At 33.9% G+C, this 72,089-nt stretch overlaps 1 protein-coding gene and 1 long non-coding RNA gene across 2 annotated transcripts; both read left to right on the top strand.

Annotated features, from left to right (window-relative positions):
- Positions 1-35,879: 35,879 nt before the first annotated feature.
- Positions 35,880-39,715, top strand: LOC134717475 (uncharacterized). Its single transcript, XR_010107330.1, has 3 exons — positions 35,880-35,994; positions 38,644-38,667; positions 39,631-39,715. It is a non-coding gene; the product is annotated as an uncharacterized LOC134717475 (long non-coding RNA).
- A 4,235-nt stretch (positions 39,716-43,950) lies between these two features.
- On the top strand, positions 43,951-69,663 carry LOC134718324 (fibronectin type 3 and ankyrin repeat domains 1 protein-like). The gene is made up of 6 exons (XM_063580819.1): positions 43,951-44,067; positions 44,856-44,954; positions 45,743-45,844; positions 64,342-64,431; positions 67,796-67,820; positions 69,605-69,663. Exons 1-6 carry the CDS (start codon positions 43,951-43,953, stop codon positions 69,661-69,663), a joined length of 492 nt encoding a protein of 163 aa, XP_063436889.1.
- Positions 69,664-72,089: the final 2,426 nt, after the last annotated feature.

Raw genomic sequence — 72,089 nt, 5'->3', positions numbered from 1 at the left:
AAAATATTCCAAACAGAATTAAAATGTACTGTATTCTGGTATCAGTGTATTAATCTGACTGACTTGTTATCACAGTTTTGCCTGGCCTGTAAAATATTCAAAATTGAATTCAAATGTACCTGTGTAATTATCCTGGTATCAGTGTATTAATCTGACTGACTTGTCATAACAGTATTGACTGGCCTGTAAAATATTCCAAACAGAATTAAAATGTACTGTATCCTGGTATCAGTGCATTAATATGACTGACGTGTCATAACAGTATTGCCTGGCCTGTAAAATATTACAAACTGAATTAAAATTTACTGTTTCCTGGTATCAGTGTATTAATCTGACTAATGTGTCATAACAGTATTGCCTGACCTGTAAAATATTCCAAACTGAATTAAAATGTACTGTATCCTGGTATCAGTGTATTAATCTGACTGACTTTTCATCACAGTATTGCCTGGCCTGTAAAATATTCCAATCTGAATAAAAATGTAATGTATCCTGGTATCAGTGTATTAATATGACTGACTTGTCATTACAGTATTGCCTGGCCTGTAAAATATTCCAATCTGAATAAAAATGTACTGTATCCTGGTATCAGTGTATTAATCTGATTTATGTGTCATAACAGTATTGCCTGGTCTGTAAAATATTCCAAACTGAATTAAAATGTACTGTATCCTGGTATCAGTGCATTAATATGACTGACGTGTCATCACAGTATTGCCTGGCCTGTAAAATATTCCAAACTGAATTAAAATGTACTGTATCCTGGTATCAGTGTATTAATCTGACTGACTTGTCATAACAGTATTGCCTGGCCTGTAAAATATTCCAAACTGAATTAAAATGTATTGTATCCTGGCATCAGTGTATTAATCTGACTGAAGTGTCTTAACAGTATTGCTTGGCCTGTAAAATATTCCGATCTGAATAAAAATGTACTGTATCCTGGTATCAGTGTATTAATATGACTGACTTGTCATAACAGTATTGCCTGGCCTGTAAAATATTCCAAACTGAATTAAAATGTACTGTATCCTGGTATCAGTGTATTAGTCTGACTGACTTGTCATAACAGTATTGACTGGCCTGTAAAATATTCCAAACAGAATTAAAATGTACTGTATTTTGGTATCAGTGTATTAATCTGACTGACTTTTCATAACAGTATTGCCTGGCCTGTAAAATATTCCAATTTGAATTAAAATGTACTGTATCCTGGTATCAGTGTATTAATCTGACTGACTTGTCATAACAATATTGCCTGGCCTGTAAAATATTCCAAACTGAAATAAAATGTACTGTATCCTGGTATCAGTGTATTAATCTGACTGACGTGTCAGAACAGTATGCCTGGCCTGTAAAATATTCCAAACTGAAACAAAATGTACTGTATCCTGGTAGCAGTGTATTAATCTGACTGACTTGTCCTAACAGTATTGCCTGGCCTGTAAAATATTCCAAACTGAAATAAAATGTACTGTATCCTGGTATCAGTGTATTAATCTGACTGACGTGTCAGAACAGTATTGCCTGGCCTGTAAAATATTCCAAACTGAATTAAAATGTACTGTATCCTGGTATTAGTGTATTAATCTGACTGACATGTCATAACAGTATTGCCTGTCCTGTAAAATATTCCAAACTGAATTAAAATGTACTGTATCCTGGTATCAGTGTATTAATATGACTGACTTGTCGTAACAGTATTGCCTGGCCTGTAAAATATTCCAATCTGAATAAAAATGTACTGTATCCTGGTATCAGTGTATTAATCTGACTGACTTGTCAGAACAGTATTGCCTGGCCTGTAAAATATTCCAATCTGAATAAAAATGTACTGTATCCTGGTATCAGTGTATTAATATGACTCACGTGTCATAACAGTATTGCCTGGCCTGTAAAATATTCCAAACAGAATTAAAATGTACTGTATCCTGGTATCAGTGTATTAATCTGACTTAAGTGTCATAACATTATTCCCTGGCCTGTAAAATATCCAAAACAGAATTAAAATGTACTGTATCCTGGTATCAGTGTATTAATCTGACTTACGTGTCATAACAGTATTGCCTGACCTGTAAAATATTCCAAACAGAATTAAAATGTACTGCATGTATCTTGCTATCAGTGTATTAATCTGACTGACTTGTCATTTATGTAACAGTATTGCCTGGCTTGTAAAATATTCCAAAGTGAATTAAAATATACTGTATCCTGGTATCAGTATATTAATCTGACTGATTTGTCATAACAGTATTGCCTGACCTGTAAAATATTCCAAACTGAATTAAAATGTAATGTATCCTAGTATCGGTGTATTAATATGACTGACGTGTCATAACAGTATTGCCTGGCCTGTAAAATATTCCAAACTGAATTAAAATGTACTGTATCCTGGTATCAGTGTATTAATCTGACTGACTTGTCATAACAGTATTGCCTGGCCTGTAAAATATTCCAATCTGAATAAAAATGTAATGTATCCTGGTATCAGTGTATTAATATGACTGACTTGTCATTACAGTATTGCCTGGCCTGTAAAATATTCCAATCTGAATAAAAATGTACTGTATCCTGGTATCAGTGTATTAATCTGATTTATGTGTCATAACAGTATTGCCTGGTCTGTAAAATATTCCAAACTGAATTAAAATGTACTGTATCCTGGTATCGGTGTATTAATATGACTGACGTGTCATAACAGTATTGCCTGGCCTGTAAAATATTCCAAACTGAATTAAAATGTACTGTATCCTGGTATCAGTGTATTAATCTGACTGACTTGTCATAACAGTATTGCCTGGCCTGTAAAATATTCCAAACTGAATTAAAATGTACTGTATCCTGGCATCAGTGTATTAATCTGACTGAAGTGTCATAACAGTATTGCTTGGCCTGTAAAATATTCCGATCTGAATAAAAATTTTCTGTATCCTGGTATTAGTGTATTAATCTGACTGACTCGTCATAACAGTATTGCCTGACCTGTAAAATATTGTAAACTGAATTAAAATGTACTGTATCCTGGTATCAGTGTATTAATCTGACTGACTTGTCATAACAGTATTGCCTGGCCTGTAAAATATTCCAATCTGAATAAAAATGTAATGTATCCTGGTATCAGTGTATTAATATGACTGACTTGTCATTACAGTATTGCCTGGCCTGTAAAATATTCCAATCTGAATAAAAATGTACTGTATCCTGGTATCAGTGTATTATTCTGATTTATGTGTCATAACAGTATTGCCTGGTCTGTAAAATATCCCAAACTGAATTAAAATGTACTGTATCCTGGTATCAGTGTATTAATATGACTGACGTGTCATAACAGTATTGCCTGGCCTGTAAAATATTCCAAACTGAATTAAAATGTACTGTATCCTGGTATCAGTGTATTAATCTGACTTGTCATTACAGTATTGCCTGGCCTGTAAAATATTCCAAACTGAATTAAAATGTACTGTATCCTGGTATCAGTGTATTAATCTGACTGAAGTGTCATAACAGTATTGCTTGGCCTGTAAAATATTCCGATCTGAATAAAAATGTTCTGTATCCTGGTATCAGTGTATTAATCTGACTGAAGTGTCATAACAGTATTGCTTGGCCTTTAAAATATTCCGATCTGAATAAAAATGTTCTGTATCCTGGTATCAGTGTATTAATCTGACTGACTCGTCATGACAGTATTGCCTGACCTGTAAAATATTCCAAACTGAATTAAAATGTACTGTATCCTGGTATCAGTGTATTAATCTGATTGACTTGTCATAACATTATTCCCTGGCCTGTAAAATATCCAAAATAGAATTAAAATGTACTTTATCCTGGTATCAGTGTATTAATCTGACTTACGTGTCATAACAGTATTGCCTGACCTGTAAAATATTCCAAACAGAATTAAAATGTACTGCATGTATCCTGATATCAGTGTATTAATCTGACTGACTTGTCATTTATGTAACAGTATTGCCTGGCTTGTAAAATATTCCAAAGTGAATTAAAATGTACTGTATCCTGGTCTCAGTATATTAATCTGACTGACTTGTCATAACAGTATTGCCTGGCCTGTAAAATATTCAAAACGGAATTAAAATGTACTGTATCCTGGTATCAGTGTATTAGTCTGACTGACTTGTCATAACAGTATTGACTGGCCTGTAAAATATTCCAAACAGAATTAAAATGTACTGTATTCTGGTATCAGTGTAGTAATCTGACTTATGTGTCATAACAGTATTGCCTGACCTGTAAAATATCCAAAACAGAATTAAAATGTACTGTATCCTGGTATCAGTGTATTAATCTGACTGACTTGTCATAACAGTATTGACTGGCCTTAAAAATATTCCAAACAAAATTAAAATGTACAGTATTCTGGTATCAGTGTATTAATCTGACTTATGTGTCATAACAGTATTGACTGGCCTGTAAAATATTCCAAACAGAATTTAAATATACTGCATGTATCCTGATATCAGAGTATTAATCTGACTGACTTGTCATCACAGTTTTGCCTGGCCTGTAAAATATTCAAAATTGAATTCAAATGTACCTGTGTAATTATCCAGGTATAAGTGTATTAATCTGACTGACTTGTCATAACAGTATTGACTGGCTTGTAAAATTTTCCAAACTGAATTAAAATGTACTGCATCCTGGTATCAGTGTATTAATCTGACTGACTTGTCATAACAGTACTGCCTGGCCTGTAAAATATTCAAAACAGATTTAAAATTTACTGTATCCTGGTATCAGTGTATTAATCTGACTGACTTGTCATAACAGTACTGCCTGGCCTGTAAAATATTCAAAACAGATTTAAAATTTACTGTATCCTGGTATCAGTGTATTAATCTGACTGACTTGTCATAACAGTATTGCCTGGCCTGTAAAATTTTCCAAACTGAATTAAAATGTACTGTATCCTGGTATCAGTGTATTAATCTGACTGACTTGTCATAACAGTATTGCCTGGCCTCTAAAATGTTCCAAACTGAATTAAAATGTACTGTATCCTGGTATCAGTGTATAAATCTTACTGACTTGTCATAACAGTATTGCCTGGCCTGTAAAATATTCCAAACTGAATTAAAATTTACTGTATCCTGGTATCAGTGTATTAATTTGACTTATGTGTCATAACAGTATTGACTTACCTGTAAAATATTCCAAACATAATTAAAATGTACTGTATCCTTGTATCAGTGTATTAATCTGACTGACTTGTCATTTATGTAACAGTATTGCCTGGCCTGTAAAATATTCCAAAGTGAATTAAAATGTACTGTATCCTGGTTTCAGTATATTAATCTGACTGACTTGTCATAACAATATTGCCTGGCCTGTAAAATATTCCAAACTGAATTAAAATGTACTGTATCCTGATATCAGTGTATTCATCTGAATGACTTGTCATAACAGTATTGACTGGCCTGTAAAATATTCCAAACAGAATTAAAATGTACTGTATCCTGGTATCAGTGTATTAATCTGACTTACGTGTCATAACAGTATTGCCTGACCTGTAAAATATTCCAAACATAATTAAAATGTACTGCATGTATCCTGATATCAGTGTATTAATCTGACTGACTTGTCATAACAGTATTGCCTGGCCTGTAAAATAATCAAAATTGAATAAAATGTACCTGTGTACTGTATCCTGGTATCAGTGTATTAATCTGACTTACCTGTCATAATTTAACAGTATTGACTGGCCTGTAAAATTTTCCAAACTTAATTAAAATGTACTGTATCCTGGTATCAGTGTATTAATCTGACTGACTTGTCATAACAGTATTGCCTGGCCTGTAAAATATTACAAACTGAATTTAAATGTACTGTATCCTGGTATCAGTGTATTAATCTGACTGACTTGTCATTACAGTATTGCCTGACCTTTGAAATATCCAAAACAGAATCAACATGTACTGTATCCTGGTATCAGTGTATTAATCTGACGTATGTGTCATAACAGTATTGCCTGGCCTGTAAAATATTCCTAACTGAATTAAAATGTACCTGTGTACTGTATCCTGGTATCAGTGTTTTTATCTGACTTGCGTGTCATAACAGTATTGCCTGCCCTGTAAAATATTCCTAACTGAATTAAAATGTACGGTAGCCTGGTACCAGTGTATTAATCTTACTGACGTGTCATAACAGTACTGGCTGTCCTGTAAAATATTCAAAACAGATTTAAAATTTACTGTATCCTGGTATCAGTGTATTAATCTGACTGACTTGTCATAACAGTATTCCCTGGCCTGTAAAATATCCAAAACAGAATTAAAATGTACTGTATCCTGGTATCAGTGTATTAATCTGACTTACGTGTCATAACAGTATTGCCTGACCTGTAAAATATTCCAAACATAATTAAAATGTACTGCATGTATCCTGATATCAGTGTATTAATCTGACTGACTTGTCATAACAGTATTGACTGGCCTGTAAAATATTCCAAACAGAATTAAAATGTACTGTATTCTGGTATCAGTGTAGTAATCTGACTTATGTGTCATAACAGTATTGCCTGACCTGTAAAATATCCAAAACAGAATTAAAATGTACTGTATCCTGGTATCAGTGTATTAATCTGACTGACTTGTCATTTATGTAACAGTATTGCCTGGCTTGTAAAATATTCCAAAGTGAATTAAAATGTACGGTAGTCTGGTACCAGTGTATTAATCTGACTGACGTGTCATAACAGTACTGCCTGGCCTGTAAAATATTCAAAACAGATTTAAAATTTACTGTATCCTGGTATCAGTGTATTAATCTGACTGACTTGTCATAACAGTATTCCCTGGCCTGTAAAATATCCAAAACAGAATTAAAATGTACTGTATCCTGGTATCAGTGTATTAATCTGACTTACGTGTCATAACAGTATTGCCTGGCCTGTAAAATATTCAAAACTGAATTAAAATGTACTGTATCCTGGTATCAGTGTATTAGTCTGACTGACTTGTCATAACAGTATTGACTGGCCTGTAAAATATTCCAAACAGAATTAAAATGTACTGTATTCTGGTATCAGTGTAGTAATCTGACTTATGTGTCATAACAGTATTGCCTGACCTGTAAAATATCCAAAACAGAATTAAAATGTACTGTATCCTGGTATCAGTGTATTAATCTGACTGACTTGTCATAACAGTATTGACTGGCCTTAAAAATATTCCAAACAAAATTAAAATGTACAGTATTCTGGTATCAGTGTATTAATCTGACTTATGTGTCATAACAGTATTGACTGGCCTGTAAAATATTCCAAACAGAATTAAAATATACTGCATGTATCCTGATATCAGTGTATTAATCTGACTGACTTGTCATCACAGTTTTGCCTGGCCTGTAAAATATTCAAAATTGAATTCAAATGTACCTGTGTAATTATCCAGGTATCAGTGTATTAATCTGACTGACTTGTCATAACAGTATTGACTGGCTTGTAAAATTTTCCAAACTGAATTAAAATGTACTGTATCCTGGTATCAGTGTATTAATCTGACTGACTTGTCATAACAGTATTGACTGGCCTTAAAAATATTCCAAACAAAATTAAAATGTACAGTATTCTGGTATCAGTGTATTAATCTGACTTATGTGTCATAACAGTATTGAATGGCCTGTAAAATATTCCAAACAGAATTAAAATATACTGCATGTATCCTGATATCAGTGTATTAATCTGACTGACTTGTCATCACAGTTTTGCCTGGCCTGTAAAATATTCAAAATTGAATTCAAATGTACCTGTGTAATTATCCAGGTATCAGTGTATTAATCTGACTGACTTGTCATAACAGTATTGACTGGCTTGTAAAATATTCAAAACAGATTTAAAATTTACTGTATCCTGGTATCAGTGTATTAATCTGAATGACTTGTCATAACTAACTGAATTAAAATGTACCTGTGTACAGTATCCTGGTATCAGTGTATTAATCTGACTGACTTGTCCTAACAGTATTGCCTGGCCTGTACAATATTCCAAACTGAATTAAAATGTACTGTACCCTGGTATCAGTGTATTAATCTGACTGACTTGTCATAACAGTATTGCCTGGCCTCTAAAATGTTCCAAACTGAATTAAAATGTACTGTATCCTGGTATCAGTGTATAAATCTTACTGACTTGTCATAACAGTATTGCCTGGCCTGTAAAATATTCCAAACTGAATTAAAATTTACTGTATCCTGGTATCAGTGTATTAATCTGACTTATGTGTCATAACAGTATTGACTGGCCTGTAAAATATTCCAAACATAATTAAAATGTACTGTATCCTTGTATCAGTGTATTAATCTGACTGACTTGTCATTTATGTAACAGTATTGCCTGGCCTGTAAAATATTCCAAAGTGAATTAAAATGTACTGTATCCTGGTATCAGTATATTAATCTGACTGACTTGTCATAACAGTATTGCCTGGCCTGTAAAATATTCCAAACTGAATTAAAATGTACTGTATCCTGATATCAGTGTATTCATCTGGATGACTTGTCATAACAGTATTGACTGGCCTGTAAAATATTCCAAACAGAATTAAAATGTACTGTATCCTGGTATCAGTGTATTAATCTGACTTACGTGTCATAACAGTATTGCCTGACCTGTAAAATATTCCAAACATAATTAAAATGTACTGCATGTATCCTGATATCAGTGTATTAATCTGACTGACTTGTCATAACAGTATTGCCTGGCCTGTAAAATAATCAAAATTGAATTAAAATGTACCTGTGTACTGTATCCTGGTATCAGTGTATTAATCTGACTTACCTGTCATAATTTAACAGTATTGACTGGCCTGTAAAATTTTCCAAACTTAATTAAAATGTACTGTATCCTGGTATCAGTGTATTAATCTGACTGACTTGTCATAACAGTATTGCCTGACCTGTAAAATATTCCAAACTGAATTAAAATGTACTGTATCCTGGTATCAGTGTATTATAATCTGACTGACTTGTCATTTATGTAACAGTATTGCCTGGCTTGTAAAATAATTCAAACAGAATTAAAATGTACTGTATTCTGTTATCAGTGTATTAATCTGACTGACTTGTCATAACAGTATTGCCTGGCCTGTAAAATATTACAAACTGAATTTAAATGTACTGTATCCTGGTATCAGTGTATTAATCTGACGTATGTGTCATAACAGTATTGCCTGGCCTGTAAAATATTCCTAACTGAATTAAAATGTACCTGTGTACTGTATCCTGGTATCAGTGTTTTAATCTGACTTGCGTGTCATAACAGTATTGCCTGGCCTGTAAAATATTCCTAACTGAATTAAAATGTACGGTAGCCTGGTACCAGTGTATTAATCTGACTGACGTGTCATAACAGTACTGCCTGGCCTGTAAAATATTCAAAACAGATTTAAAATTTACTGTATCCTGGTATCAGTGTATTAATCTGACTGACTTGTCATAACAGTATTCCCTGGCCTGTAAAATATCCAAAACAGAATTAAAATGTACTGTATTCTGGTATCAGTGTATTAATCTGACTTACGTGTCATAACAGTATTGCCTAACCTGTAAAATATTCCAAACATAATTAAAATGTACTGCATGTATCCTGATATCACTGCATTAATCTGACTGACTTGTCATAACAGTATTGCCTGGCCTGTAAAATAATCAAAATTGAATTAAAATGTACCTGTGTACTGTATCCTGGTATCAGTGTATTAATCTGACTTACCTGTCATAATTTAACAGTATTGACTGGCCTGTAAAATTTTCCAAACTTAATTAAAATGTACTGTATCCTGGTATCAGTGTATTAATCTGACCGACTTGTTATAACAGTATTGCCTGGCCTGTAAAATATTCCAAACTGAATTAAAATGTACTGTATCCTGGTATCAGTGTATTAATCTGACTGCATGACGTGTCATAACAGTATTGCCTGGCCTGTAAAATATTCCAAACTGAATTAAAATGTACTGTACCCTGGTATCAGTGTATTAATCTGACTTATGTGTCATAACAGTATTGCCTGACATGTAAAATATCCAAAACAGAATTAAAATGTACTGTATCCTGGTATCAGTGTATTAATCTGACTGACTTGTCATAACAGTATTGCCTGGCCTGTAAAATATTCCAAACTGTCAGAATTAAAATGTACAGTGGTACAGTAGAAATAATCTCATTCTTCTTCTTCTTCTTCTTCGGAAGTCAACCCTATTTGCAGGATCATTGCATTAAAACTAGGCACTGGATACGATTACATGGAAATGTAACAATAATTAAAATAGTATTGTTACATTGGAGACTAATTGCAGGAATGCAAAGTTGCGAGAGGAACCGAATTATTACGAATATAACATTAATTAATGAGGCTACGGTTACATTACGTTATTGTTACATGAAAAACAGAAATGTACGCTAGATTTATTAAACTTAAATCTTCTATAGTTTAATTGCTTAATTCTTTCATATGTACTAAACAATACTTGTAATACTGATAAATAATAAATATATTTTTCAACAAATGGTGTATAACTTGAATAGTTTTACGTATTAATGGTTTAGATGTTCTTAAAGATACTACTCAAGATTAGGAGTGTCAAAAGCGAAAAATATAGTTCAGACAATGGTTTCACTTTTTAAAATTATTTATATATAACTACACACCTACTCTAATACTGACATTATAATTTGAACCAATTTTGTTTAGGGTGAAAAAAAATGAAAACTTGGGATGCGTTTTAAACGGAACTGAAAGAATCATGACAATACCAAGACATAAATTTTATACAGCTATAAAACTTGACGCAAATCGATACAGAAGAACTTATGTATGTACAAGTATCCGTGAAGGAAGTAATTTTGTTCATCAAAAATGTGTCGGACTTTAAAAACCACTTACTGGATTTGTAGAAATTGTCATTGTAAATAAATTCAAAAGTATCATTTACCAACACCTTAAGAACCACAACCATCCTTTTAAATATTTAGCAGTTCAACCTTTAGAAGTAGTAAATAAGCAGCCTGGTGAATCGCATTCAAAGTTTGTACGATCACGGAAAATAATTGAATTAAATTGGATTAAAAAATTACAGACAGTTTACCCTCTCGGTCTAAATGATAATATCATGGGAATTGGTAATATATCTAGAACCAATTCCGTTAACATTTTGGATATTGTTTCTAAAACTGTTCGTAAAAACCGTTCTCACGGTTGTAGAACAAATCGCAATCAAAGAAAATTTCGGGCCAATCATACCAATATTTCGGACCTAATTTCTATTTCAAAAAACAACGGCAGACATTATCTGTTAACAAAACTCTGTTCGTTACCGGTTAATAAGTTAAATAAAATTTTGGAGGATTGCAACACAATTTCATATAGCAGTCCTAAGTATGAAATTGTTCAAATTATTATGGCATATTGTTATTCTAAATTATTTCCCAAAATTGATCGCCCTGAAGATCATAAAAAACATTTTATTAAAATTAAGTATGTCAATAAAGGCTTTGATTTTGTAAATATTGCCGGTATATTTAAAAACCATTCTGTTAAAGAACAAATTCCTGGATATTTTGACAATACTGAGCTACCTCTTATTTGTTATATTTACAAGAAATCTACCCGGAAATTTGTGTTTAATTATAGTCAATTGTGTAAAGATGTTAATATCAGTGAAAATACACCTACTTCATGTAATTGCAGTAATTCCGAATATATTTATGGACCCATTTCCCATGTTATAACAGGAGATCTTAACATCGTTCAAGACCGAGAGTTAAAATCATTTCTCAGTAAAGGACCTAAATATCGTCCCCCGTCAATTATTAATTGGAATGAGTGTCGTAATATCATCCACGACTCACTCCATACTTACTGTATGAAATGGATAAAACGGGAAAAAGCTGACAAAAAATCTTTGGACTCTTTTTTTAATTCAGTAATGAAGATAGTTGATATACGTATTCAACATTTTAAAGAACATTTTACTATTAACAATAACCACAATAAACCTATTTCTCGTATCAAACATACACTAAAAGAACTAGCCAAGGAATGTGTTTTTGTCCCGGCCGATAAAGCTGCTAATACTATTATTATTGATTGACGTAAATTTTACATCGAGGTTCTGAAAAAGGAAATCACCAATTCACCAACATTCCAACTGACTCCATTTTCAGAAAACGAAATCTGTAACAAACATAAACTTTTAGCCACCGCTTTACAAGCAGAGCCAAATACAATGAAAGTTCCAACTATGTATTGGCTTCCGAATGGGGACTAACTGTGCACCACTTATTGCGGACCTCTTTTTGTATTGTTACGAGTTACAATTTATGACAAAAATAGGCAAAGACCCATCAAAACAACATCTGATAAACAAATTTAATAATACTTTTAGATATTTGGATGATATTTTGGCTCTCAATAATGACGACTTCAGTATGTATATTAATGAAATTTATCCTGGTGAACTCACTTTAAATAAAGCTAATACTAACAATGACCACTGCCCTTTCCTCGATCTTGATATCTATATCACTAACGGAAAGCTGAATACTAAAATTTATGATAAAAGGGATGATTTTTCATTTCCTATCGTTAATTATCCGTTTTTAGATGGTGACGTTCCCTTGTCACCATCTTACGGTGTTTATATATCTCAACTTGTACGATTCGCTCGTGTATGTAACAATGTTTTAGATTTTAACGACAGAAATTTATGTATTACTGAAAAATTATTACACCAGGGTTTTCGATATCACAAACTAGTCAAAACATTTACTAAATTTTATCATCGGTATAAAGACATCATTCGTAAATATAGCTCAACATGCAGACTTTTTATACGTTCAGGTATTTCACATCCAATTTTTTATGGAAATATTCTTTATAAAGCACAAAGGTGTCAGTATTCACCTCATAAACTTACAAAACCTTTGAATAGACTTATTCAGAAGGGATATAATTTCGATACTGTTGTCAAGTCATTAAAGATTGCATATTTTGGCGTTAATATTGAGTCACTGATAAGGTCTTTGCGTCGGAACTAAACACATTTATTCTAAAAACAGTTGTTGGCATGACACGGGTTATGTTCTTCTCATATATGTTATGATGGTATGATACTAAACCCCTTACAGGAAGGATTGTGCCTGATGTTCATATGATGAAATCATAATCTTTCAGTCAGTTTAATTGAAGTCTGGAGCTGGCATGTCAGTTAACTGCTAGTAGTCTGTTGTTATTTATGTATTATTGTCATTTTGTTTATTTTCTTTGGTTACATCTTCTGACATCAGACTCGGACTTCTCTTGAACTGAATTTTAATGTGCGTATTGTTATGCTTTTACTTTTCTACACTGGTTAGAGTTATAGGGGGAGGGTTGAGATCTCACAAACATGTTTAACCCCGCCGCTTTTTTGCGCCTGTCCCAAGTCAGGAGCCTCTGGCCTTTGTTAGTCTTGTATTATTTAAATTTTAGTTTCTTGTGTACAATTTGGAAATTAGTATGGCGTTCATTATCACTGAACTAGTATATATTTGTTTAGGGGCCAGCTGAAGGACGCCTCCGGGTGCGGGAATTTCTCGCTACATTGAAGACCTGTTGGTGACCTTCTGCTGTTGTGTTTTTTTTTATTTTGGTCGGGTTGTTGTCTCTTTGACACATTCCCCATTTCCATTCTCAATTTTATTGTCAATATAAAATAAATGTCTTCAACTTTTATAATTTAGTACATATTACTAATCCCATCGTACATTGCTGTTTTTCATGTAACAATAACGCAATGTAACCGTAGCCTCAAAAACTATTGTTACATTCGTAATTAAACAGGTCCTCACCCAACCATGCATTCCGGCATTTCCTCTCCAATGTAACAATAATATTTTTACTATTGTTACATTTCCATGTAACCGTAGCCAGTGCCTTAAAAATATCCTAGTTTTAGGTAAATTTTTAAAAATGCGTAGTTATTTATAAAATATTAACATTGCTAGGTTTAAATATGTAACTTAGTTTTAGTAAAACAAAATAATAAGGATAAAAGGTAAAAACTTGTATTTACACTGTACAGAGCATACTGTCACAAGATTAAAACACTGTTTATATTTAAAATTAAAAAAATGGATAAAACCTAAAGTTAATAAGTTTATAAGAGTCCACTTGTTAAAAGATAAAAATATGTTTAAGGTTCATCTATGGCAGTGATGATAAAGAGTTAAGATCAATCGAGGTTCCTCATTAGATGTTTATATAAAATCTAAAAAAAACTATTAATTCATGTTGTAAATTTATTTTAACATGTATAAAAATTGTGTTACACTTATAACATTTTAGATTTAAATCTTTAATCATAATCATTATCATTCAACTGAACCTTGTCTTCTTATGTACTTGTGTACATCAACATGTAATGTTCACCGAATGGTAAATTATCACGTTGAACATGGGCCCTGGATCTCTACTTCTTAATACGTGTGATATAGGTCGCACCTTTGAAAAAAAATCTTTTCAATATTTTCTTGTTTCTGCATGCTGCTAGCTATGGGTTCTTAGAGGTGAAATAACCCTGCTCTGTTACTTATTCGCTTATAATACGTCTGTTAATCGGTGCACATTAAAAAAAAATAGTAAAGTAAAATTATTCTGACATTTCTTTGTTAAAGGACTTGTGACATGTTAATCTAAAAGATAATTAAAAAATACGGAAACATGTCTAATGAACCAACTATTTCCTTATTCTATTTTCTACAACGGTTAGACCGATTATTTTAAGATTGCAATGTATACTATAATAATATAATAATAATAATAATATCTTTATTTAGAGAGAGTAACTCATTTGGATAACACCAATTTTCAATAAGGCTCTCTTAATACAATAATAATTACATTACAAATAAACAATGCATCAATAATAATGGTAAATAAAGATTATGTACAAATTAAAATACAATAAACAATTATGATATGGCATTACAGTAAAAATATAATGGTAATGTTAAAAGTACATAGATTTGTATTTATGTTTAAATTCGGATACTGTATTTGATTTTTTTTTTATTGAATTAGGAAGAGCATTCCACACTCTTGGTCCATTGTACGAGAAACTAGACTTATACAACTCTGTATTTGGTTTTGGAATAATAAAATTATCTGAGGATGAAAATCTCGTATTATATTTTTGGTTTGCAGAAGCTGATACAATAAAACTTGACATATATTCTGGAGCTAAGCCATGTTTTGCCTTATACATTAGTAATGATTTGTGATAAAGTATTCTTTGTGTGATTGGCACACTGTTACATTCGTGAAATAATTCTCTTGAAGGTTTGGTGTAATCATGTTCGTCTAAAATTATTATTGCTGCCCTTTTTTGCAGTTTTAGTAAACTATCTAATACAAAGTTATTACAGTTTCCCCATATTGAACAACAATAATCTAAGTGAGGTAAAACGTAAGCGTTATAGTACATTTGTCTAGCTTTATGATTTAAATATTTCTTTATCCTTTTTAGTAAAGCTAAAGAAGAGTTAACTTTTTTGATTATATAATCGATATTAGAAGACCAAGATAGAGATGCATCAATAAAAACACCTAGAACTTTTTCACATGTACTTTCTATAATTTGTTGTCCATTTAAAGCAAGATTAATGTTTTCATTTGATGTAACGGAAAGATTTTGTTTAGATCCAATGCATATAGCTTTCGTTTTAGATACATTTATAGCCATTTTATTGTCATCACACCAGCGATTACTATCTTGTAAAACTGTATTAAGTTTTTGACTGATGCAACTTTTGTTTTGGCCAATGCCTGATATGGTGCTATCATCAGCAAATAAATCGGTGTTATGATTAGGATTTGACAAAGGAAGATCATTAATAAAAATTAAAAACAACACCGGTCCTAATACGGATCCTTGAGGTACACCCGTTTTTTGTTTTTGTACGTCTGATAATGTATTTGAAATAGATACTTTCTGATATCTGTCAGCCAAATATGATGTAAACCAACGTAATGAAGTATAAGCTAATTTGTATTTGTTTAATTTTTGAATAAGCAGTTCATGATTGAGAAGATCAAAGGCTTTTGCTAGATCTAAAAATACTGCCCCAACAAGATCGCCATCATCAATGGCTTTAAGCCATTTATCTATTAAAGCTGTTAAAGCAGTTTGACAAGAATGGTTTGCACGAAAGCCTGACTGCATTCTATACAATAACTTGTATTTATTAAGATATTTTACCAAGTGTGTTTTCACATGTTTTTCAAGGATTTTGTGTGTTTTCACATGTTTTTAAAGGATTTTAGAAATGAGTGGTAAAATTGCAATTGGTCTATAATTAAAAACATCCTGTTTTGAGCCTTTGTTCTTATAAACTGGTATGACTTTTGCCAGTTTAAATGAGGATGGAAAAATACATTTTTTGATACTCAAATTAAAAATATGACAAAGTGGTAGTGAAATAGCATGAGAAGACATCTTTAAAAATTTTGCACTTATGGTATCAAGGCCTGTTGCTTTTGATTCATCTAGTGCTTTTAGTTGTAAACACACAAAATCATAACTCATAAGTGGTATAGAAAAATACACGTCATCTGGTACATGACCCGATATAAAATCACCAAGTTTGTTAAAATAACTACTAGAATTGTTGATGTTTTGATCTATATTAAGAGTATCTGTGATATTTGTGAAATAAGCATTAAAAACATCAGCAATGCCTTTTGGTTCTAAAATTTCCTTTTTGTTACAATCACTTATATACTTTTTATGCTGGTATGATTGTCGGTACCGCTGACAGTATGTAGGTGCTTCCATAATTTACTGCTGTTGCTCTTTTTTTGTTCTATGATATTGGTATAATAATTTTGTCTAGAGTTTTCGATGAGATATTTAACTTTATTTCTCCAAAGTCTATAACTATACATATCTTTTTTCTTATGATAAAAATCACGTTTTCTCATGCTATCTAGAATTTCATCATTCATCCACTCATTTTGATACAAACGTTTTACTCTCTTTTTAATGACTGGAGCATGGTGATTTAATACTTTAGTAAAAATATTAAAAAAAGACAACAATGCTTCTTCGGGGTCATCAATTTCTAATACACAATTAAATGAACACTGTGATATGTGATTGACAAAATCATTTTCATTAAAATGTTTAGTAGATCTGAACGTAATATATTCATGAATTTTCTTTTTCGATTTTAACCCTCTTTTGTGAGAAATGCATACTGGATAATGGTCACTGATAGAATACTTCGGAACAGATATAAAATGAATATTATGTGGTTCATTGCTATAAATATGGTCTACCAAAGAGGAAGATGTTTGTGTGACTCGTGTAGGAACTGAGACTATTTGAGACAAGTTAAAAATGTTTTTTAAATGTGACCATTTAGCTGGAATCTTTCTCGACGACAAATTAATATTAAAGTCACCCAAAATAATCATGTCCTTATCTTCAATATCGACATTTGTTAACATTAATTCAAATTTTGTAACCCACTCTGCATTAGTTTTTGGTGGTCTATAAATGTTACCAATTAATATAGGTTTTTGATGAACAAAAATAATTTCGATCCACATTGATTCTATATCATCATTTTCCAAATCATATCGTCTTATTGTGGTTAACATGCTAGAAATATAAATTAAAAACCCACCGCCAGATTTTCCAATTCTGTCTTTTCTGTTTGTATCATAACCCTTAATATCTATTTCTTTGTTTTTGGACAGAATCTGACAAAAATGTTTCAATTTTATGAACTAAACGCATTGGTTCATAAAAGATCGTAAACACGAGAAGCTATTCAAAGATCAATTCCATGCAAGTGTTAACGGATATTCACTTGTTGTCAAGTATCGTGTTGCGAGTTACAAAAGTCGAGTTGCGAGTTACAAAAGTCGAGTTGCGAGTTACGAAAGTCGAGTTGCGAGTTAAGAAAGTCGAGTTGCGAGTTATGAAAGTCGAGTTGCGAGTTACGAAAGTCGAGTTGCGAGTTACGAAAGTCGAGTTGCGAGTTACAAAAGTCGAGTTGCGAGTTACAAAAGTCGAGTTGCGAGTTACTAAAGTCGAGTTGCGAGTTACAAAAGTCGGGTTGCCAGTTACAAATGTCGAGTTGCGAGTTACTAAAGTCGAGTTGCGAGTTAAGAAAGTTGAGTTGCAAGTTACAAAAGTCGAATTGCGTAAAAATGTATAACGAAACTATCTAAATTTGTTGGTGTTACTGTTTAAAATTTTGGAAGAATGATTGCTTATAGAGGAAGGATGATTGCTTATAGAATTGTATACAGTAATGTTTATTTGTTTTGTTGTTTGGACTTCATCTGAGTTTTTAGTAAAAGAAAAACGAATTATTACATAATCACTACGTAAAATATTTTCTGAAGAAGCAGATAGCCTTTAGAAATACAGCGGATGGCTTGCAGTTTAATTATTATTACATTTCATAGCTAGCACCGTCATATTAGGGAGATAGCAACCAAACTATAGTACATATATGTAAAAGACCCCTTCTGCAGATTTCGTTTAGAGTGGGCTTTTTTGGGCAGCTGCAGAGCCGGGCAATAAAACATTGTTTGGCAGTGACACTTAAAATTGTGGACGTTAAAATATATATAGATATAGGAAGATGTCGTGTTAGTGCCAATGAGACAACTCTCCATCCAAATAACACTTTAGAAAAGTAAACCATTATAGGTAAATGTACGGCCTTCATCGCGGAGCCTTGTATTGGCTCACACCGAACAAAAGGCTATATATGTCTACATTGGCTAAATATGAAGGGGAAATGATGGGCGTGCATAAAACCAGTTTAAACTCGCCGCATTTTTGTGTCTGACTTAAGTCAGGAACCTTTTGCCTTTGTTGCTCTTGTATGTTTTTTTAATTTTGGTTCATCTTTATATTTAGGAGCATAGCATGGCGTCAATATTCTTGATATAATGAACATTGTTTATCGGGGCCTGCTCGGGGATCCATCTAGGTGTATGATTTCTCGCTGTGTTGAAGACCCAAATGGCCTTTGGTTGAATTGTATATTTTGGTTGGGTTGCTGTCTCTTTCACTCATTCTCCATTTTTAATTCTTTAGTCTATACATGTAGCTGTCAAATATACTATTGTAAAAACTACATTTGCGCCATTTTATAGGTAAGATTTAATTGGAAAGTTTATTGCTACATCGTGAATAAGATTTTTTTTAAAGTATCCCTCCTGGGTATTGGGTAACTTATATATTCATACTTATAAGTAACATATAAAACCGAGTCACTTAGGTTTAAAATTAGGAGATAACTGTATTGTATTTTAAGCTTGGCCTTCGTAAAACGTAGATTTTACTGTCGCAAATTGAGTTTACCTAGCGACGCGGAGCGGAGATAGGTAAACGGATATTTGCGACAGTAAAATCAAGTTTTACGAAGGCCAAGCTTAAAATACAATACAGTTATCTCCATTCTAATGCCGCATCTTAAAATAAATGTTATTGTTTGGCTTAAAATGGCATTAATGTCATTAATGAAAAAGTCCGCGAAACTGTCGCATTGTTTTTAGCATCTTAACAGTGTGACGTCATGTGTTTAATCTGGATGTCAAACATGAATTCTAAACGTATTTTTACTTTTCGTACGCTTCATAATGGTTTCAATATAGACAAAAAGAAGATTTTGAGGCTCAAAATGAGAATATCTTGTTATTTTTTTGAGAAATTACATATCCAAAAAAAAATCGGAATTCAAAATGGTGGCTTTCTTAGTTACGGACTGGTAGAACCTGAAATCTAACCCCTCAAAATATTTATCAACGTCCAATGAAAATTATCGTTACAAACTAATTGCATTAGAATTATATATTGTTCACATGTTTGAGATTGCCAATTATGAGTTAGTAAAACGGTTCCCGTTAGTTTTTTAAGAATTCAATTTGTATTGTTTCACATTTTTCATGTTTGGGCCGTTTATAGCAGACTACACAATGAATGAATTTGGAAGGCCATACAGTTTTTTAAGGTGGCTTTAATCCACTTCATTTGACCTTTATAGTGCCTCATTGCCAATCATACCACATCTCCTTATTTTTATAAAGAGGAAATGATTCTGTAGCTTTCTAGGACCACACATATAGGCAGTTATTCAATGTAAATTAGTACGTCCGACCCGTTGCTTTCAAGTGTTGTGTTAGAACGAACTTTTGGTTTAACTATAGTGTATAGTGCTTTCTTTTAGTGTTTTTTTATATAGTTAATTTATAACAGAACTGAGCTTTAACATTATTTGTGGTTACTATAACCTGGAAATCAGCAGCAATGTAATTAGGAATATCTCCAGAAATAGTTTTATAAAGATACAATAATTTGTTTTTCTGACGTCTATTCTGGAGGGAATCCCAACCTAATTCCTTGTATAGTTTCTAGTTAGGAGTTCCCCTTCGGAGCCCAGTTACAATTCTAGCAGCAGCTTGTTGTATTGACTCAGTTAGATCTGATTCTTCTTTTGTGCAGTTATCCCAAATTGTGTTCCCATATGTCAAAATAGGCCTTTAAAATGCAGTATAAAGTCTTTCCAGAGACAGTCCACCAATCGTATGTTTTAAATATCTTATAATATTAAGGTAGATCATAAGTATAGACTTTTTGAGACAGAATTTTCTTATAATTTGCAAAATGAAGATTTTAAAGAAAGACAACTCTAACTTCCAACCTTGATGGAAATAGAAATAGAAAATCACTTGTTTAAGTAAGTCCCCTGACTGTACAGTGAGCTGACATAATTATTCTGTTTGAAATTTCTCGAATAAAAATAATGTTATATTATTGTCATTGTTTTTCAGTGCAACAGGTATTTTAGTCCTGTAGAATAATTGTCATGATTGTTAGAAGGTTGTTGTTTATTTATAAGCATTCACCTGGGCTAGTTAGCTGTAACAACATTTTTAACCCCTGGGAAGTCCATGGGGGGTCACCCCCACTCCCTCATGTTTGATAAATTGTAAACGGTCAAGATCCCCACCCCTAAACCATATATATTCTTGTAAGGGACAATTAAACAAATTAAATGAAATATAGGTGAAGTCCTTGGGGGTCAACCCCACCCCCTCATGTTTGATAAATTGTAAACGATCAAAGGATCCCAACCCCTAAACCATATATATATTCTTTTAGGGACAATACAACAAATCAAATGAATATTTGACCATGGGAATGGCAAATTATGGGAACTTTGTTTGGGAGACGTTCGTAACAGCATCCTGTTACAATTACTTCTTGTTTCAATTAATTTTGTCGCGGAAAATAGCGACTAATGTAGCGTCAGACAAAATGAGGAAAACAAAGAGACAAATACAAACCCAGGTCCTTAAAAATAAGATGACAAATAGGACGAAATATGTGCTCCAAAAAAGATGAGCAATTCCAGATTCTACCAAGACACCAACCATGCCAACCCGTGCGATTTTATGAACAGAAAATCATGTTAGGGAATGTGAATCTACGAAATACGGAGACAGTACACAGCACATCCAATAACGATCGATCAGACATAGTCTGAGAGATGACACTAAATGTATTTGTAGGGGTACCGTCGATTTTATATCCCGAGCTTATTTTAAAATCTAGAAAAGCATGCCTCTTTTATAATGGTTGGGGGAGAGGCAGGACTGATGTATTACCTGATTACAACAAAACTATTTACGAAAAACAAATATGACAGACAAGAACCAACGACAACCACTAAACTACCAGCTACTGACTTGGGACAGGCAAATTACAAATGTGGCCAGCAGGGTTAGAAATTAGTTGAAAAGGGCTTAACTCATCAGATCGATACAAAGCACACAAACTTTTAACACTTATATATATACATAACGGACTTGACAGCGTATTTACAAATCCCTCACAACAACAAAAACACATTGTACAGATTTGAGAGTATTCTCAGGTATTGACAGCTAGCTCAAAGCCTATAACAACTTATAAAAAATCATATATCTAAGACATGGTGTGACATTCTTGTCCCGCGTGCAGGGATGATTCCACTATACAGTTTAGGGCCACTTAGCGGCCCTTAAATCGGCCAGCGGCCCCCAAAATGTTTGTGAATATAAATTCCCAATTCAGGAAAATAAAATAAGTCGGTATTTTTGGAAAAGTTTCCGACACTGATGTGGCAACTATAATTTTTCATAGTTTGTCTTCAAAACGTGTTAAAATCAGGATACGAATGCTGACTACGATTGCATTTTATTAACAACGATTTAATTATGTCAACATGAATTAAACAATTTTAGCAGCCGGTTTCAATTGATTACAATGTTATGGGAGTATTTGATCTCGTAAAAGTAGATCGCTCAGCAGGTTGATCAAAAACATGCCTTTTGTCAAAATGGGTGTCCGAAGCTGACCTCCGCAAAGAGCAAATTCAAATTTTTTAATAACATTGATGAATAAATTTTAATGGGCACTGATCTCGTAAAAGCAGATCGCCCAGCAGAGCCGGTTATGTAATTTGATGAAAGCTTGTTTTGTAAAAGAAATTATTTTATATTTTGCTCTATTTCATCAAATGACAAAAGTTTGAGCGTTTTTGAAAATAATGTTGATAATAGACCGTTCATAAAATGAGCCCCTTCCCCCGCCCCCTAAGGTGCACGATGTCATCATTATGGAAATGTTTCAAAAGATATGATAATGATCCAAATAATTTTAAAGTTTACTGGTTCAATGATAATTGCTTTAAATATCTTATCAATTAAGTACATAAACTTTTGTAATTGATTTTCGGAATTCAACAATTGGCCAGCTCAATTTGAAATCCATTTGAATCAAGGTATGTTAAATATAAAGAAGATCTGTTGAAAAAAATACCCAAATGGATGACTTTTTCAGTGGTTAATATGGCAAGCCGTTTTGCTATTTAATCTAACTTCAAGATATCTCATAAAATTTCTCAGATATATGATCTTATATAATAGTTCATTAGATGTCTTATATCGTTTGTAAGATAGCCTACATGTCCTACTTAGTTTTTAAGATGTCTTATAAGTTCATGAGATATCTTATATATAGTTTATAAGATATCTCATATAATTTTTCTTTGTACTTAAAGTCGCCTGTTACCTCACTGCCACGTTGAGCAAGCGCTTTTATGAATATTTCTGTTTCCTAACCAGTTCATTCTGGGTTCCTCTTCGCGATCCGTGTTTCAACTATTTCGATTTCTTTGAGAAATTACAGACAATGATTTCGATTTAATTACTAAAGTGTTGGGAGTAATTTCAGGATAAAAACAATATATATATACACTGTATAGTTATCAGATATTTTATAAATGATATTAGTTATCTTATAACTTATATAAGATAGCTTATACACTATATCAATGTATATATAAGATATCTTGTAAACTATACAAGATATCTTATAAACTATATAAGATATATTATAAACTATATAAGATATATTATAAACTATATAAGATATCTTATAAACTATACAAGATATCTTATAAACTATATAAGATATCTTATAAAGATATCTTACAAACTATATAAGATATCTTATAAAAATATCTTATAAACTATATAAGATATTTTATAATCTATATATTAGATATGTTATAAACTATATAAGATATCTTATAATCTATATATTAGATATGTTATAAACTATATGATATATCTTATAAACTATATAAGATATCGTATATATACTATGTAAGAGTCCAGGCCGTGACAATAACGCTTGTCCGATTGTCCGGTACCAGAGGGAAAAAGGTCTGACAAGTAAAAGCTGTATCACGCTTGTCCGTGGGGACAAGTACAATTATTCTGCAGAAAACAAATTTCATCCAACTTTGATGAACAAAGTATAATTATAAACAAAAAAAAACAAAAATTAATTTGACATGTTTCTGTATTCTGTTTATTCAAATGCAAAACCTTTTTCTTCAACATGTTTACATATAAACATATAAAAGGTGACCTATAGTTGTTAATTTCTGTGTCATTTGGTCTCTTGCAGAGAGTTGTCTCATTGGCAATCATACCTTATATAAACTATTTTGATCTGAGCGTCACTGATGAGTCTTATGTAAACGAAACGCGCGTCTGGCGTATAAAATTATAATCCTGCAACTTTTGATAACTATTTACACCACTGGGTCGATGCCACTGCTGGTGGACGTTTCGTCCCCGAGGGTATCACCAGCCCAGTAGTCAGCACTTCGGTGTTGACATGAATATCAATTATATGGTCATTTTTATAAATTTTCTGTTTACAAAACTTTGAATTATTCGAAAAACTAAGGATTTTCTTACCCCAGGAGTAGATTACCTTAGCCGTATTTGGCACAACTTTTTGGAATTTTGGGTCCTCAATGCTCTTCTACTTTGTATTTGTTTGGCTTTTTAACTATTTTGATCTGAGCGTCACTGATGAGTCTGATGTAGACGAAACGCGCGTCTGGCGTATAAAATCATAATCCTGGTACTTTTGATAACTAATTATATATATCTTCTTTTTTTATTGATTGCATTTGAATACACTTTTTTCAACTTAAAAACAACAGGATACCAATACAATGAGTGTAAAGGCCTATCAGGTGGTGCCTCATGAGTCTGATGAGTCTGGCATTGATGAAAACTAGAACCTAAGTCCTGTGACATGACAAGTTGTACTTGACTCATATTTTTGAAAAGTATTTCAAAAGAAATGCATCCAATTCTGTTCTATTGTTTAAATTCGTTTTGTTCTACTTTAATGAATTTAAAATGTAAAAAGGGTATTTTTAATAAATAAAAAATGGACAAGTAACAATTTCATTCGGACAAGTAAGTTTTGGTATGTACTCGTCCTACTGGACAAGTTGAAAAAAAGTTATTGTAGAGGCCTGTTTAAGATATCTTATAATAGATATTAGATATCTTCTATATTATATAAGATAGCCAGTGACAACTCTTCAACAGATTTATCCATCGGATCACTAGCAGTGATGGTGATACATAGCTGTGTACATTATGTATATACAACTCGTCTAAACATCAACCCAACAATGTTAGATCTGAAATTTGCTTGAAATCGCAAATGTTTTGTTCTACCCTTGCCGTGATTTGAACCCATGCTTCTGAGATATCATGACACCAAATCGCCTGCACTGTAGCTGACCCGCTAGACCACATGATTATATACATCTGTTGTAGGGTTGTCACTGACTCAGACGTACTTATGAATATGATTATTTTCTGTGACTGTATCTTACATTAATTTGTAGGATCCTTTACTATAGATAATTTAGCTGATCTGTAACAATAACATCTTCATGCCTTATATATCATGTACTGTAGTACGCCGCTAGATTAAAACTGACGTGGAAAGGTAACATATGGCCACCGAAAGCTCTTTTTTTGAGAGCCCAGGTGGTCGTGTGGTCTAGCGGGACGGCTGCAGTGCAGGCGATTTGTTGTCACGATATCACAGTAGCATGGGTTCGAATCCCGGCGAGGGAAGAACCAAAAATTTGCGAAAGCAAATTTACAGATCTAACATTGTTGGGTTGATGTTTAGACGAGTTGTATATACATTATGTACACAGCCATGTATCGCCATCATTGATGGCGATCCGATGGATACATCTGTTGTAGGGTTGTCACTGACTCAGACGTACTTATGAATATAATTATTTTCTGTGACTGTATCTTACATTAATTTGTAGGATCCTTTACTATAGATAATTTAGCTGATCTGTAACAATAACATCTTCATGCCTTATATATCATGTACTGTAGTACGCCGCTAGATTAAAACTGACGTGGAAAGGTAACATATGGCCACCGAAAGCTCTTTTTTTGAGAGTCCATGTGGTCGTGTGGTCTAGCGGGACGGCTGCGGTGCAGGCGATTTGTTGTCACGATATCACAGTAGCATGGGTTCGAATCCCGGCGAGGGAAGAACCAAAAATTTGCGAAAGCAAATTTACAGATCTAACATTGTTGGGTTGATGTTTAGACGAGTTGTATATACATTATGTACACAGCCATGTATCACCATCATTGATGGCGATCTGATGGATACATCTGTTGTAGGGTTGTCACTGACTCAGACGTACTTATGAATATAATTATTTTCTGTGACTGTATCTTACATTAATTTGTAGGATCCTTTACTATAGATAATTTAGCTGATCTGTAACAATAACATCTTCATGCCTTATATAGCATGTACTGTAGTACGCCGCTAGATTAAAACTGACGTGGAAAGGTAACATATGGCCACCGAAAGCTCTTTTTTTGAGAGCCCAGGTGGTCGTGTGGTCTAGCGGGACGGCTGCAGTGCAGGCGATTTGGTGTCACGATATCACAGTAGCATGGGTTCGAATCCCGGCGAGGGAAGAACCAAAAATTTGCGAAAGCAAATTTACAGATCTAACATTGTTGGGTTGATGTTTAGACGAGTTGTATATATATATATATATATATGAAGCTAATTTGTTTAGCGAAATATTGCGTGAATAATATATAAAATATAACACCTAATTTTATAACACTCATTAGTGTGTTAAAGTTACATTCTTAGACACTTAAATATATATATATATATAAATATATATAACAAGTCAAAAAGGGTACAACATCACCATAAAATAACTATAAAATATACAAATATTAGATATTTCGGATAACTTATATCCTTCTTCAATAATAGCACGATGTCAAATGAATCGTGTCAATTCAAATTGAGACTCTATCAAAATCTTGATTTATACAATTTAAGCGAACGCTGAAACAATTTTAAAATTTCCAAACACACCGCAAAGACTACAGAAATATGCCAAAAATAAAAATAGTTATTTACGATGTGAAATGGCACAACTTTAGATTTCCAAAGGATGTGACAGTTGAGATGTAATAACTGCATTGAGGGCAGTCCTCAAACAAAAAAATCAAAATAATCAAAAATGTCCTTACCGATCCATGATGGTATAAATTAGACAACGGTAGGGCAATTACAACGGAAACTACATATTAAAGCCTTCCAAACGAATAGCAGTCTAATAGTGATTGAAAAAATAAGTTTTGTATATTGAGCTTAAATAATTGAACGTGGCAACGTACATATACATCATCCCGAATCAATGAAAACCTGTAATTTAAACGGTAATTTTAAAAATAATTTCGAACTGTAAAGCCAGTACTAAATCCGGCGTTGTTTGAAACAGGAGGTCACAGGAAAATGAGGGACTCGTTCTATGTTTTTTCATGTATGCCCTCTGGGGAGACTGTCCGTAACTTTCTTATCCAAAATCTTTCCCGGGCGACTCTGTCGACCTTCGACCAACACTCGTTGTGGTCTATGATCGTGATGGTAAGGTTTTTGAGATCAGCTTGTGTGTGTCCAGGTGATCTCAAATGACGACTTACGGGTAGGTCGGGCTTGCAACTGTAGTCACTTCGATGACCATTCATGCGTTTGCTAAATGGCTGCTCTGTCTCGCCAACATACTGCATGCCACATCGACACTGAAGGAGGTATACAACATTCTGGGTTTTGCAAGTTACATTGCAATATATAGTGTACACAGACCCAGTCGAGTGGCAAGTGAATGTTTGAGTATTCAGTATTTGTTGACAAGTCAGGCAACGTCTGTTACCACATGACTTGCACCATCCTGCAGTTGAACAGCTTTTGTTTGAGGAAACGTCAGCTCTAACAAATAAGTCTTTCAGACTTGCTGGTCTCCGAAAAGCTAAGACAGGAGGATTGGGAAAGATCTTTGATAATTTAGGGTGTTTGGCAATAGTTTGCCAATTGGCACGGATCAAACGTGAAAGGTTATTAAATGCTGGATTGTATGTAAGAACAAACGGGACTATTTTGCTGCGCCTCTTCCGTGTGTACTGTAAGAGGTCATTGCGGCTGTTATTGTTAGCGCGCGCAAACCCCTTATCTATGTCCAATTTATTATAACCTCGTTTTGTCAAAAATCCGCGAAGTTCCTGTAACCGTTTCGTGACAGCCTCCTCAGAGGAGACAATCCGCTTGACTCTGAGAGCTTGACTGTACGGGATAATTTTTGTACAGTGTTTTGGGTGACAGCTTTGGGGAGAAAGGTATTGATGTTTATTTGTGGGTTTACAGTAGAGGTCTGTTGATATGACACCGTCCTTTATATATGTGGTTGTGTCTAAGAAAGATATCTTAGAGTCGGAAATTTCATACGTAAATTTAATTGAATGGTGGGCGTTGTTTGCATGTCTGATGAAATCATCCAGTTTTTGTTGAGATTCAATCCATTTCATGTCAACATCATCAATGAAACGGAACCAAGACAAAGGTTTGGATAAAGATGTTGCAATAATTTGTTTTTCTAATTTGCCCATGAAAATATTGGCGTAAGAAGGTGCCATTTTCGTCCCCATCGCTGTACCGTTAATTTGGAGGTAATGCTCACCATTAAAGGTGAAATTGTTGCATTTCAGGACCAGAGTAAGCATTTTATTTTTAAAATTACCGTTTAAATTACAGGTTTTCATTGATTCGGGATGATGTATAAGTACGTTGCCACGTTCAATTATTTAAGCTCAATATACAAAACTTATTTTTTCAATCACTATTAGACTGCTATTCGTTTGGAAGGCTTTAATATGTAGTTTCCGTTGTAATTGCCCTACCGTTGTCTAATTTATACCATCATGGATCGGTAAGGACATTTTTGATTATTTTGATTTTTTGGTTTGAGGACTGCCCTCAATGCAGTTATTACATCTCAACTGTCACATCCTTTGGAAATCTAAAGTTGTGCCATTTCACATCGTCAATAACTATTTTTATTTTTGGCATATTTCTGTAGTCTTTGCGGTGTGTTTGGAAATTTTAAAATTGTTTCAGCGTTCGCTTAAATTGTATAAATCGATAGAGTCTCAATTTGAATTGACACGATTCATTTGACATCGTGCTATTATTGAAGAAGGATATCAGTTATCCGAAATATCTAATATTTGTATATTTTATAGTTATTTTATGGTGATGTTGTACCCTTTTTGACTTGTTATATATTATATTTTGTAGTGTACAGAATCATATTACATGATCCATCGCCCTGTAAGATTGGTCGTTGACTATTTATTCAGTCATTTTATATATATATATATATATATATATACAACTCGTCTAAACATCAACCCAACAATGTTAGATCTGTAAATTTGCTTTCGCAAATTTTTGGTTTTTCCCTCAGCGGGATTCGAACCCATGCTACTGTGATATCGTGACACCAAATCGCCTGCACTGCAGCCGTCCCGCTAGACCACACGACCACCTGGTCTCTCAAAAAAAGAGCTTCCGGTGGCCATATGTTAACTTTCCACGTCAGTTTTAATCTAGCGGCGTACTACAGTACATGATATATAAGGCATGAAGATGTTATTGTTACAGATCAGCTAAATTATCTATAGTAAAGGATCCTACAAATTAATGTAAGATACAGTCACAGAAAATAATTATATTCATAAGTACGTCTGAGTCAGTGACAACTCTACAACAGATGTATCCATCGGATCGCCTTATATATATATATATATATATAATTTATAAAGTATATAAGATATCTTATAAAGTATATAAGATATCTTATAAAGTATATAAGATATCGCATAAAGTATATAAGATATCTTATAAAGTTTTAAAACTTTATGAGATATCTTATTAGATATATAATATATATCATATTGTAATATAAGATATAGCATATAATATATAAGATAGCTTTTAAAAAAGACATTATATAAGATATCTCATATATTAAATGAGATATCATATATATTACATATGATATCTCATATATTAAATGAGATATCATATATATTACATATGATATCTTATAAAATCTTATATATGATATAAAATATCTTATAAAAATCTTATATATATTATATAAGATATATTATATAAAATATCTTATATATTATGAGATAATTTGAAATTTGAATAAATAGCTCAACGGCTTGCCATATGTTTATGTTAGCTGACCAGTATATATGTTTTTGTAATAGGCCTCGTTCACCAAAGTTAAGTAAAGATGATAGTGCATCATGTGCAATAATATTCATGTATTACAACATTTTGCGTTTTTACAGCAAAATGATATTATTTCGTCTTAGATTGTATGCATAAAAAAATCCCAATTGGGATAAAAATTCCCAATTTGATGTTCAAGGGACCCATTTGAAAACACCTGGAATCATCCCTGCAGAGTCCACAAGCCCGAAGCTCAATTTAAATTTTTTTTTAGTTGGATTCTGTTGGCTTGTAGAGAATAATTTTACAAGTCTGAAAGCAATTTCAATTACCAGCCAATGCCGTAGGACTTGTGGTTAAGCGTGAAGACTGCTAATTAGAACTCATCAAAGCTTAAGATGGTATATATATGAAAGAAGATGCTCAAATATCTCTTTAAAATTTGTTTATGATAAAAACTGCATTATACCTCAATTGGTCTATCGCACTATATGTCAAATGGTGGATTATACCTCAATTGGTCTATCGCACTATATGTCAAATGGTGGATTATACCTCAATTGGTCTATCGCACTATATGTCAAATGGTGGATTATACCTCAATTGGTCTATCGCACTATATGTCAAATGGTGGATTATACCTCAATTGGTCTATCGCACTATATGTCAAATGGTGGATTATACCTCAATTGAGGTATAATCCATCAATTAATGTTTTTTTCTGACCTTATAAAATATATGGATTAGAAAATTTAAAAACAGTTATTCACTGATTATTTATATTTATTTATTCAGGATAAAAGACATGAATTTGACAGACACAATAAATTAAAATGACATATAGACATATACATGATATATACATATATAGCACTAGACATAAGCATGATAAGTTTGGTTCCTTTTCCGCAGGTACGAGACCATATTAAAAAATATAAATGTATGAACATGATGAACATGATCAGAAGTCCTTCCTTTCATAAATTTGTAATCATATATCCAAAGAAGGTTGTAATACAATAGTACATGTAACATGATTAAAGTATTTGATTAAGTATACAAAAACCAAGAATACTTACGGAAGAATGGACGGACAGACAGACGGATAGAGAGATAAATAAATATTTACCACTACTTCGTAGATCATGTAGATTGGAGCTATAAAACAAGGTAGCATTCTTATCACATGCTTATATTATTTTGAGTTCATATTTACAAAAAAGACAAAGCGTAAGTTTGCATATTATATACATGATATATACAATTACAGCTTTGCATCAAGGGGTTCGATCATACAAATTAAGTCAATGCATAATTTGCATGCGATGTAGTACAGGTCCATATTCAGATTTTTACAGAGTAGTGTACTACTATTGGGACAAATAATATGAAAATTATAGAAACTTCTACCAGCTCTAACTCAAAATATTGACAATTCTGTGTTAAGGGGGTCTAAAATTCAGTTTGACAGCTTCAGACATACTAATTTTTGACCTTTTTTAACTGGACCAAATCACTACTTAACCTAAAGATTCAGCACCCAAATTTTTGTATCATGTAATTTCATCCCCTTACTTAATATTTCATGCATAAAATATCTAGAAATAAATTAGGAAAGGGTATGAAAAAAATTGGCAAGTTATACACAGTTCACACTACATGCACTAGGGACTATATATTGTGGACAACGAAAATCGAAGGACGATAACTGTGTCCTCAGACCTCATAGGATAGAAGGACTTGACCAATTTTAATAAAACTTTGCATGACCTAAGCTTACGGAATTATAATATAGTTGGCCAAATTTCATGGCCATAGGAGATATATTATAGAAACTATGGCCATCTTAATATTGAAATTTGGATGTTTAATTTTGACATTTAAATCAAATAATTTCAACTGTCAAGATTTGGGCTTACAAAATTAAAATATTGCAAAAGTGAAAAAAATTGCTTTTTAAATGCTCCTATATATATACAGTCCGTGGATGGTGTAAACTTCCCACTAACACCATACACCATTACACCATACACCATACCCCATTACACCATACACCATACCCCATTACACCATACACGTTACACCTTTGCACCATACACCTTACACTTTACACCATACACCATTCCCCATTCTATCTACACGATCCGAAATTACCCATAATGCAATTAAATTTTAAATATCAAGATTTTTATTATGTTTATGCTAACAATCCTAAAAAATGAAATAAAAAAAAAATCGTTTGCAACCAATGAAAGGTCGAACATTACCATTCACACCATTCCCGATCGCATGTTACACAATCACACCATTCCTCCATATGTCATACACCATTACACCATACACGTTGTTTTGGGAATTTTACACCATCCAAGGGCTGTAATATATTAAGTATTAAAAACAACTTAACACTCATCAGATCTATTAGAGATTTTCAAATTAAGGGAAGCCTTACATAAACATGCATTTTTTTCACCCAATTTCAAGTTTTTTGAAGTTTTTTTACCATAAATTATTCTTCCATATATATTAAATGTACTTTAGATGTAAAGAAAAGTTACAAAAAGCATTCCACATGAGTATAAAATGGACTTCGGCCATTTGAGATTGAACATTATTTAGAGTCGATTAAGCCGTAGCACATACATGACATATTTACATATAAAAATGCATACAGAAGCTTTTGATAAGTGGAAATTTGTTACTTTTTGTTCATTTCTATGCTAAGATGTTATAATACAAGAAGTCTTATTGCAAAAAAACTCTTGCATTCAACTTTTTTTGCAGACAGCATGTCTGATGCACAGTTTTTTCACTTTTCAAGGAAAACTTGCATGCAGTTTTAGTCTCAATTTATTGGCATATATTTGAGGCACTAACTATTCTAAAGAAGACAATGACGGTGGTATATGAAATGAATAAGGTTTACTGATCATTGTAAAGTGCTTTTTAGCTCACCTGTCCCAAAGGACCAAGTGAGCTTTTCTCATCACTTTGCGTCTGGCTTCCGTCGTGGTCCGTCGTCGTTATTTTTTACAAAAATCTTTTCCTCTGAAACTGCTGGGCCAAATTACACCAAAATTGGCCACAATCATCATTGGGGTATCTAGTTTTAAAAAATGTGTCCGGTGATCAGGCCAACCAACCAAGATGGCTGCCATGGCTAAAAATAGGGGTAAAATTGTTTATTAGGTTAAGATGAATTTGCCCTGAAATTTTCAGATCAATCGGACAACCCGTTGTTGGGTTACTGCCCCTGAATTGGTAGTTTTAAGGAAATTTTGCCGTTTTTGGTTATTATCTTGAAATTTATTATAGATAGAGATAAACTGTAAACAGCAATAATGTTCAGCAAAGTAAGATCTACAAAAAAGTCAAATTTTCAAAATGGTCAGTTGACCCCTTACAGAGTTATTGCCCTTTATACATGTTATAGTCAATTTTTTACAATTTCTGGTAAATTTTTGTAACCTTTTACAAAAATCTTCTCTGAAACTACAAAGACAAATTTAACCAAACTTGTCCACAATCATCATTTGGGTGTCTAGTTTAAAAAATGTGTCCGGTGACCCCGCCCACGAACCAAGATGGCTGAAATAATACATGCATGTAATCAGTTTTTGTCCAGGGTATGACTTTTGTTGGAGAAAGCTCGACATAGGAATAGTGATCCAGCGGTGTTGGCAGCGGCAGCATCGTAACAGACTTCTTAAAAGCCCAATATTTCAGAAGGTAGAAGACCTGGATCCTTCATTCTTCGTACTTTGGATATAGATGCCTTATGTTATGAAGTTTCTGTGACTGTCTGTCATATGTCCATTGTCCTTGACCTCATTTTCATGGTTCAGTGACTACTTGAAAAAAAAATGAAGATTATTAGTATTCTTTATTTTTCTCTTATTTTGAGTAATTGGATAACTATATTTCGTATGTGCTTACCTTGCAGGGTCCTAGTGCCCGTCAAGACAGTTTTCTATTCATGGATCAGTGAACATGCAAGGTTAAATTTGTATGGGTCAAGTCCATATGCATGTTTTTAACTTCTCTGTAACCTATGTACTTCATGGTTTTATGAGAATAAAATATATATCATATCTCAAATACTGTTAGCAATATGTCTAATATATTTATGCCCTTGTCGGTCTGTGCGTCCGTCTGTCCCAAAGGTGGTATCCGTTCTCTAACTTTAATTTGCCTCAACCAAATGTTATGAAACTTATACACAATGCTTATTTCCACAAAGCACATATCAAGTTTGAATTTTGATGCTTCACTTAAACCGTTCTAGAGTTATGCCCTTTTACAAATGGTAAAGCCTTTAAGGTGCTGAATTTTTCGTTTCCGTTCTCTGACTTAAGTTAACCTCAACTAAATTTTGATAGTGACCTTTACCGTTCTTCAGTTATGTCCCTTTATAACTTTATATGATATGCAAGCGGAGGCAACTTCTGTGTCCCATGGAAACATTCCCAATTTATTTGTATATGGAATTATTATAAGATATACATGTCCAACTGGCAGCTGTCACCCAACGTTGACCTCATTTTCATGGTTCAGTCAGTCAAGGATATAATTTTATAGAGTTATTACAGAAAAAAAACATACATTTGTTATTGTGGACTAAAAAATCAAAGAACTGTGATAACATATGTATGTTACATGTTTCAAAGGAACAATATACATCATTAGTTTTGTTTAAATGTATACAAGTTCTATTGATATTACTATTGTCTTTGTGTATACTCAACTATAGAAAGATATAACAGTTCATAGTTTTCCCATCATGCATAGTCAGATAGTACACCTTTGTTATAACAGAAAAAGTACATGTATGTCTGTAATAACTAAAGGGTGTTATTACAGCTTCTCTTCATCACTCCAAAGCATTTGCTCAGGATATACATGTAACAGGCTATTATTTGAACTTGGAATTATTTTTAATTATGGAATTTGCTTGTTTTCTTGTTATTGAAATTTTTAATAAATTCCATGTGTATTCTATACTGAAATGTTCTGTGCTGCACACAACACTTACCATTATAAAGAAAATAGTTTATTTTCAATAGAATGTACTGTGCCGCACACAACACTATCTAACCAAAATGCATTTAATGGAAAGAGTTATTTTACCGCTCAAAAGATTATTATACCAAATAAACATAGAATTTACTGAAAATTTTAAACACAAGAAATTATGCAAATTCCATAGTAAAAATAATTCCAAGTTCAAATAATAGCCTGTTATGTACATGCTTAATTACAATTTAATTTATTGTAAGAAATAATGATTAGAGCATGTAATGAGGTTCTGCGCAAGCTTTCCAGTAATTCCCAAGTTTCTCATATATAGTAAGTTACATGCCTTAAATAACTAAGCCTTGTTATAACAGCTAAGTTTATCCCTTAAAAGCCGCGTCTCATTGATTTACCATGGTTAATGAAAAATTATTAATTTAATTCAAAAATTAGTTATCATGGCTATGCATTTAGTTTCTGCGCACTGTTTCAAGAGTTCCTTCCCTAGAGGCCACTAAAACTTAAAATATTTATGATTAATTTTACAAATAACAAATATATTTGCCCTTACATTATACTTTGCTGAACTAGTAATCATTATTGTTTAGCCTTTAGGGGCCAGATCAAGTGTGCCTCTGGGTGCGGAATTTTCTCGCTGTGTTGATGACCCATTGTTGGCCTTTGGCTGTCTCTGCTCTCTGGTTGGGTTGTTGTCTCTTTGACACATTCCTTGTTTCCATTCTCTATTCTGTTTAATCTGTTTACATGTTTTAAATTTCAAAACTTTTTTTCAGATTCTGGTGGCAGAAGGGGTATGAATATAAAGTGGCATTAAGGCCTTGCAGACAGACTTAACAATAACATGCTGAAGTTGCAATAACAGTTTGACGAAGACCCACATGTAATCCCATATTGACGGTTGTAGAACTCGTACCAACAGATTTCACTTTGGGTATTTAATTGTATTGTAATAAGTAAGGGACTTTACTTTAACACGTTTCTTTAAAATCACATAATCTTCAGTTTGCATGCTCAGATTGAAAAAGTATTGCTTACGAGCTTCACTGTTCGACTTTCTTTCTCGCCTTGTAAAAGTAGTTAAACAGGTTTTTTTCCATTGTTATGCATTGTACCTGTGCAATAATTTCACGACTTGAAACTTGAAATTTCGTATGAAATGATTACTGTCAAGTATGCAAATTTTGTAATCTCTTTAAAACATATATAATGTCATTCCAAAAACATTTCTGCCTCGAAAAACACAAAAACTGGCACAGAAACACTTCTATATGTACTGGACGTGTAAACTTTTTATCAGGATCTGAACATCATAATATTCAGTATGCTAAAAATAAGTGTTATTAAAGCTCGGACGGTAAATAGCTTAACATATTTTGTACAGTTTCATCACTCGATGCATACAATTGAGAATGGAAATTGGGAATGTGTCAAAGAGACAACAACCCGGCTATAGAACAGACAACAGCAGAGTCCGTCATAGGTATTTTTATCATTCGGCTGCTGTCCTGGGCAATATCTCCGATTATAGAAATAATCTGGATCATAGTGGGTGCAATATTACCTATTAACATGATTAAGTTAGAAATACGACGATGATGTATGAGTGCCAATTGAGATATCTTTCCATTCAATACACAATCTAGTAAAGTAAGCAATCATAGGTTCGTTGCTGAAAAGTAAGCTATAGAGGGACCAAAAATTATTTGTGTAAAATAACATAAAAAAAAACGGCCTTATTTCATGTGTATTTTATATACAAAAATAGAAATTTTTATATCCAATGCATAAAAGAAATATAGTAGGTTTAGGTGTAACGGTGCAATTTTCACAAAATATATCAAATTTCCCACGTTGTCGAACATAAACATGGATTTTAACATCAGTAATGATTTTATTAAGATTGACAAATGTTTGAGTCAGAGTCCGTTAAAAATTAAAAAAAAATCTGATATCTCCATTTGAACAAAAAACTTAGCAAAGACGAAAACCATATAAAACAACAGTTGTTTTCCACTACCGTCAGAGCAAAGGGAACAGTTTGGAAGTGGCAAATACTGAAATATGTAAAAAATCAATACTTTTTTGTAAACACTGTCATGTATGTAAATACTTTAGTTTATAATGGAAACCCGAACTTCTGAGGGATGTTTATATACAAAAATAAGGAGATGGGGTATGATTGCCAAATGGGACAACTATCCACTTAAGCACAAATAAAGTGGATGTAAGTAATGATAGGCAACTGTAACGCCTTCAACTATGAGAAAACCCCATACCGTAAAGTCGGCTATTAATGGCCACGATTGATGATTATACGCTATTGTCTCTTAAAAACAAATATATAAACACATTTTGTCCTCGATTTAAATTACTTTTTAAACATAAAAGTAGGTGCATTGCAATATATATTTTTAAACTCAAAAAGTTTAGTGACCCCATCAGATACTTGACAAGCTCTTAGTCTTCATCTTTTGTATGAACACAAAATTCATGGATCACACATTTCTCTTTAACTATCTATACGAAAGTTTCTGCACTCATGAATATTAGCATCGGCTGTCAATGGCTGTAATCGATGGCTAACTTTACACTTGTATGTTTGTCTGATGTGTAATTGTGTTTTTCACTGTTGTTTTGTTGCTGTCTGGTGGACAAATACATGAATTCTGCATGTCATCATCAAACACGTGAATAGCTATATATCTGGTAAATCAAACACTTTTTCTTCGCATAGAAAGAACTCATCATTAATCTGAGCATGGAACGAATACTTTATATCACGAACTATAAATGTGGATACAAAAAATGAAAAACTAAGCGAAATTGTTAATCCCGCATTGCACGACAAAATGTGTTGTATTTAAGTAAGTAGCACATGTTCTTGGTTGATTGTAAACACGTAGTAGTCCATAATGCATTATTGCTCTTTTAGTGGATTGGTAAAAAACCAGGTAACAATAAATTGCGTCACACGTAAATAAACAATTACACGTGCGAGAACATAAGTATGTTATTCATGCATTTCCATATAAGGTAGTGTTCCTGACCTGAGTAATGATAACATCAACATTTCTTTTTGACTTTTTTTTAAAGTCATGTGTGTTATGAAGGTAGATGTCACAGTTGTAATGTGGTAATTCATTTTTGCTGTACACGTGTGTTAATGTTTATTTTTTTACATGATCCTGTATGTGTTTCAGATTTGCAAATATCATTTTCATTATTAATTAAAAATGTAGTTTCAATAAATTTTAGGGAAGAAGCTTGATGGTTCGTGGCATTCCCTCTTAATTAAAAAATAATCTATTATAAATATTCAATCAGAATCCAAATTCAGAGCTGTCTTAAGCTTAAATGTTGTGTCCATACTTGTTCAACTGTTCAGGGTTCGACCTACATTGTATACAGGAAAAACCAGTTTGCTGTCACTTGACAGCCTCTTGTTCTTATTGTTGAAGGCCGTACTGATGCCTTTAATTGCTTACATCCACTTCATTTGAACTTAAGTGGATAGTTGTCTCATTGGTAATCATATCTCCTTATTTTAATAAATATACAATGATTTCATTTTCTTTTACAGGATATAATGGCAAGTTGGGATAAGGTAAGTTTTTCTTTTTAAAAGTCATTGTCATGTGACCTATGTCATGTGTCTCATGTTGTCTATAAACTGTACATAAAGATACAGGTGTGTAGTATTCTCAGAGTCAGTCAGTGTCATGTGACCTTTAAAATGTATGTCATGTGATCTATGTTGTCTACAAACTGTACATAAAGATACAGGTGTGCAGTATTCTCAGAGTCAGTCAGTGTCATGTGACCTATGTCATGTGACTTATGTTGTCTATAAAATGTACATTAAGATACAGGTGTGTAATATTCTCAGAGTCAGTCAGTGTCATGTGACTTATGTCATGTGACCTATGTTATAAAGATACAGGCATGCAGTTTTCTCAGGGGGAGAACAGGAGAAATCAAAATGACGACAGTGAACAGAATTTCAATATACAAAATTCCAGGAGATAAAAAAAAAAGAAACGTAAGATATTGTAGGACATTAACAACTCTTCAAGTTGAAGAGAATCTGACAACGCCATAGAAAAAAATGAAAAACAATCAAAATTCAACGGTCTACATTAGTCATTTCAGGGCCTTTTATAGCTGACTATGCCATATGGGCTTTGATCATTGTTGAAGGCTGTACAGTGACCTAAAGTTGTTATTTTCTGTGTAATTTGGTATATTTTGTAGAATTGTCCCTTTGGCAATCATACCACATCTTCTTTTTATATTCAAAACATTACATAGAAAACTAAAGACAGAGCAACACAAACCTCAACAAAAACTTAGGCTGATCTCAAAACTGATGCATAATACAATTGTCTACAGACTTTTCTAAAAAAAAAATCTGAAATTATACCCAACAATTTCACTCCTTCTTGGTAGTCACTGTTTTTGGTATAAACTGTTGAAACTGTAAAAATGAAGCTTGTTAAATCCAATTATTACATTTATAATACATTCGTATGTTTAAGAGGAAAATGTAAAAGATTTGTTTTGCTTACAGAAACTTCTTAAAGCTGCACAGTATGGGAATATAAAAGAGGTAGAATTATGTGTAAAGAACGGAGCTAACTTGGAATGTAAAGATTCTGTAAGTAAAGTAAAATGTTTAACACATTTACAGATATTTATTATATATAGTACACATAATGTGGATCAGTTAAACACTGCCCTTGTTAGTGTTCAGTGATTCAGTGTACATTCTATTTATTGCAAATACTCTTGTCTTCAAAATATTAAGAAACATAGTATTATGATATATTGTGATTAACTTTATTACACTGATGAATACCACTCCAGTTTGTATGTCAAAGAGTTGATGTCTGATACTTCTTAACTGTATACAATTGAAATATTGATTTACTTTATTACACGTCACATAGTAGACATGTGACACCTGATCATACAACATGCATTTACCACTCCAAAACTGAACATGACATGTGACCCCTGATCATACACCATGCATTTACCTCTCCTGTACTTAACATGACATGTGACACCTGATCATACACCTGCATTTACCACTCCTGTATTGAACATGACATGTGCCATCTGATCATACAACTTTCATTTACCACTCTTGTACTGAACATGACATGTGACACCTGATCATACAACATTAATTTACCACTCCTGTACTGAACATGACATGTGACACCTACATAATGTCACTCTTAAACTCAACACCAACATGTGACATAGCAATGACACTATTATACTCATCACCAACATGTCACTGAGCAATGACACTCTTATAGTCAACACTAACATGTGACATCGCAATGACACTCTTATAGACAACACCAACATGTGACATAGCAATGACACTCTTTACCTCAACACCAACATGTGACATGGCAATGACCCTCTTATAGTCAACACCAACATGTGACATAGCAATGATATTCTTATACTCAACACCAACATGTGACATAACAATGACACTCTTTTACTCAACACCAACATGTGACATAGCAATGACACTCTTTACCTCAACACCAACATGTGACATAGCAATGACATTCTTATACTCAACACCAACATGTGACATAACAATGACACTCTTATATTCAACACCAACATGTGACATACCAATGACACTCTTTACCTCAACACCAACATGTGACATAGCAATGACATTCTTATACTCAACACCAACATATGACATAGCAGTGACACTCTTTACCTCAACACCAACATGTGACATAACAATGACACTCTTATATTCAACACCAACATGTGACATAGCAATGACACTCTTTACCTCAACACCAACATGTGACATAGCAATGACACTCTTATACTCGACACCAGCATGTGACGTAGCAGTGACACTCTTATACTCAACACCAACATGTGACGTAGCAGTGACACTCTTATACTCAACATCAACAGGTCACTTAGCAATGACACTCTTATACTCAACACCTACATGTGACATAGCAATGACATTCTTATACCCAACACCAACATGTGACATAGCAATGACACTCTTTACATCAACACCAACATGTGACATAGCAATGACACCCTTATACTCAACACCAACATGTGGCATATCAATGACATTCTTATACTCAATACCAACATGTGGCATAGCAATAAGACTCTTTACCTCAGCACCAACATGTGGCATACAGCCCTTGGATGGTGTAAACTTCCCAAAAAAACGTGTATGGTGTAATGGTGTATGGCATATGGTGCAATGGTGTAAGGTGTATGGTGCTATGGTGTATGGTGTAAGGGGAATGGTGTAATGGTGTATGAGGAATGGTGTGATTGTGTAACGTGCGATCGGGAATGGTGTGAATGAACGGTGTAAAACATTTCATTGGTTGAAAACGAAGGTTTTTTTTATTTTAATTTTTCGGATTGTAAACATAAACAATAAAAATGATCTTAATATTTGAAATTTAATTGCGTTATGGGTTATTTCGGATCGTGCAGATAGAATGGGGAATGGTGTATGGTGTAATGTGTAACGTGTATGGTGCAATGGTGTAACGTGTATGGTGTAATGGTACAAGGTGTATGGTGTAATGGTGTATGGTGTATGGTGTAATGGTGTATGGTGTTAGTGGGAAGTTTACACCATCCAAGGACTGTAGCAATGACATTCTTATAGTCAACACCAACATGTGACATAGCAATGAGACTCTTTACCTCAACACCAACATGTGACATAGCAATGACATTCTTATACTCAACACCAACATGTGACATAGCAATGACACTCTTATACTCAACACCAACATGTGGCATAGCAATAAGACGCTTTACCTCCAACACCAACATGTGGCATAGCAATGACATTCTTATAGTCAACACCAACATGTGACATAGCAATGAGACTCTTTACCTCAACACCAACATGTGACATATCACTGACACCCTTTACCTCAATACTAACATGTGACATAGCAATGATACTCTCATACTCAACACACATATGAATGTGACGTAGCAATGACACTCTTATACTCAACACCAACATGTGACGTTGCATTGGCACTCCTATACTCAACAGCAACATGTGACATAGCAATGACATTATTACACTCATCACAAACAAGTTACAGATCACACTTATAGGCAATGCAAACTTGAAAAAAATAAACATGGCTTAATGCAGTTCTTTACTTATACTCACCACAAACATACACCATTGCTATATTACCCTTATACTCACAACAAACATACACCATTGATATATTACCCTTATACTCACCACAAACATATACCATTGCTATATTACCCTTGTTCTCACCACAAACATTCACCATTGCTATATTACCCTTATACTCACCACAAACATACACCATTGCTATATTTCCCTTATACTCACCACAAACATACATTACTGCTATATTTCCCTTATACTCACCACAAACATACGCTTTTGCTATATTACCCTTATACTCACCACAAACATTCACCATTGCTATATTTCCCTTATACTCACCACAAACATACATTGTTGCTATATTTCCCTTATACTCACCACAAACATACATTATTGCTATATTACCCTTATACTCACCACAAACATTCACCATTGCTATATTACCCTTATACTCACCACAAACATATACCATTGCTATATTACCCTTATACTCACCACAAACATACATTATTGCTATATTACCCTTATACTCACCACAAACATTCACCATTGATATATTACCCTTATACTCACCACAAACAGTCACCATTGCTATATTACCCTTATACTCACCACACACATACACCATTGCTATATTACCCTTATACACACAACAAACATACACCATTGCTATATTACCCTTATACTCACCACAAACAGTCACCATTGCTATATTACCCCATATACTCACAACAAACATTCACCATTGCTATATTACCTTTATACTCACCACAAACATTCACCATTGCTATACTACCCTTATACTCACCACAAACATACACCATTGCTATATCACCCTTACACTCACCACACACATACACCATTGCTATATTACCCTTATACTCACCACAAACATTCACCATTGCTATATTACCCTTATACTCACAACAACACATATGATATGAAGCAGCTGGTAGACACCCAACATTTTACACGGTAATACCACTAAATATTTTCTAAGCTTTGATCATTATTTTGAATCGACACAAAATACTGTTAATCATACAGGTTTAATGGACAACACATATTTGTTAGAATTATATAAGGTGGGGTCTCATTTTATTCGTAACACAGAACTGAATCAGATAGTTAAGGTTTTATTATGTTGATGAGAACAAGTTGTGTTAACATTTTTAGTTAGATAATATTAATTCTACAGACCTAATGTAAAACATCTTTTAAAAATAACAAATACTTGACAGAATTATATAAAGTGGGGTCTTATTTTTCTTGTCTCTTCGTACTGAATCAGAAAATATAACTCGTTTTGATGTTTCTTGAAAAAAATTTTTTTTTTAAAAACTGTTGATCATTATACGTAATCATTGTTAATCAGACAGATTTAATGGACAACAAATATTTGATAGAATTATATAAAGTGGGGTCTCATTTTAATTGTCTTGTTCAGCTGAGTCCATTGATATAAATATTGTTTATGTTTCTAGAAAAAAGTTTTTTTTTAACCTGACAGTTCTGGTGGAAGTTCTGACATCTCACAATAAAACATGTTGTTTATTTGTTGTTTATGTAGAATATAAATACAAGTGTGACTGGTCATTTTATTCAGTTTTGACCACTGATTCATGTGATAACTATATTTTGTTTATATTTATTACACAACATTGTCCAGTTTATTACACAAGTTTTGATGTCTGTTATATGTTGATATTACAGTATGGAAGGACACCATTAATGTGGGCGGCTTGGGAAGGACGCCTGGAGGTGGTGACTTACCTGGTCACTCACGGCAGTCAGTTAGAGGCCACATCCAACTCGGTAATGATAGATATAATCACCTTACTCTGACCAAACATCACTTTATACAGAATCTACACAAAATCATGTTGTTAATCAGACAGGTTTAATGGACAACAATTATTTGTTAGAATTATATAAAGTGGGGTCTCATTTTATTCGTAACACAGAACTGAATCAGATAGTAAAGGTTTTATTTTGTTTCTAAACAAAAAATTATTTTGTTAACATCTGATTTTAATGAGAAGTTGATGAGAAAAAGTTGTAACATCTTTAGTTAGATAATGTTAATTCTACAGATCTAATGTAAAACATCTTTTAAAAATAACAAATACTTGACAGAATTATATAAAGTGGGGTCTTATTTTTCTTGTCTCTTCGTACTGAATCAGAAAATATAACTCGTTTTAATGTTTCTTGAAATTATTTTTTTTTAAACTTTTGATCATTTTACGTAATCATTGTTAATCAGACAGATTTAATGGACAACAAATATTTGATAGAATTATATAAAGTGGGGTCTCATTTTAATTGTCTTGTCCAGCTGAGTCCATTGATATAAATATTGTTTATGTTTCTAGAAAAAAGTTTTTATTTTATCCTGACAGTTCTGATGGAAGTTCTGACATCTCACAATAAAACATGTTGTTTATTTGTTGTTTATGTAGAATATAAATAAAAGTGTGACTGGTCATTTTATTCACTTTTGACCACTGATTCATGTGATATATATTTTGTTTATATTTATTACACAACATTGTCCAGTTTATGACACAAGTTTTGATGTCTGTTATATGTTGATATTACAGGGAGGATGGACACCATTATTGTTGGCGGCTCTGGTAAGACACATGGAGGTGGTGACTTACCTGGTCACTCACGGCAGTCAGTTAGAGGCTACAACCTCGGTAATGATAGATATAATCATCTTACTCTGACTAAACATCACTTTATACAGACTCCACACAAAATCATGTTGTTAATCAGACAAGTTTAATGGACAACAAATATTTGTTAGAATTACATAAAGTGGGACTTCATTTTATTCGTAACACAGAACTGAATCAGATAGTAAAGGTTTTATTTTGTTTCTTGACAAAACAAATATTTTGCAAACATCTGATTTTAATGAGAAGTTAAAGAGAACAAGTTGTGTAAACATCTTTAGTCAGATAATGTTTATTCTACAGATCTAATGTTAAACATCTTTTAAAAATAACAAATATTTGACAGAATTATATAAAGTGGGGTCTTATTTTTCTTGTCTCTTCGCACTGAATCAGAAAATATTACTCGTTTTAATGTTTCTTGAAAAAAAGTTTTTTTTTTCAACTTTGATCATTCTACTGAATCTACATAAAATCATGTTGTTTATTATGCATGTTAGATGGACAACAAATACTTGTTTGACTTATATAAAGTGAATGTTGCTATTATTTGACTTGTTACACTTATATAATTAAGAGTTTACTATTTTTTTACCTGTTTTGTTTCACTGAATCAGAAAATATACATTGAATTTATATAATTTATATATCTTAAACTATTATCTACCATGTAATAGTTTATACACAAATATAATTGGATATTTTCTTTACCGATGTTATATTTCTTACATTTGATAAATTGTTTTGACTCCTCTCATGATTTTGTTGTCACACACCATTAACATGTTTATATTTTTCTATTGTTATAGAGTGGACTCACAGCTTTACATTATGCTGCTCAATATGGAGAGATTGATACAACAAAATGGTTTGTAGATCAAGGATGCAGTCCTTGGATGAAAACAAAAGAGGTAACATTCAGTTTTATTCTTATTAGATAGATAGATATTTTATTCTCTAAAAACTAAATACAAGTCAACAGAGAAAGTACAAATATAATATAAGTACAAATACCATAGTTGAGGATCAACAGCTGCAGATAAAATATAATAAAGTACAACTTTTAAGTTTATGATGAAATACCTGTATAATAAACAGGTTAAACTAAATATGAAGAAATCAGTCTGTGCGTAACTTTTACATGGAGGGACAAACCTTTTTGTTATTACACTTAATGAATGAACACAGTTTTCTTAAGGAGGCTCATGGGTATAAGATTTTCAGAAAAAAAATTAATAATTTTTCATTACAAATTTCATTTATTACCGTAAGTAGTAATTACTTTATCATTATGGTACAAGAATCATTCCAAAAAATCAATTCTTGTTGGCCTCAGGTGACTTTCAAAATGTAGATATCATGGAAAAAGCTCCAAATTATCTTCCTTTGGTGCAAAAATGCCATTTTTAATCGGATTTTTGTGACAAAAATGTCGGTTATTGATTTGGGGATGTACGGCGGGCGGGAGGGCGGTAATCAAATGTTGTCCGTGCATTAACTCATGAACCGTTCAACCAAAGCTTTTAAAATTTTAATATGTTGTTACTGACAACTAAATGAAGGTCAAGTTCAATAATGACGATTTTGACTTTTACCGTTCAGGAGTTATGGTTCTTGAAAGATTGAAAAATGGAGTTTCAAGTCATGTCCGTGCATTTTCGCATGAACTGTTCTTCCAAAGCTTCCCAAATTTTAATATGTTGTTACTGATGACAAAATGGAAGTCAAGTTCAATTATGACAATTTTGACTTTTACCGTTCAGGACTTCAAAGATTGAAAAATGGTGTTTCCAGTCGTGTCCGTGCATTTTCTCATGAACCATTCCACCAACGCTTTTGAAATTGTTATATGTTGTTACTGATGACAAAATAGAGGTCAAGTTCAATTATGACGATTTTGACTTTTACCGTTCCGGAGTTATGGTTCTTGAAAGATTGAAAAATGGTGTTTCCAGTCGTGTCTGTGCATTTTCTCATGAACCATTCAACCAAAGCTTTTGAAATTTTTATATCTTGTTTATACTGATGACAAAATATAGGTCAAGTTCAATAATGACGATTTTGACTTTTACCGTTCAGGAGTAATGGTTCTTGTGATATTGCCAGGACACAAATAAATGTTAATAAATCCGGTTTGCTGTCGTTGTGACAGCCTCTTGTTTGGCATTAAAATAGAAATATCTTAAATTTATTCATTGGTGACCTATATTTTTAGCTCACCTGTCCCGAAGGGACAAGTGAGCTTATGCCATCACTTGGCGTCCGTCGTCGTTTGTCGTAGTCTTTTGTCGTCTGTAGTCGTAAACTATTTCAAGAATCTTCTCCTCTGAAACTACTGGGCCAAATACTTTCAAACTGTATCTATTTAAAAAAAGTGTCAAATGACCCCATCTACCAACCAAGATGATTGACATCAGTAAATACAGTAACAGGTGAGCGACACAGGCTCTTGAGAGCCTCTAGTTTATTTCGATATTACAACTATTTCCCCTATTAGGTCAACAGAAAAAAGGACATTAACTAAAATGTATATTTCTTTCGAAGGCAGATTGTGAGCGTAAATGAATGGTGACCCCATTTTTTTTAAATTAAAAAAATGATTTAGACCCGCAAGCCCCCTTAAAACTGATTATTTTTTGTCCAGCCTGCGACTTTAATCTCAGAAAGCTCGGCATAGGCATCGTGATCAAGCAGTGGCGGAGGCGTTAGCTTACTTCTTAAAAGCTTTATATTTTAGAAGGAGGAAGACCTTGATGCTTAATACTTTGTATATGGATGCCTCATGTTACAAAGTTTCCGCCAGTCACATGTCCAATGTCCTTGACCTCAGTTTCATGGTTCAGTGACTACTTGAAAAAAAAATGTTTGTAATGTTAAATTATCTTTTATAAGAAAAATTAGAACTATATTTGGTATGTGCGTACCTTGCAAGGTCCTCATGCCCGTCAGACAGTTTTCACTTGACCTCAACCTACCAACACACCTAACACCAATCCTACATTACTGACACAACTACCATCTCATCATACTCTACCAACACACCCTACACCAATCCTACACTACTGATACAACAACCATCTCATCATACATCACCAACACACTTAACACCAATCCTACATTACTGACACAACTACCATCTCATTATACTCTACCTAAACACCTAACACCAATCCTACACTACTGATACAACTACCATCTCATCATACTCCGCCAACACACCTAACACCAATCCTACATTACTGACACAACTACCATCTCATTATACTTCATCAACACACCTAACACCTATCCTACACTACTGACACAACTACCATCTCATCATATTTCACAAACACACCTAACACCAATCCCACACTACTGACACAACAACCATCTCATCATACTCCACCAACACACCTAACACCAATCCTACACTACTGACACAACTACCATCTCATGATACTCTACCAACACACCCTACACCAATCCTACACTACTGATACAACTACCATCTCATCATACTCCGCCAACACACCTAACACCAATCCTACATTACTGACACAACTACCATCTCATTATACTTCATCAACACACCTAACACCTATCCTACACTACTGACACAACTACCATCTCATCATATTTCACAAACACACCTAACACCAATCCCACACTACTGACACAACAACCATCTCATCATACTCCACCAACACACCTAACACCAATCCTACACTACTGACACAACTACCATCTCATGATACTCTACCAACACACCTAACACCAATCCTACATTACTGACACAACTACCATCTCATCATACTCTACCAACACACCCTACACCAATCCTACACTACTGATACAACTACCATCTCATCATACTCCGCCAACACACCTAACACCAATCCTACATTACTGACACAACTACCATCTCATTATACTTCATCAACACACCTAACACCTATCCTACACTACTGACACAACTACCATCTCATCATATTTCACAAACACACCTAACACCAATCCCACACTACTGACACAACAACCATCTCATCATACTCCACCAACACACCTAACACCAATCCTACACTACTGACACAACTACCATCTCATGATACTCTACCAACACACCTAACACCAATCCCACACTACTGACAAAACAACCATCTCATCAAACTCCACCAACACACCTAACACCAATCCCACACTACTGACACAACAACCATCTCATGATACTCTACCAACACACCCTACATCAATCATATACTACTAATACAACTACCATCTCATCATACTTCACCAACACCCCTAACACCATTCCTACGTTACTGATACAACTACCATCTCATCATACTCCATCAACACAACTAACACCAATCCTACACTACTGACACAACAACCATCTCATGATACTCTACCAACACACCTAACACCAATCCTACATAACTGACACAACTACCATCTCATCATACTCCACCAACACACCTAACACCAATCCTACATTACTGACACAACTACCATCTCATTATACTCCACCAACACACCTAACACCAATCCTACATTACTGACACAACTACCATCTCATTATACTCCACCATCACACCTAACACCAATCCTACATTACTGACACAACTACCATCTCATCATACTCATGATACTCTACCAACACACCTAACACCAATCCCACACTACTGACACAACAACCATCTCATCATACTCCACCAACACACCTAACACCAATCCTACACTACTGACACAACTACCATCTCATGATACTCTACCAACACACCTAACACCAATCCCACACTACTGACACAACAACCATCTCATCAAACTCCACCAACACACCTAACACCAATCCCACACTACTGACACAACAACCATCTCATGATACTCTACCAACACACCCTACATCAATCATATACTACTAATACAACTACCATCTCATCATACTTCACCAACACACCTAACACCATTCCTACATTACTGATACAACTACCATCTCATCATACTCCACCAACACAACTAACACCAATCCTACACTACTGACACAACAACCATCTCATGATACTCTACCAACACACCTAACACCAATCCTACATAACTGACACAACTACCATCTCATCATACTCCACCAACACACCTAACACCAATCCTACATTACTGACACAACTACCATCTCATTATACTCCACCAACACACCTAACACCAATCCTACATTACTGACACAACTACCATCTCATTATACTCCACCATCACACCTAACACCAATCCTACATTACTGACACAACTACCATCTCATCATACTCATGATACTCTACCAACTCACCTAAAACCAATCCTACATTACTGACACAACTACCGTCTCAGCATACACTGGCAACACACCTTACACTAAACCTACACTACTGACACAACTACCATCTCATCACACTCCACCAACACACCTAACACCAATCCTACACTACTGACACAACTACCATATCATCATACTTCACCAACACACCTAGCACCAATCCTACACTACTGACACAACTACCATCTCATCATACATCACCAACACACCTAACACCAATCCTACATTAATGACACTACAACCATTTAATCAAACTCTACCAACACATCTAACACCAATCCTACATTACTGACACAACTACCATCTCATCATACACTGCCAACACACCTTACCATAATCCTACACTACTGACACAACTACCATCTCATCATACTCTACCAACACATCTAACACCAATCCTACATTACTGACACTACAACCATCTCATCATACTCTACCAACACACCCTACACCAATCCTACACTACTGACACAACTACCATCTCATCATACTCCACCAACACACCTAACACCAATTCTACACTACTGACACAACAACCATCTCATGATGCTCTACCAACACACCTAACACCAATCCTACATTACTGACACAACTACCATCTCATCATACTCCACCAACACACCTAACACCAATCCTACACTACTGACACAACTACCATCTTATCATACTCCACCAACACACCTAACACCAATCCTAAACTACTGACACAACAACCATCTCATGATGCTCTACCAACACACCTAACACCAATCCTACACTACTGATACAACTACCATATCATCATACTCCGATAACACACCTAACACCAATCCTACACTACTGACACAACTACCATCTCATCATACTCCTCCAACACACCTAACACCAATCCTACAATACTGACACAACTACCATCTCATCATACTCCGCCAACACACCTAACAACAATCCTACATTACTGACACCACTACCATCTCATGAAACTCCACCAACACAACTAACACCAATCCTACACTACTGACACAACAACCATCTCATGATACTCTACCAACACACCCTACATCAATCATATACTACTGACACAATTATCATCTCATCATGCACCACCAACACACCTAACACAAATCCTACATTATTGACACAACTAACATCTCATCATACTCATGATACTCTACCAACTCACCTAACACCAACCCTACATTACTGACACAACTCACATCTCATCATTCTCTGCCAACACACCTTACACTACTGACACAACTACCATCTCATCACACTCCACCAACACACCTGACACCAATCTTACACTACTGACACAACTACCATCTCATCATACTCCACCAACACACTTTACAACAATCCTACACTACTGACACAACTACCATCTAATCACACATCACCAACACACCTAACACCAATCCTACATTACTGACACTACAACCATCTCATCATACTATACCAACACATCTAACATCAATCCTACATTACTGACACAACAACAACAACCATCTCATCATACTCTGCAAACACATCTAACATCAATCCTACATTACTGACACTTCAACCATCTCATCATACTCTACCAACACACCCTACACCAATCCTACACTACTGATACAACTGCCATCTCATTATACTCCACCAACACACCTAACACCAATCCTACACTACTGACACAACAACCATCTCATGATTCTCTACCAACACGCCCTACATCAATCATATACTACTAACACAACTACCATTTCATCATACTCCACCAACACACCTAACACCAATGCTACATTACTGACACAACTACCATCTCATCATACTCCACCAAAAAACCTAACACAAATCCTACATTACTGACAGAACTACCATCTCATCATACTCTACCAACTCAACTTACACAAATCCTACATTACTGACACAACTACCATCTCATCATACTCTGCCAATTCACCTTACACTAATCCTACACTACTGACACAACTACCATCTCATCATACTCCACCAATACACCTAACACTAATTCGACATTACTGACACAACTACCATCTCATCATACTCCACCAACACACCTAACACCAATCCTACACTACTGACCAAATTACCATCTCATCATACATCACCAACTCACCTAACACCAACCCTACATTACTGACACTACAACCATATCATCATACTCTACCAACACACCCTACACCAATCCTACACTACTGACACAACTACCATCTCATCATACTTCACCAACACACCTAACACCAATCCTACACTACTGACACAACTACCATCTCATCATACATCACCAACACACTTAACACAAATCCTACATTACTGACACTACAGCCATCTCATCATACTATACCAACACACCCTACACCAATCCTACACTACTGACACAACTACCATCTCATCATACTCCACCAACACACCTAACACCAATCCTACATTACTGACACTACAACCATCTCATCATACTCTACCAACACACCCTACACCAATCCTACACTACTGACAAAACTACCATCTCATCATACTCCACCAACACACCTAACACCAATCCTACATTACTCACACAACTACCATGTCATTATACTCCACCAACACACCTAACACCAATCCTACACTACTGACACAACAACCATATCATGATACTCTACCAACATACCCTACATCAATCATATACTAATAACACAACTACCATTTCATCATACTCCACCAACACAGCTTACACCAATGCTACATTACTGACAGAACTACCATCTCATCATACTCTACCAACTCAACTTACACCAATCCTACATTACTGACACAACTACCATCTCATCATACTCCACCAATACACCTAACACCAATTCGACATTACTGACACAACTACAATCTCATCATACTCCACCAACACACCTAACATCAATCCTACACTACTGAGACAACTACCATCTCATCATACATCACCAACACACTTAACACCAATCCTACATTACTGACACAACTGCCATCTCATCATACTCCATCAAAACACCTAACACCAATCCTACATTACTGACACAACTACCATGTCATTATACTCCACCAACACACCTAACACCAATCCTACACTACTGACACAACAACCATATCATGATACTCTACCAACATACCCTACATCAATCATATACTAATAACACAACTACCATTTCATCATACTCCACCAACACAGCTAACACCAATGCTACATTACTGACACAACTACCATCTCATCATACTCCACCAAAAAACCTAACACAAATCCTACATTACTGACACAACTACCATCTCATCATACTCTACCAACTCAACTTACACCAATCCTACATTACTGACACAACTACCATCTCATCATACTCTGCCAATTCACCTTACACTAATCCTACACTACTGACACAACTACAATCTCATCATACTCCACCAACACACCTAACACCAATCCGACATTACTGACACAACTACCATCTCATCATACTCCACCAATACACCTAACACCAATTCGACATTACTGACACAACTACCATCTCATCATACTTCACCAACACACCTAACACCAATCCTACACTACTGACCAAACTACCATCTCATCATACATCACCAACACACCTAACACCAATCCTTCATTACTGACACTACAACCACATCATTATACTCTACTAACACACCCTACACCAATCCTACACTACTGACACAACTACCATCTCATCATACTTCACCAACACACCTAACACCAATCCTACACTACTGACCAAACTACCATCTCATCATACATCACCAACACACCTAACACCAATCCTTCATTACTGACACTACAACCACATCATTATACTCTACTAACACACCCTACACCAATCCTACACTACTGACACAACTACCATCTCATCATACTTCACCAACACACCTAACACCAATCCTACACTACTGACACAACTACCATCTCATCATACATCACCAACACACTTAACACCAATCCTACATTACTGACACTACAGCCATCTCATCATACTCTACCAACACAGCCTACACCAATCCTACACTACTGACAGAGCTACCATCTAATCATACTCCACCAACACACCTAACACCAATCCTACATTACTGACACTACAACCATCTCATCATACTCTACAAACACACCCTACAGGAATCATACACTACTGACACAACTACCATCTCATCATACATCACCAACACACTTAACACCTATCCTACATTACTGACACTACAACCATCTCATCATACTCCACCAACACACCTAACACCAATCCTACACTACTGACACAACTATCATCTCATCATACTCTACCAACTCACCTAACACCAATCCTACATTACTGACACAACTACCATTTCATCATACTCCACCAACACACCTAACACCAATTCTGCATTACTGACACAACTACCATTTCATCATACTCTGCCAACACACCCTACACCAATCCTACACTACTGACACAACTGCCATCTCATCACACTCCACCAACACACCTATCACTAATCCTACACTACTGACACAACTACCATCTCATCATATTCCACCAACACACCTAACACCAATTATACACTACTGACACAACTACCATCTCATCATACATCACCAACATACCTAACACCAATCCTACATTACTGAACCTACAACCATCTCATCATACTCTACCAACACACCCTACACCAATCCTACACTACTGACACAACTACCATATCATCATACATCACCAACGCACCTAACACCAATCCTACATTACTGACACTACAACCATCTCATCATACTCTACCAACACACCCTACACCAATCCTACATTACTGACACAACTACCATCTCATCATACTTCACCAACACACCTAACACCAATCATACACTACTGACACAACTACCATCTCATCATACATCACCAACACACTAAACACCAATCCTACATTACTGACACAACTACCATCTCATCATACTCTGCCAATTCACCTTACACTAATCCTACACTACTGACACAACTACAATCTCATCATACTCCACCAACACACCTAACACCAATCCTTCATTACTGACACTACAACCATATCATTATACTCTACTAACACACCCTACACCAATCCTACACTACTGACACAACTACCATCTCATCATACTTCACCAACACACCTAACACCAATCCTACACTACTGACACAACTACCATCTCATCATACATCACCAACACACTTAACACCAATCCTACATTACTGACACAACTGCCATGTCATCATACTCATGATACTCTACCAACTCACCTAACACCAATCCTACATTACTGACACAACTACCATTTCATCATACTCCACCAACACACCTAACACCAATCTTACACTACTGACACAACTACCATTTCATCATATTCCACCAACACACCTAACACCAATTCTGCATTACTGACACAACTACTATTTCATCATACTCTGCCAACACACCCTACACCAATCCTACACTACTGACAGAGCTACCATCTAATCATACTCCACCAACACACCTAACACCAATCCTACATTACTGACACTACAACCATCTCATCATACTCTACAAACACACCCTACAGGAATCATACACTACTGACACAACTACCATCTCATCATACATCACCAACACACTTAACACCTATCCTACATTACTGACACTACAACCATCTCATCATACTCCACCAACACACCTAACACCAATCCTACACTACTGACACAACTATCATCTCATCATACTCTACCAACTCACCTAACACCAATCCTACATTACTGACACAACTGCCATGTCATCATACTCATGATACTCTACCAACTCACCTAACACCAATCCTACATTACTGACACAACTACCATTTCATCATACTCCACCAACACACCTAACACCAATCTTACACTACTGACACAACTACCATTTCATCATATTCCGCCAACACACCTAACACCAATTCTGCATTACTGACACAACTACCATTTCATCATACTCTGCCAACACACCCTACACCAATCCTACACTACTGACACAACTGCCATCTCATCACACTCCACCAACACACTTAACACTAATCCTACACTACTGACACAACTACCATCTCATCATATTCCACCAACACACCTAACACCAATTATACACTACTGACACAACTACCATCTCATCATACATCACCAACATACCTAACACCAATCCTACATTACTGAACCTACAACCATCTCATCATACTCTACCAACACACCTAACACCAATCCTACATTACTGACACTACAACCATCTCATCATACTCTACCAACACACCCTACACCAATCCTACACTACTGACACAACTACCATATCATCATACATCACCAACGCACCTAACACCAATCCTACATTACTGACACTACAACCATCTCATCATACTCTACCAACACACCCTACACCAATCCTACATTACTGACACAACTACCATCTCATCATACTTCACCAACACACCTAACACCAATCCTACACTACTGACACAACTACCATCTCATCATACATCACCAACACACTAAACACCAATCCTACATTACTGACACTACAACCATCTCATCATACTCTACCAACACACCTAACACCAATCCTACATTACTGACACTACAACCATCTCATCATACTCTACCAACACACCCTACACCAATCCTACACTTCTGACACAACTACCATCTCATCATACATCACCAACACACTAAACACCAATCCTACATTACTGACACTACAACCAGCTCATCATACTCTACAGTACTTGCAGCCTTAGGTGTTACTGTTTGACGTGAACTTGACTGATCGGTGAATGATCGGTGACGGATGTTTGACTGATCGATGACTGATCGGTGATCGGTGACCCAAAGGATCCGTCAGATAAGTCAAATAACCTATGTGAGAGTTGCCGTGACAACGGTCATCGATCGATCAGTAAATTTAATTTATGCACGGATCGGACGGATACGTATATATTTCAAATTCTTATGTAAACCGAACTCAACATTGTTTACGATCCATGAACGCGAACCTCGACGAAGACACCATAATTTACGCGTTAATTTGGTTGCAATAAAAAATATGAAAATAGTATAACAGTTATATTAGATTCTTAATTAAAGCGTTAAATTGTTTGTGTTGATTAATAGTTCTATATTAAAAATTGTAAACATTAGAAACATATATAATACATAATAGTATTATATGTCTCAGTTAACATGAACTTCTACCTACGAAAATGCCCATAATCCGCCTTTGGAGTTTGGGACTTTTTATAGTTTAGAAAAGGTCGTTTTTCATAAAATTAAAAGAATTAAAAGAAAGGCATATTTAAATTTTATGCGCATTGTTCAAAATTACCAAAAAATTCTCTTTTATTTAAAAAATGACACTGTTTTCTTTGAAATCAGTTATTTCAAACAACTGGAGATAAATAATTTCATTAGAATTGAGATAATAAGAATTAAAATACTTAAACTTTTTTTTGTGGAATAAGAATGCATGCAGTGATTGATTTTTTTTGGTACACATTATTAACCGTCATATCATTTCAGTACTTTTTGTACATCAAGATTGGCTGTTCTTCATAAAATATGCCTACTTTAAGGAAAAAGATATTAATTTTTTGTATCTGTTGCCTAAAATGCAAATATTTCTTATTTATTCTAAAAATTATTGACTGCATTTGTTTTTTGTACTTTTTAAAGTTTAAAATTGTTGTTTTTTTATGAAATTAAAGGAGTGTCATAGAAATCATACGTAAATTTTATTTCCATTGTTTAAAATAACTAAAATCAGTATTCTTTTTATTAAAAATGATGCTTTTATATTTAAAATTAAATATTTTTACAATTTTGAGACAAGTCTTCTTATTAGAAATTATACACTTTAATTTTTGTTGAAAAAGAATGCAGTTGTTGATTTATTTTGATACAAATTATTAACCGTCATATGATTTCAGTACTTTTTGTACAACAAGATTGGCTGTTCTTCATAAAATATGCCAACTTTAAGGAAAAAGATATTAAATTTTTGTATGCGTTGCCTAAAATGTAAATATTTCTTCATTTTACTAAAAATTATTGACCGCCATTGGATTTTTGTACTTTTTACAGAGGATGACCTTGAGGTCACTCCGATGTATTGTTATCGCTTAAATTTCCGTCATTCATAAATTCTAGTCAAATTAGTTTTGGGTTTTCAACACCAGTGAAAAAAAGTGCATTTTCATACCTGCGATTTCTGTTCTCCGGTTGTACGATATTTCAACAAAATATGGAATCATTTCAGTTGTTGATTTAGTGGTGAAAATTTGACTGAATTATATCTTAATAAATACGATTTTATATGTTTAATTGTTTTTTTTAGAAAGAGGTCAGGTGCTCTTGTTCATTCATAAAATTATCGTTCATTCATAAATTTATCGTAAAATAAAAATCACTACACAGGTTATACGTGTAGTGTAAATGACCACCTGTAATCTAAAAATAGCGGTCTCACTAATAACGACAAGAAGAACTTTTAGCGACAAGAAGCGTCAAGAACGGACAAGAACAATAAATTAAGCGACAAGAAGACTATTTAGCGACATGGAAACTTCTCGTACCGCATGAGGATGACACATATCAAATGAACAATTATGTGTGGGACTTAGTTTTAAGAAAAGATGTCAAAGTAACACTATGAAAATATTTTTAGTAAGCTGAAATATATTTTTTTTTACATGTTTATGTCTTGTAAGTTATTTTATTTCTGTCCCCTTTTTCAACATTAGCGTCTCGAAAGATGAAATGTTTTAACTGAACTAAATTAATTATGAAAATTGTTAAAATTAAATAAATAAAAGTAATTATTGCCCAGTTACAAACACTACCCGGGGATAATCCATAATTACCCCCAACTTTAGCCTGGTAAACTTGTTGTCTCCTTGTGAAATATAAAACATATTAAAAATGATTTACTGCTTCAGTCTTTTATTGATATAAAGTCAAAACCTTCTTGCTTTTCACTAGACAACCATGTCCTGTCAGGTTTAATTCTTATATATGTAGATGAAAAATAAAAGTGTCCCAACACATTATCATGGCAGCAATTGCTTTTACAGCCTTTAAGGCTTTGATTTTTTTACAGAAGAGTGTCCACCATGCACTTGCACTGCACTATAATAATAGTAGAATAGAATTATCATATTTAAGGAATGACTGTAATATTTTTTCTGTCTATTTGAAATAACATAAAAAATTTGGTGCACACTGAATAACGCGCGTAGCGGGTTATTTAACAGTGTGCACCACATTTTTTATGTTATTTCGAATAGACAGAAAAAATATTACAGTCATTCCTTAAATATGATAATTCTATTCTACTATTAGCGCGTTATTCAGTGTGCACCAAATTTTTTATGCTATTTCAAATAGACAGAAAAAATAGTACAGTCATTTCTTATAATTTAATTCTAAATTCCATTTTAAACCGTAGAAATCCATGAAAAAACGTTGATGACGTCACGGTCACATGTCTAAATTATGTCTATGGGCTCATAACAAAATAACGTCAGCCAATCAGAAGACGCGTTACATCCAAAATTAAATTATATACAAATAGATGAAAATGATATTTATCGGTCGTCCAACTGTCTATATCAATCTGCTCAGCTCTTTTAAAATAAAACTCCATATCACGGCTTTGTGACGTCAAATACGTTGACCTGGCCTAAATAACTTTGACCCGGACATATCAGCGACGTCATAATGTTTGAACCGACGTTGATAAGTTTGACCCGAACTTATCAAATCAACTTCCGGTTGCTGGTGAAACTAAGACAATACTTCCAAAAGACGCAAATGCAGCCCGATAAATCGATTATCAGGTTATCGGCATATTAATATTGTAAAATATCAGCTGCTCGACATAATATGAAGGCTTTTTGATCTCGTTCGCTGCGCTTACTCGACAAAAAGCTTAATATTATGTTTTCTGTGACATGTGCTTTTGACCATCCACAAGAACCTGCGGTCATCCGATGTTCAGTACTTCAGTACTTTGATTATAGATTAGAATAGTTTTGTTTTCATGAAATCAAAAGAGTGTCAGAGAAACCATACTAAAATGTTATTCGTGTTGTTTAAAACAACCAAAATTAGTCTTCTTTATATTAAAAATGAAGCTATTTTATTTGTAATTAGTCATTTTTACCATCTTGAGACAAGTCATCTAATCAGAATTGAGATATACTGAGAATTTAAATACTTAAACTTTTATTTTTGTTGAATAAGAATGCAGTTGTTGATTTATTTTGATGCAAATTATTAACCTTCATATGATTTCAGTACTTTTTGTACATCAAGATTGGCTGTTCTTCATAAAATATGCCTACTTTAAGGAAAAAGATATTAAATTTTTGTATGCGTTGCCTAAAATGCAAATATTTCTTCATTTTACTAAAAATTATTGACCGCCATTGGATTTTTGTACTTTTTATAGATTAGAATAGTTTTTTTTTCATGAAATCAAAAGGGTGTCAGAGAAACCATACTAAAATGTTATTCGTGTTGTTTAAAACAACCAAAATTAGTCTTCTTTATATTAAAAATGAAGCTATTTTATTTGTAATTAGTCATTTTTACCATCTTGAGACAAGTCATCTAATCAGAATTGAGATATACTGAGAATTTAAATACTTAAACTTTTATTTTTGTTGAATAAGAATGCAGTTGTTGATAAATTTTGATGCAAATTATTAACCATCATATGATTTCAGTACTTTTGGTACATCAAGATTGGCTGTTCTTCATATAATATGCTTACTTTAAGTAAAAAGATATTAAATTTTTGTACGCGTTGCCTAAAATGCAAATATTTCTCCACTTTACTAAAAATTATTGACCGCCATTGGATTTTTGTATTTTTTAGAGTTTAGAATAGTTTTTTTTCATGAAATTAAAAGAGTGTCAGAGAAATCATACTAAAATGTTATTCGCATTGTTTAAAATAACCAAAATAAGTCTTCTTTTTATTAAAAATGAAGCTATTTTATTCAAAATCAGTTACTTTTACCATTTTCAGACAAGTCTTCTGATCAGAATTGAGATATAATGAGAATTAAAATACTTAAACTTTTATTTTTATTGAATAAGAATGCAGTTGTTGATTAATTTTGATACAAATTATTAACTGTCATATGATTTCAGTACTTTTTGTACATCAAGATTGGATGTTTTTCATAAAATGTGCCTACTTTAAGGAAAAAGATACAAAATTTTTGTATGTGTTCTCTGAAATGCAAATATTTCTTCATTTTACTAAAAATTATTGACCGCCATTGGATTTTTGTTCTTTTTAAAGTTTAGAATAGGTTTTTTTCATGAAATTAAGAGTGTCAGATAAATCTTACTTAAATTTTATTCGCGTTATTTAAAATTTTATAGGCTTCGATTGTGACAGGCATATAAAAAGTCCTTGATTATGATTAAGTTTTTTTTAAGGATTTTATCATGATAAGGATACAAAAATTTTGAATAAAGACTACATCTTTCAATAACTGATCCTTTCATTTTGCTTTTCCCCGAGTATGTTTGAAAAATAATAAAATCAAAATCGCGATGTAGACACCGTTTTAAAACCCGCCGGGTTTGAAGATACATTACCTAAATAAAACAAAAAGACCATTCTTTAATAATAATATATTTGTGTTAGGTTTTATCTGTACATTTCTTTTCAATAAAACTTTGCTAAATTATTATTATTAAAGCAAAATGTATCATCATGATCATTGAACGTTCGATTTTCACTAGTCGCCATTTTAATTAAACAAAACGAAACTAAGATTCCGTAATTTGTATTATTTTATCATGTGACGTATTACAGGTCAATCCGTCATCAAGGTCGATCGGTTCTATCCGTCCGATCAGTCCGATCAGTCAATAACTTTTACTATAAGTCTGACGGATTGCTGACGTGAGTTTGACGCGAACTTGACTGATCGGTGACTGATCGATGACCGTTGATTGATGGCTGAAATAGTAACGCCTAAGGTTGCAAGTACTGTACCAACACACCCTACACCAATCCCACACTACTGACACAACTACCATCTCATCATACTCGTCCAACACAGCTAACACCAATTATACACTATTGACACAACAACCATCTCATCAAATTCTACCAACACACCCTACACCAATCCTACATTACTGACACAACTACCATCTCATCATACTCCACCAACACACCTAACACCAATCCTACATTACTGACACAACTACCATCTCATCATACTCCACCAACACACCTAACACCAATCCTACACTACTGACACAACTACCATCTCATCATACTCCACCAACACACCTAACACCAATCTTACACTACTGACACAACCATCTCATCAAACTCTACCAACACACCCTACACCAATCCTACATTACTGACACAACTACCATCTCATCATACTCCACCAACACACCTAACACCAATCCTACATTACTGACACAACTACCATCTCATCATACTCCACCAACACACCTAACACCAATCCTACAATACTGACACAACTACCATCTCATCATACGCCACCAACACACCTAACACCAATCCTACACTACTGACACAACTACCATCTCATCATACGCCACAACACACCTAACACCAATCCTACATTACTGACTCAACTACCATCTCATCATACTCCACTTACACACCTAAAACCAATCCTACATTACTGACACAACTACCATCTCATCATACTTCACCAACACACCTAACACTAATCCTTCATTACTGACACAACAACCATCTTATCATACTCCACCAACACACCTAACACTAATCTTACACTACTGACAACACAACCATCTCATCATACTCCACCAACACACCTAACACCAATCCTACACTACTGACACAACTACCATCTCATCATACTCTATCAACATACCCTACACCAATCCTACACTACTGATACAACTACCATCTCATCATACTCCACCAATACACCTAACACCAATCCTACATTACTGGCACAACTACCATCTCATCATACTTCACCAACACACCTTACACCAATCCTACATTATTGACACAACTACCATATCATCATACTCCACCAACACACCTAACACCAATCCTACATTACTGACACAACTACCATCTCATCATACTCCACCAACACACCTAACACCAATGCTACATTACTGACACATCTACCATCTCATCATACTCCACCAACACACCTAACACCAATTCTACATTACTGACACAACTACCATCTCATCATACTCCACCAACACACCTAACACCAATCCTACATTACTGACACAACTGCCATGTCATCATACTCCACCAACACACCTAACACGAATCCTAAACTACTTACAAAACTACCATCTAATCATACTCCAGCAACACATCTTACTTCCATCTAATCACATTCCACTAATGTACCTCACACCAGTCATACACTATTTAACAAAACTACCATCTAATCATACTCCAACAACACACTTTACTACCATCTAATCACATGTCACCAACAGATCTTACACCAATCATACACTGTTTACAAAACTACCATCTAATCACATTCTACCAATACACCTTACACCAATTATACACTATTAACAAAACTACCATTCAATCACATTCCACCAACACACCCTACACCAATCATACACTTTCATCAAAACTACCATCTAAGCATACTCCGGCAACACATCTTACACTAATCATACACTACTAACAAAACTACCATTTAATTATACTCCAGCAACACATCTTACACCAATCATACACTATTAACAAAACTACCATTTGATTATACTCCAGCAACACATATAACTACCATCTTATCACATTCCACCCACATACCCTACACCAATCATTCAATAATGTTATTAACAGCAAAATCTCAAATATTATTCATTGATCTCTTTATAATGACACTTCATATGTGTTGTTGGTTTAGGTTCACTGGTTTTTATTTCAGGTATATATAAATAAGACAACATTCTGCAATGCATAGGTAAAATTAATGCAACAGTTATCTATTATTTACTGTTTTACAGTTTTTGAAATAAAAGATATATATGTGTATAATTAATGAAAGATTATTTGATTGTATTTCAGGGTAAGACTCCTTATGATCTGGTAAAAATAGAAAGCTATGATAACGAAGAGAGAAAAAGGAAGAAGGAAGAAGTGATGGACTTCCTTATGGTAAATAGTCATGTCTTACTTTAAAAGATATTCACAGATTATGAGAGACAAAACAGACTTGGTACAAAGAAATTACAATAAAACAGTTGCCTGTAGTTTTCAATGGCATTGTAGTATTTGTTGTCAGTTAACAATGTAAGTTGACAATTCCAAGCTTGTTGCCTAATATACATTATTGCACAAAAGCAAGAAATTGTCAATTATACAGTATTGCACAGAAGTAAGAAATATTCAATTGCACAGTATTGCGCAATTGCAATAAATATATATTCAATTGCACAGTATTGTGCAAAAGAAGATACTTTGTATAAATTGCTTATTTCTTGACCAATTTCAATGGGGTTTTATTTTTGAATTCTTGGGGTTCTTTAATATGCTGAATCTAACCGTGTATTAAGTTTTTGGATTTTGGTCCTGTTTTCAAATTGGTCTACATTAAGGTCTTAAGGGTCCAAAATAAAACTTTGTTTGATTTCAACAAAAATTGAATATATGGGGTTCTTTGATATGCTGAATCTAAGCATGTATTTCGATTTTTGATTTATGAGCCCCGTTATCAACTGTGTCATTGTCTGAAAAGTTACCGTTGTTTGAGTACTGACTCTAAATGAAGAATTAATGTCTTTTTCTTGGTTATTTTCCACACTCAATGGCTCAGATTGATCAGGTCAATTGTCTTTAGTTTGCCAGTAATCGGGAAAACTGCTTTCAATACCGTCTATCCTGTAATTGTGCAGAAACGTGAACGACATCGTTCAGTTTGAGACTTTTTCTCAGCTTATTACCTATATATGACATATTATAGCATGCAGGGTTTCCGCTGGCGATAAAAATTCGTCATTTGTGAACGAATTTGGCAAAAGAAATATATAGAACGATTTATTTTCCTCCATCTTGTTTATTTACTTTTTTCGAGTTTCTTGGACTTTATCCGACCAGACAATACTCGGAATTTACCTTGACCTCATTAAGATTTGGACAGACAATGAATAATCTAAAGGACTAATCAATAAAGGTGTTGATTGAATTGTTTGACAAAATGATATGATTAAATGGCTTCCCCTAAATGTCACATACAGAATGTTAGTTTAGATAGTTTAGAAAAGAAAGCTGTTGTTTTGACGAAAAATTTTCAAAAGCTAGAAAAATCTTCGATTGAAAACTTTAAATATCCTTTGACTTTAATATAGGTAATTGATTAGGGAGACTTCTTTGAAATTGTTTGAGTGACACGTGTGGTTCAAGCATAGTTTTACGTCTCAACGTTTCATTTTACATTGGACAAGATAACTATCGTTATGTAGAAATATATCCAAAAGATTGGGAACAACCCTCGAATGAGAGTAGATGATGGTAAATCCAGATAAGCACTTCGGACGCTCAAAATTAAGTAATTTCCATTTATATTTGTTTTTTGTGACTTTTTGTGACTTGTGTCTTTCTTTTTGTGTGCTTCATTTCGAACTGAAGCGTCAGATATTTTTTAAACTGATGTTCACGATATGTTATTGTGTTGTCTTGTTGCACCATTGTCTCTTAGAGGGACTTAGCACTTGAAAACCTGTTTAACCGCTACATTCTGTATGTGCATGTTCTAATTCGAGGCATGTCTTTCAGATGTTGTTTTTCGTTGATGCCTGACATATTTGTTTTTCGTTTATGTCTGACATATTTGTTTTTTCGATTCTTTGCTCGAAATTAAACAGTTGATTTTCTTGTCTGAATGGCTTTATATTTTACCATGGACACACCAAGTTTATGAATTTTGATTATTCGACCCCAAAAATAAGAAATGTTTTGGTCGTATGTTGGTATCACCTTGGCGTCGTCGTCGTCGTCCGATTACTTTTTGTTTTCGCACTCTAACTTTAGAAAAAAGTTAATAAAAATTTGTGAAATTTAAACACAAGGTTTATTACCGCAAAAGAAAGGTTGGAATTGATTTTTGGGAGTTTTGGTCCCAACATTTTAGGAATTAAGGGCCAAAAAGGTCCCAAATAAGCATTTTCTTGGTTTACGCACTATAACTTTAGTTTAAGAAGAAATAAATTCATGACATTTTGACACAAGGTTTATGACCACAAAAGGAAGGTTGGGATATATTTTGGGAGTTTTGGGTCCAACAGATTAGGAATCAGGGGCCCAAAGGGTCCAAAATTAAACATTGTTTGATTTCATCAAAAATTGAATAATTAAGGTCCAAAGGGTCCAAAATTAAATGTAGTTTGATTTCAACAAATATTGAATCCTTGGGGTTCTTTGATATGCTGAATCTAAAAATGTACTTATATTTTTTATTATTGGCCCAGTTTTCAAGTTTGTCCAAATTGGGATCCAAAATTAAACTTTGTTTGATTTCTTCAAAAGTTGAATAATTTCTTTGATATGCCAAATCTCACTGTGTATGTAGATTCTTAATTTTTGGTCCCGTTTTCAAATTGGTCTACATTTAAGTCGAAAGGGTCCGAAATGAAACTAAGTTTGATTTTAACAAAAATTGAATTCTTGGGCTTCTTTGATATGCTGAATCTAAACATATACTTATATTTTTGATTATGGGTCCAGTTTTCAAGTTGGTCCAAATCATGATCCAAAATTATTATATTGAGTATTGCGCAAAAGCAAGAATTTTTAATTGCACAGTATTCAGCAATAGCAAGAAATCTTCAATTGCACAGTATTGTGCAATAGCCAGAAATCTTCAATTGCACAGTATTGCGCAAAAGCAGGAAATGTCTAATTGCACGATATTGTGCAATAGCAAAACATGCATTTTCAATTGGAGTTATCCTTCTTTGTCCAGAATAGTAGTTGAATCAACTTAAATCATTGTTTTATACAATATACTATGTATATTCACTTTTACTACCAACTGATAAATAAAAACAATCTTTACCATTCGGTGATAACAAGCACTTTTTTTACATTTTGATATTTTATGATGTATCTAAATGAGTAGTTATTGTTGCATGCTCCATTAGAAATTTGAATAGATATCAGTTTTGGAATAAGGAAAAGGAGGATGTGAAAAAAATGGGAGGGGGTCAATTTTACTCATTTCAGATTTCATAAATAAAAAGAAAATTTCTTCAAACATTTTTTTGAGAGGATTAATATTCAACAGCATAGTTAATTGCTCAAAGGCAAAACAAACAAAAAATAAGTTCATTAGACCACATTCATTCTGTGTCAGAAACCTATGCTGTGTCAACTATTTAATCACAATCAAAATTTAGAGCTGAATTCAGCTTGAATATTGTTCCATACTTGCTCCAAAAGTTCAGGTTCAACCTCTGCGGTCGTATAAAGCTGCGCCCTGCAGAGCATCTGGTTATATAATATCAGATTGTTTATTCTTTTGTAGACTGTAATGTTACAGACTCCAGAAGGTAAGTCCAGTTATGATCTGCGAGTATTCTTTATCGTGTTTTTTTATGCCCCCGCCGTTGCGGAGGGGGCATTAAGGTTTACCCTTGTCCATCTGCACGTACGTAAGTACGTCCCAAAATTGGTTTCCGTTCTCTAACTTAAGTTTGCCTCAACCAAATGTTATGAAACTTGTACACAATGCGTATTACCACAAAACACAGATAATGTTTGAATTTTGGTGGCGTCACTTTTACCGTTCTAAAGTTATGCCTCTTAACGAATGGGAAAATAGCTGAAATATTCGGTTTTTTATGACCAAATTTTTTTTTGCCAGTCGTATATTGGTATGACGTTGGCGTCATCATCATCCAAAGACACATTGGTTTTCGCACAATTACTTAAGTTTAAGCGAATAGATCTCTATGAAATTTTACCATAAGGTTCAATACCTTAAAAGAGAAATTGGGATTGATTTTGGGGGTTATGATACCAACAGTTCGGGAATTATGGGCCAAAAATAAGCAATTTTCTAGTTTCCAGACAATAACTTGTGTTCAAGTGTGTGGATCTCTCTGAAAATTGAGGATTGATTTTGCGGTTAATTGCCTGAAAATTTGAGGAATTTGGGACCAAAAAGGGGCACAAAACAAGCATTTCTAGTTTCAGGACAAAAACTTGTGTGTAAGTGTATGGATCTTTCTGAAATTGTACTAAAAGGTTCCATATCACAAAGGGAACGCTGGGTTTGAGTTTGGGATAATTTCCCTAAATGTTTAGGAATTTGGGGACAAAAAAGACAAAAAAAAACAAGCATTTTTCTAGTTTTCTGACAATAACTTGTGTTCAAGTGTATGGATCTCTCTGAAATTGTACTGCAAGGTACACCATACTACAAAGAGAAGGCTGGGATTGAGTTTGGGGGTGATGAATCATAAGAGGGTTCAACAAATTTTTTTGGGGGGGGGTATTTTTTCTCCTTTTTTTTCTTTAAAATTTGCCATAATGATTTTAAGTTGGTTATTTCTGATTAATATTTAGATTTCATAAAAAAATGAATTCTTTGGATTCTTTGATATGCTGAATCTAACCATGTGGTAAGATTTTGGATATTGGACCATAATAGGTAAATGAAAATTTTCTTAGACCACATTCATTCTGTGTAAGAAACCTTTGCTGTGTCAAATATTTAATCACAATCAAAATTCAGAGCTGTATCAAGCTTCAATGTTGTGTCCATAATTGCCCCAACTGTTCAGGGTTCGACCGCATTGGTCGTATAAAGCTGCACCTCACCAGAGCATTTTATTGTTCTCTAACTTTAGTTTGCCTCAATCAAATGGTATGAAACTTATATACACAATGCTAATTACCACAAAACACAGATCAAGCTTGAATTTTGGTGGCGTCACTTTTACCGTTCTAGAGGTATGCCCCTTTACAAATGGAAAAATTGCTGAATTTTTCGTTTATCTTCGGTAACTTCTGTGTGCCTCAATTAAATGTTATGAAACGTATACACAATGCTCATTACCGCAAAACTCAGATCAAGTACAAAGTTGGGAAGCCTCAATTTTACAGTTCTTGAGTCATGTCCCTTTATATTGTTATGTCCAAGCGGGGCATCATCTGTGTCCCATGGATACATTTCCATTTATGCCACTTCACAAATTATTCTTGTCTATCATACCATTTGAACTTGTCACATGCTTCTTTGAACAGTTACCACTCGTTCATGCTGACTTATAAATAGATCTAGTAAAGCTAATCATTTTGCTATTGAAAGTTCTTTTAAAATCTATTATAGTTTATGTAGTAATAACACTGTCTGTAGCATCACCACCGGATAAAAGTACCCTGATTTAAAGAGAGAGACAGCCAATAAAGGATCATAATCGGCCCTAAGTAGTAGCTACCTTATTAGGAATCAGTATGACAAAATTGTACTTGTCAGCAAAAAGTAGAATATAATAAAAATAAGAAGAATGTGACCTTAGCTGACTTCACACTGTTTTCAACTGCTTTTGGGGTACCTTTTTAAAAGAACTTTCAATAGCAAAATGATTAGCTTCACTAGATCTATTTATAAGTCAGCATAGCCAAATTTGTCAGTTCACTCATTATACGAGTTATTACCCTTGAATGATGATTGTTTACCATGTTTATATAATACTTTAAGACAGAACGTATTATGGTATAACATTGTTTGTCCGTTGGTCTCCATCCATTCGTCCATCTGTCCTTCTATCAGTAGACACTTCATAAAATTATTCAAATTTGCGTTATCAACTATTGTGTATAATTTCAACACACACTGACTAACAGAGGAAAGCTCTTTTTCGATGTAACATTTTGGTGGATTTGTTGTTCCAGATTTACAGGACTTTAATTGTTAGATGTTAAAATCAATCGGGTCCAGGACCAATCCAGTATATCTTATCATAATCCTTCGTATTTAATTCAATTTTCTATGTGCATACATTTAGAGTATTTAAGAGCTGGTAAACTCAGTGTATGATATTAAAATATTTCCGGTTATGGAATATATTCTTCTGCATTTATTTCCATATTTTTCTAGAAATCCACAATTGCATGTTTGTAGTATAATTATTGTGTGTGTACTAAAAACAGGGTGTTTCGTTTATGGTCATTTTAGACCTAGGCTTGTCCTCATCAGGTATCCCTAGCCTATATGTTTCATCCTCTGTAACTATTTGTTACTTCATTGTAAACCATTGATGCTCCATTTTACTTTTCCAGCTTAATTCTTTAATATAGTTGCAATGTCCTTTCCTCTTGCTTAGAGTTGTGCAATATAGTTTTTAAAAATCTATATTTCAGTTTATTGTCTTGTATTATGGTTTTGATAATCAATTTGACAAAGGGTTATAATAAGCGTATATGGAGATTTTTGGTCGAGTCTGCGACTTTTGTCGCAGAAAACTCGACATAATGTTAAAGATCCGGCTGCAGCGTAAACTTACTTCTTAAAAGCTAAATATTTCAGAAGGTAGAAAACCTGGATGCTTCATACTTTGTATATAGATGCCTTATGATATGAAGTTTCCGTCGGTCATATGTCCATTGCCCTTGACCTCATGTTCATGGTTCAGTGACTACTTGAAAAAAAAAGATTTTTTGTAATGATAATTTCTCTCTTAATATGATTTATAGGATAACTTTATTCGGTATGTGTGTACTTTGCAAGGTCCTCATGTCTTTCAGACAGTTTTTACTTGACATCAACCTCATTTCATGGATCAGTGAACAAGGTAAAATGTTCGTGGTCAAGTCCATATCTCAGATACTATCACTAGTAACCCAAATTTAGCTTGAACGGACAAAAACGTGTTAACGCTATTTAAATGAGATTGATCGTTATTTGATAAAGATTGACAAAAAATAAAAATTATATTTAATTCATTTCAATTCATATCAATTAATTTTAACGCCAGTCAAATAGATGTCTCTGCGGTAAATCAATTGAAATCAAGTTGGTGGTTAGTTGCGTCAAACTAATAGGCCACGCCCCTGTTAAGATATTTCAAACATGCATCAATTCGTTTTAAACATGTATGAGACCCGGGCTTTTTACAGGTAAATCACTCAAGCAAAACGACCTCGATGTATCTATCGTTTTTTGTTTCAAACTTTAAATGCATAGTCTCTGTAAAGTCACATATTCCACAATGTAAACAAACAAATAAGTTATACACGTGGCATGTGCATATATAAGGAATTTAAATAAACACATCAAAATATATATGCACACGCGGTTTAAAAATGCAAAACTTGTGAATTTGTTGAAAATAAAATAGTTATATGTGTAACATGATTTTAATTTGCTCAAATGCACTAGATCTTTATATGCTATCGCATATATATCATATATATATATATATATATATATGCGTTTCAAAAATTGCCAAGTGCTATAAAAACTCGTGGCATGAAAGTAACGCATGGTCCTTTGTAACTTTTTACGAAACTCTATGTATTCATGGATATGTACCTTTCTCTTTTTTCTGATCTTCTGTAATAATTCTTTATTCCGTAGGAAAATATAGAGCTCATATCATGAAATGCATACACAAATTATACATTTTACTATATTGTACTCGTAATTAGACGTAGACACGGAAAACTACTCAGAAATTATTTATTGTGTACATAATTTTAATCGATGTATTTCATAATTTCAGTATTGACTGTAAAAAGTGCATAAGTCCATTATGAGTAAAATACAGAATTAAAAAATAACTCTGCCTTTTTATATTTCTTTATTTCTTTAT

Source organism: Mytilus trossulus, chromosome 5 (genome assembly GCF_036588685.1).
Source record: "Mytilus trossulus isolate FHL-02 chromosome 5, PNRI_Mtr1.1.1.hap1, whole genome shotgun sequence".
Lineage (NCBI taxonomy): Eukaryota > Metazoa > Mollusca > Bivalvia > Mytilida > Mytilidae > Mytilus > Mytilus trossulus.
This window is presented reverse-complemented; position numbering and strand designations above follow the sequence as displayed.

What these genes read in the sequence shown, in the direction of transcription:
- LOC134718324 (XM_063580819.1), top strand. Translation starts at nt 43,951, where the DNA reads ATGTTGATATTACAGTATGGAAGGACACCATTAATGTGGGCGGCTTGG. An exon ending in AAGTGATGGACTTCCTTATG is followed by an intron (nt 64,432 to 67,795) that starts GTAAATAGTCAT and finishes ATTCTTTTGTAG; the next exon opens with ACTGTAATGTTACAGACTCC. An exon ending in AATGTTACAGACTCCAGAAG is followed by an intron (nt 67,821 to 69,604) that starts GTAAGTCCAGTT and finishes AATCTATTATAG; the next exon opens with TTTATGTAGTAATAACACTG.